Source organism: Aquila chrysaetos, chromosome 4, assembly GCF_900496995.4.
Source record: "Aquila chrysaetos chrysaetos chromosome 4, bAquChr1.4, whole genome shotgun sequence".
NCBI lineage: Eukaryota > Metazoa > Chordata > Aves > Accipitriformes > Accipitridae > Aquila > Aquila chrysaetos.
The window spans coordinates 48,352,175-48,424,263 of record NC_044007.1 but is presented as its reverse complement, the minus strand read 5'-3'; the positions used below and the strand labels follow the sequence as shown (position 1 = coordinate 48,424,263).

Below are 72,089 nucleotides of genomic sequence, written 5' to 3'. Positions count from 1 at the left end.
AGACAGGATACTCTGCAGACTGGTGCTATGTATCACAGAGAATAAGGGGAACAAAACATCAAATTTTACCAGGGAAAGAGAAAAACCTCCCAGCTGTGGGGCCCAACCCCTCATCTAGATTGTAGCCAGGAAAAACACTTATATTTTTGCACAGGGAGCCTAATGCCAGAACAACTATTAGCATTGTGAGAAGAGGAAGATTGGCTAGGAAACAGCCTCTCTCCTTGATTGAGCTGAGAGAGAATTATTCTTATACCAGCTTCAGCCCTCCTGCTTCTATGCCCTATATGCAGCAGAGCACTCCATTTATTATTTTGCTGTCCAGCTCAAAATTCTGTGGCATGACAGGAGGGTCAAAAACATTTTTTTCTACCCAAATTTGTTTTCCTGAGGATTAGGATGGTATTTTGCGCTCATACTGTAACAACCCATAAATAAGCTTCCATTACCAAACAATTTCTAAATTAAATTCTCCAATGCTGAAAAATGTATTTTTACATAAAAATAAGTGCGTCAGAAGGGGACGGAGGAGGAGGGAATGTGTATAACATCAGGATCTGCAGGATATGCCCCTTCCCACTGACCTGTTGAGAATGGATGGACCGCTGAGGTCCTCTAGTCCAATCTCCTGTTTCAAACAGGACCAGCTTCAAAGTTAGAGCAGGTGGCTCACACCTTATCCAGTCTAGCTTTGAATGTCTCCAAGGGTGGAGATTCCGAGGACCTTCTGCTCAACCTCTTTCAGTGCTGAACCCCTTTCACAGTGAATAATTTTTTTCCTTACATCCAACTGGAATTTCCCTTGCTCCTTCCTGCAATGTGTGCTCATTGACCCTTGTCCTTTCATTGTATACCTCCGAGAAGTCTTTGCTGCAACAGCTCCATAGGTAACTGAAGACTGTGCTTAAACACACCCCTCCTTAGTCTTCTTTTCTCTAGGATGAACAAACCCATGGTGATAGTACAGAACCCAGCTTGAGATTATAAACTTTGCATGGAGTTAGCAGCTCAGACTCAATACTAGGGTATCACAACTGCTTGCTTTGTAGATTAGAGCTGGCTTGCATCCTTGTGGTGCAGTCCGCAGGCAGAGCAGGCTTATACCAGCCTGCAGTCTCTCAGGTTGGCAAAGCTGTAAGGATACTACTGAGTTTTTATCGAGTATTTAATCCGGTGGCACTCACTAGAACAGAGCACAGTAATAGCTAGTTTTACCAGCTGAGCAGCATTAGCAGGGAGGTAGAGTCTAAGCTGCTGGAACTGAGCCCAGACAGTCAGCTCCGGTAACTCTGCTTCAGTTTAAAAGAATCTGCATGAGTCTTCGTAACACTGGAGAAGATAAAGAATCCGTTATTATTAAGGATCTGTATTCCTGTAGCAGTTGGAACCTCCTGTTTTAGGTAAAGACCAAACCAACACAGAACAAAAAGTTGGTCCCCAGTCAAACACCTTGCAAGTACTGCATATTCTAAATGAGAAGGAAAAAATATGATTTAATTTTCCTTGAAGAGAAAGGTCAACACATTATAAAATACTGAAACTGGTGTGCCAAGAGTACCTTGGCAACATTACAAAACAAGTTACTGATTACCAAAGAGACTAGTCAGTTTTTGTTATTGCTTAAGAAAAAGGTTATCATTGCTGCAGGAGAAAGCAGATAACATCCCTCCTGACTGTAATTTTTTCTAATACCAGCAGTTAAGCAGAATATGTAATTCATGACCTTTCATTCAATGAAGGACTAATTAGATTCCATCTAATTTTAAAACTTCAATACCAACAAATTCTGTTACTTGATTTTCCAATCCCCTCTTTAATCATATCACTACCGTAGGCTTTTCTTGAGGTTATCAGAGGGTTTTAGGTATGATTCTAATCATACGTTTTATTTCCTATTAATTTAACTCAGTGGAAATACTTCCCTACTGTGCTCTGGCATTCTTGATAGAGTTTCTGCCACTCCAAGATCTTGTATATCAAGACTTGCTAGTTTCCTAGGTATTGGAGGTGGAATCAAACTCTGAGGAATGGAAAAAGGAAGAAGTACCAGACTGTTGGCTTTTGTAGCTACCATTTTCCATGAAGCTGTGGAAGTGAGCCTGCACTGGTGTGGAAAAAACCCACTATTTTTTCTGACCTGAATTTCATGTAGTAAAATGAAATAAGGCAGCATCATTTCTACACCTGCCCCCCTTCCTGAATCAGTCACTATAGCATTTGATGAATGTGCCAGGTAGGTTTACTGCTTAAGATAGCACAGTATTTCCCAGAGAAATGTCTCCCAAGATTTTCTGTGGATCAAGCATAGGTCACTAGGAGCTCTGTGTAATTACAGACACTGTACAATAGCACTATTGGGACATTCTGGCTGTACTAACTTGACTTGCTTGAAGCGTGCTTTTGCACACTCTTACAATTTTGGGTAGCAGCAAAGCATTACGGATCGTTCTGTCCCCTTTAACTGAAACTAAGACTGCAGTTGTGTCTCTGCAAGTTTGAAGAGAGTATCTCAGCCTATCTATCATCTCTGCCAGCTTCCACTTGAATGATTGTTGGATAGACTCTTTGTTTCAGGATGACTGACATCGTAGGAAGTCATTACGTGCATGGGTGCTTGCTCTAGGACTTTGGTTGGAGGCTTAGTCACAGTATGTTGGTTCTGGCAGGCATGATTATTAACATGAACACATCATAAAAATTGGCTTATTAGTATGATACGGTGACAAAATCATGAAACAACTATGTCACACATAGCAGCTACACACAGATCTCAAATACTTCATCCACTCAGCTTCAGAGCATCAAACTCAGCATCAGATGAGAGGTACTTCACATCTATACAAGGAGATGTGGAACAAACAACACTTTCTTCCTGTGTATCTTCTCTCCCACATCTTTTTCCTTCTTCTCCTCACTGCTTTTCTGAATCAATAAATTAATTTCACTTTAAAAATACCACAATTAAAATCTTCTGACTTGATATTTCAAGTGTAAATGCACAGAGGCAATAGTGAATATAAGTCCAAGAGCCAAGAAAGCATTTCCAGCATGCTTTCAGGTATCTGAACACCTATATGCATCTTCATTCTCAGAAATATATATTTGCTCACATACACAAGAGCTTATGTCTGTCCCAGTCAGGGTTCCTACATTATTTTCCTATTTATTGTATTATAACTACATTATTGCACCTGTCTGTTAAGGTGACTGAAATCCTTATAAAGAAAGGCTGGGCTCAGGGCTTCACTGTTCAGATTTCTTTGAGAAAACATCCATTCGTAAAGCTGACATGCAGATTTCCACCCTCAGCAGACCAGTGCGTGCATTAGGCAGCTGGAGTCCATCACTGACCACTCTCAAGCTTCAGGCAGATGAACCAGGCCTGCAGAGATGCAATTTTCTCATGTCCCCTGTCTCAAAATAGCAATCAGAAGTGCCATTCTTAAGTGGTGCCCTTCCCTTCCTGCCAATGTTATCTACAAAAGTAGCACCATTTGAATGTAAAACTAGCAGGAAAGAAAGACTTGAGAATTTAATGCAACTACAGTAGCCTAAATATTCCCCAGGCTAAGTACCCAGATCGGGCCAAGCTGTTAGACATTGCTAAGAGATGCAGCCAGGTTTTTAAGGCAAAAGGATCTTAGGTATTTGTTCCGGCAAGGCTGAAAAAGTGCTTCCCATAATCACTGACTTCAGTAGGTTTGTCCAAGACTTCCTGCTGGAACAGATTTCAGTGCACCTTCCCCACACCTTTGCCAGAAGTTCCCTCCAGGTAGGGAGAATAACATCTCAGAGCAGCACAGTGAAACCTGACAGTGCTCATTACATCAGAGCTCTTAAGCTGCTGCTAGTACGGTAAGGAAAATACCTTGTTGCCACACTTGTAATGCATTAAACATCCAAGGGACTGACTGAGATGCTGGGTTCCTGTTTTATGAAATGACACCCCCATCCTGTCTCAGACACCAACACCTCACTTGTCTGTGCCAGCAACCCTTCCTCTCACTGCTCATTTCCCTCAGCCTAGAGAAGCCTCCATGGCCCTCGGGGGGGGGGATTGTTGTTATGGTAGCCAATGTCCCTGCCTCCAGAGGCAACTCTCAGACTTGAATCCTTATGAATTTGACTGTTCAAAATGTGTTACTGTGTTTATAGGCTACAGGGCACTGGGGAAATCAGTCCTAATTACTCCATTTTTGCAAATACAAACATGTTCTTTTATATTACTATGAAGTCATATTCCAGAGGCTCCGTGAAGCCTTGTACTTGATTAGAGACTGATATTTCCCAAGTGACTCCTCATCAGGCTCTGCCCTACAAATTCCTTTGAAAATTTTTTAACAGTTTCAAGTTTTAAAGAGACAAAAAAGACCTTGCTTGTCTTCAGGGTGGATGACAGACAACACTGACAAGTGAGGAATGGATGGCAGTGTTTTGCTGTAACTCAGAACTCACTGCCACTCAATATGGTGCATTGCATGATAAATGCTATGGCAGTAAAATCAAAGAGTATGTCCCTTGCTCCCAGGCATGTGTATTCCATCACAACACTTGCCTGTGAATGTATAACTTCCTGTAGTTTTGTCCATGTGGCTAGGTAGATTTTAAGGTTATTCCTTAAAAGATTAGGTTTTGCTATCTTCTCAAACTTGAAACTGTTGTCCAAATATTATGCTACCAGTATCCACTAAGGAATGTTTAAATGGAGGCAATTTTTGTAGAGAGTATATGTGGCCAAATACTGAGAAGTGACAGAGCCATACAAATAGAGCAGTGTTTGGGTGCTGACAGAAGTCATTTGCCCTGATTCACAAATACTGTCACTTATTGACATTAAGGAGGGAGGTCTGTTATTTCAAGACAGGAATATGTTTATTCTGGGGCAAAAACTAGCAGCCCAGTCATCAAAGAATGATGGAAAAGACAGCCTTGGAAGCTGCTACCTTAAATCTAATAAAAAAAGTGAAGAAGAGTGTTTGTGAGGAAATGGTAAATACTGCAAGATTATTGGGTGTCCTGGGTCATGCCCAGTTTAGTCATATAATGGAATGGCCACATTTTAAAACTGGAAAGTGCTATACACTGAAGCAAAGGTGAGTTTGTGCAAGTTTGACAAATCCTTCTGCACGTATACTAGAGGTTTTCTTTTATACCTGAGCTAACATACAGAATCTGTTATGCAGAATAGATCTTGAGGGGTGGTTTGGTGTTTTTTTAATTTCTTAAGGAGTCTCATTGAAAAAAGAGAACGTAAAAAACAGAAGGAAAATAAGCTTTCACAGAAAACACCACCATCCTTTTTAATCTGTTAGTTAGATCAGAGAAACTGGAGTTTGGGAAGGTTTAGTGTGCCAAACTGGCCTTGCTCTGACCCCTCAGCCTCATAAAAAATCTGAGGAGAGAGGGAGGGGAAAGAGAGAGCATTACACTTTTCTTGTCTTTTTTAGCTTGCTATAGTTGAATAAAATCCTACATAGACAAGCTTTCCATGTGTAATCTTCCAGCTCACTTGCAAGTATTCTGATTAGTTAGGAAAGATTCATGCAAAGAACTGTCTTTTTTTTCCCCAAATGCATTTCCACTAAGTCACTCATCCTCACTGTTAGGAGAATGTCAGGGTGGCTTAGTAAAATCTCTTTTCTCATAAAATGCACTGCTTTGAATCAACCTGAACAATTTCTTCCCTCTTCAGCACTCAGGTGTTTTGACTTTGTTAATCCATGGGCAGTACATATAAAATAAAGTCTGCCTTGCCCCAGAGAATTTACTCTCTCCTATTTCCTTACACCAGCCACTGCGGTACTACGGTAGATTATGCTGTTCTTCTCACATTAAAAGTTCTGGTATAGAAGAAGAGCTAGGCAGTACCCAACCACCCCTTTTTTAAAAAATTCTCTAAAATTCTTATGGGACATGGGAAAGAAAAAATGCTCCTATTTTTATTTTTGATAATTCCCTTGCCTGTGAAAGTCTCACTTTTACACCTGGTTTTTTGAACTTGTACCTGTGACTGTATCTGCTTATTATGCTTCTAGTAGAGTCTGCATCCGAGATCTCCTCACCCCTGGAAAAGGGCAGTGGGACTTTAAGATGAACTGATTCGCTATTCACTTCAGTTTCTACATCAGAATTCTCAGGCAAAGGCATAGTGCATCAAACCCAATGGAAATGAGGAGACTTCCTATGCTCCTTGCCAGCTACAACTCTTGAAAAATTCCGATTAGGTATTCTACAGCTGCATATTTTTTAAATCAAAGTACCTCATAGAGGACTGTCAACTTCGATTAACTTCAAGGTTAAAAGTCAGGCAGTTTACCAGTGAAAAAGTGCTTTCCAGATATCTTTCATACTCCACCTTCTTTCCTGCCAATGTACTTGGCAGGGTAATGAATTGCTGAGAGACTGGAAGCTTTCTGATTTTTTATTTTGAGGTAAACCAACCATTTGAACTGCCTTGGACCTGAAGCCCTCATAATTTTCTAGTCCCCAACTCCAGGAAAAGTGAGCAATTTTATTTCACTGAGAATTACACAGTTATTGGGAATGCATTCTGGAAAACCACCATGAAAGGAAATTAATATCCTACTTGGTCCATCTCTCACTTTCATCTCTGCTATGACTATCTGTTCTTGAATAAGCCATATGTAGGCCCATGTACGGATTTCCATGGCAAGGTTTGGGTAGGGGGATGGCTTTTGTGAGAAGATGCTAGAAGCTTCCCCTATGTCTGACAGAGCCAATGACAACCGGCTCCAAGAAGGACACGCCACTGGCCAAGGCTGAGCCCATCAGTGATGGTGGTAGTGCCTCTGGGAGAACAGATTTAAGAAGGGAAAAAAAAGTTGCTGTGGCACAGCAGCTGCAGATGGAAAGACGAGTGAGAACATGTGAGAGAAACAGCCCTGCAGACACCCAGGTCAGTGAAGAAGGAGGGGCAGGAGGTGCTCCAGGCTCCGGAGCAGAGATTCCCCTGCAGCCTGTGATGAAGACCATGGTGAGGCAGGCTGTCCCCCTGCAGCCCAGGGAGGTCCACGGTGGAGCAGATATCCACCTGCAGCCCGGGGAGGACCCCACACCGGAACAGGTAGGTGCCCAAAGGAGACTGTGACCCCATGGGAAGCCCGCGCTGGAGCAGGCTCCTGGCAGGACCTGTGGCCCCGTGGAGAGAGGAGCCCACGCTGGAGCAGGTTTGGTGGCAGGACTTGTGACCCTGCAAGGGACCCACACTGGAGCAGTCTGTGCCTGAAGGACTGCAGCCCGTGGAAGAGACCCACGCTTGAGCAGTTTGTGAAGAACTGCAGCCTGTAGGAAGGACTCACATTGGAGAAGTTCATGGAGGACTGTCTTCCATGGGAGGGACCCCACACTGGAGCAGAGGACGTGTGAGGAGTCTTGCCCCTGAGCACAAAGGAGCAGCAGAGACAACATGTGATGAACTGACCGCAACACCCATTCCCTGTCCCCCTGCACCGCTGGAGGGGAGGAGGTAGAGAAAATTGGGAATGTATTTGAGCTGGGAAGAAGGGAGGGGTGGGGGGAAGGTGTTTTAAGATTTGGTTTTATTTTCTCATTATCCTACTCTGATTTGATTGGTAATAAATGAAACTAATTTCCCCAAGTCGAGCCTGTTTTGCCTGTGATGGTAATTGGCAAATGATCTCTCCCTATCCTTATCTCAACCCACGAGCCTTTTCTTATATTTCCTCTCCCCTGTCCAGCTGAGGAGGGGAGTGATAGAGTGGCTTTGGTGGGTACTGGCGTATTAAGTATCAAACTATGATTTGTTTCAAACTACCTTGCAGAATGCTAAAGAGGTAGGTAGGCTGTTTTCATGGTCTTAATAATATATTTAAATGTAAAGTGGTTGGATTAAAAAAAAATCAGAAAACCCATATGATATAGCTCTTCATTCGAAGAGCAGTCCACTAAAATCATACTATAAGTGAACATTGACCATAAGGAAAAAGTAGGACCGTTAGCCAAAAGCAATTAGGACAAAACTCAGTCCAAACTGATTGATGTGCAAATGTACTGGACTGGAGACTTTATTCATGGCCACTGACCTTTTGGATAAAGTAAGTTTTAGTGGATATCAAAGAATGTGTGTTTCATTCTCTGGGGAAAAAAAAAGTACAACTTTTACTATAGAAACTAATCAGTAGCCTGTAGATTTAACTGTGATGTTTTAAAACTGTAATGCACGTATTTTATAAAGATAATGAGACAATTTAACTGGGGAAGAACATCTCCTACTGGCAGCATGATACCAATTTACTCTTTTTTCAGACTTTAAAGGAGTCACAAGCTCAGTTAACATCTCCACTGAGCTGATAGCTTTCCCAACACCATGTCATCTGTAACTGGTATACAAGCTGGATATGAAAATACTCAAAATGTCAAAATATTTTGACAGGCCTTTCCATATTTGAAGAACCTTCCCAGTTTGACTGACATAAATTCACTATTTCTCTTTGAGAACTATATTTTTCCATACAGTGATCATAAGTTTTGGTGACTACCTTGTTTATATATATTGCCTGCTTTTAAGAATGCCTCCTTTTAAGAACATCATGGAAGACACTACCAAAAACTCTGCTAAGTCAAGTCACAGTCCATCAGCCACATTTTTCTAATTCACCAGGCCAGACACCTTGTCAGGAAATTAGACTGGTTTATTATGCCCTGTTCTCAATAAACCCATTTTATCATCTTGCAAATCAAGATTAATAACTTGAGCAGAATCCTTCCAGTGATCAAAGTTCAGCTGCCTAAAAAACCAGAAAGCTATGGACTTTCTGCCTTTTAAAAATGCATAATGTTGATCCTTCTCCAGTCTTCCAAGACATTCCCTGTCCTCTATTAATTCTCCAGATAACTGCTAGTGGTTCACAAACTATATTGGCTGTTTCTTTTAGTTCCCTTATAAGATGCTTTTTAATATTGCTTTGCCAATAAACTGTAACACATCTCCATTAACTAAATGTACTTGATTCTGCTCTTCAGCCTCTTGTGAACTTATCTCCCCTCTATAACCATTTAGTTAAAAGTATCTGATTGCATCAAATTTTTGAGAAGGCTGAAGCGAAGAAATAATTGAATTCTTCAACATTCTTTGCTTCCTGTCTTATCTGCTCTTTTCTTTTTGCTAAGGACCAGTATTTCCTTTGCTTCTCTTTCACTTTTAACATAATTTTTTTCATTAGTTTGTCTCTTACTATCTGAGGTCTACTATGCACCTCTGCTTTCTTTACATTCTTGAATTATTCCTTCATAAACACAGCTTGTTTTCACTTCTGATATGATATCTTTCTGATTTTTAGGTCTGTCAGGTTCAGATTTACCCTCAAAATTCCCTCCCGAGCAGTCTCATGGATGTATTGCTTTTTTGAAATCCATTCTCCTTATTCTATTGCTATTCCTCTGTAAAATTTTGTAAAAAAACCCCCCAAATTAAAAAAAAAAAACAAAAACCAAACATTATCTTTAACCTACACTTCCTTCCACTGTGGTATTTTAATCAATTCCCGCTTATTACTTGAGACCACACAGAAAATAGCTTAACCTCATACAATATCCTCCATAGTTCGAACAAGACTTTATGTCCAGCTTGTTTTGAATACTTTCTATTACATTTTTTAATAAATTTGCCTTATAAGTCTCTTTTTATCTTCCAGTAGTTATTCAACTAGTTCAAGTCCTTTAATTCACTTAGTGCTGTGGTTTTGTGGGTTCAAACCAAATCACACACTTTCCACTTCTTCCTGAATAAGTGATTTGTAGCCAATTTCTTACCACAACCTCATACCTGTTCATTTTTCCATTTACCTTCATTCAATGCCTTTCAACAAGCCTTTTCTTTCTGAGACACAAAGCAGATATTTTCAATCTTGACATAGAGCACAAATCTCTCTTATTTTTCTGGCATTCCTTCCCCAAAGAGCATCACATTTTTATGCCAATAATCTAGTCCTGCAGATTGATTGTGCCACCTCTCTGTGATCCACTTATGTCACATCTTTCATTCTAGTTTCTTCTCATTTCCCAGTATGTGTAGAGGCATCTCAAAGGGCCAGTGCACTGCCCTGTTATTTTCCTCCTGACACTCTTACAGGAGTGAGGCGTTTATCCCATGAGGGAACCAGGGGACCTGCCTGCAATTCCCCTCTCCAACTTTGCCCCAGTGTTTCAGCCTAGATTTATATTTAGCTAACATTTAAAAAACAGTGTCTGAGGAGGTTCTTCTTCACTACAGGGGATCATCCAGTGTTCAATATGGTAAACATACAAAGTAATTTGGACAGCTGTTAGCTTCTAACTTCCACATTTAACAGGGTATTGGGAAAAGTCTGCTTTGCAAAGTGCTCTGGGAATGCCCATATTGCTTTTTGAGCAAGGCATAAGGGAAACCTGGATGTGTGGTTTCTCATAGAGCATGCAAAATGCTGCATGTTGGAGCATTTGCCCTTGCATTAGGATGCATAAGTAGTGGGGTACTAGACGGTCTGGATGCTCCCAGAACCACTCAGCCTCGCTGCCTGCAAGCTCTACACAGGTGTTTCTGTGAGTAACCATCAAAGAAATATAGGCAGATGACAGAAGGATCTGAGAGCAATGTTGTGATCCTTTGCATCCCAAGGCTGCCACTGAAGAGCAGCAGAGAGGCACTCACTAGACCACAAGCCAGAGACTGTATCTGTGCTAAGGGCAATTTCCTTCTACAGTAGTATCAGTACACAAAGTGTTGCTGGAACAGACATTGTTATACCAGCAAAACTGAATTTTGTACTAGTAAAATCATCCCATAATTCCCAAGAGATAATCTTCAGTACAAGGTCTAAGAGAGATCAAAGTCACTTAGCACAAGTGGTTTCCAAATTAAGGTTACAAAGAAGTAAGAGAGTGGAGCTACACATTGTCCATGCCACAGAAGTGATTCAACAGCTGCAGTTTCAGCAGACTTAGGTACTCCACCTTTGACAGTGCATGCAGCATCCTACCACAGCACCTCAGGTTGTGTACATTTTTATTCCATCTCCCCCTGTTAAGTTTTCCCAGAAGATGCAAATATCTGTATGTTCTGTGAACAATTTCACACAGATAGTGAATTCTTCAATAAGAACTTTAAACTGTGTTATTATTATTTTACTAACTTAATACCTGCTAGTAGAATTCAGCATGATTTCAACCATTTTGAGAATTATGTTTGTTGTAGATAATTGTCGTTGTTTTTGTTTGCTCCAAGGACAATTAAAACCTCGTACTTCAGGGCACACTGCAGCGGCAGAGGGAGACCACCAGCTTTCCCAAGGAGAGAATTATGCAAACATGGCTTTTCAGAGCAGCTGGGCTTCAGCTGTCCCACCTAGAGTAGTAGCCCACCTGGTGTAAATAGTCTTCCATGCTGCAGAAATTACTGGAGAATTTTTAGTCCTGCATCATGCAAGCCATACTGTGTATGGAATTATCATAGTTCCTCTCTGGCATCAGGCTCAAGGGATGTGCTTGCTAGAACCTGCAGTCACAGAAGAAAAAGTCTCCAGAGTTCATTTATGCAATGTCCTTTGTAAAGCTGCATAAAATGTCAAAGGAAAAATTTCCTAACTTCTAAAAAAACTTAAAATTTTCAAAATTATGTTTTCTTCAACATTCTGCAGCAATATGTACAAAGTTTTTTGTTAAAATGTCTGTGTTAGAAAATACTTAAGGTTTTGATTACTGATTTCCTTTTCCCTTTCTACACTTTTTGTCTTCTTTCCTCCTTTAAGAGGACAGGCAAAGGGAAAAGGACAGGCAACTAGAAACCGAAAACTTCCTATTTTTTAACTTTCATATTTCAATAAAAAGCATGACTGAAAACATTAATTTTTGAAGATGTGCCATATGTTTTCAAAATAATTTGGTTGCTTTAAACATTGGCCAACTCAAGCCTATTTTAAAGTGGCCGGGAGGCCTGCAAGGGGCAGAGCCAGCCAACATAATTCAGACAAGCTGCCAAGATGTTCAAGGCTCTTTCCAAATTAAGGAGGATCAGTACAGTCAGAGGGCCAAAAAAGCACCCCTCCCTTCCTGTGCTAAGCAGATCCTGATGCCAGAGCCTTAGACCATGCCTGTGTTCCTGACTAAAGGATTGTGATGCATCAGTGAAAATGCACACCTCTGAGCCTTCTCTTCCACCCTACTTTACTGCCAGGGGAATTACGATGCCTAAAGCCAGTACAGCATAATAGAAGAAAAGCTCCTTTCTTTTACTTTGCTTCTAAAATGTCAACATATTCTTTGCAGTCCAGTGGAAATAAAAATAATTAACTTTGTTAATGACTTACAATTCAGACTCTTTGGATTCCTTGCAGTATAACCCTCAATTAAAATTTGTGATAGGCAGAATGATGTGGAAAATATGGTTCTGCAGAGGTCTGAACTATGTGGGTGATTTAATCTCCAATGGGCCTATGATAACCTTCGAAATCTCCAGAGTAAATTAAGTCTTCCCACACATGACATCTATTCACATACCTAAGAACTGCACACCAAATCCATACTTATTTAACGTAGCAGGCTGAGATAGTTACTCCATGCAGAGATAGCCAATTCAGGAACGTGTCTGAGAGACAGGGTAAATGTACAGGCATGAAGATGCAGATAACAATACTACAGCCCTCATTTGCACTCTGTAAGACTTGGGGAGTGAGGACACGTTCCTCTTCTTTACCACTGAAATGAACTAGCCAAGTCTTCTAGTCTTCCCAGCGTGCAAGTATTGGGATTTTCTAGGCACATAAAACCCCAAGGCTTTCAAGTCAGAAACACATTGTTAAAGATTTAACAAAGACAAAAGTTGAATCAAGCTTTTGTGGCAGACTATAAAGGCAGAGGGCTTTTGCCAAGACAAAATTCCTGTTGATCTCCTTGCAGATCTCACATATTCCTTCTTTATACGTGCCAGCCCACCTAACGGGATGGAGATTTTAAATCCTCCATCCATGGTGAAAGAAAAGACATTGTCTTCACTTCTCTAACACTGAATAGTGAGTCGTATCTCCAAAGGAATTCGCTGGGGAAAAACACGTTCTGCTACCTTTTGTTTTTAAGACGAGATAAATAGTGAATGCGTAATTAAAATTATTTTCCTTTTTTGTCTTGTTGCAGTTTTTAGTGTATTACGTAGATCACTCAGCAGCTCTAAATTTTGCTTCACCTTTCTAACCAGCTGTCACCACCCTCATATATCGTAGCATATACAGCTTTTTAAAATTAGGTGATAATTATGTTCACTATGGAAACATTCACTGGAAACATTCAGAAGATGCACAGTGTTACAACAAAAGGAAATAAGTTTCGTAACATAAGCCATAATGAGTCTGTCCTCTGTCAGACAGTACAGTCTGTACAGTGAGAACATCTTTCCTTTATTTCAGTTCTGTTTTTCTTTTTTTAGATAAATCCATTGAATAGTGATACCAGAGAGCTGGCACCAACAAATACATTTGGGCCAACATAGCAATCTGCCAGTGCAGAGTGAGTTGCAAGAGCAAGACCACAGAGGGAGGTAGGGAGCCGGTAATTGAAAGAAGCAGAACAAAATCAGCTCCCATTCAGCTGGGCTGGGCTGGGACCGGACTGAAAAGAAAATAGGAGCTAATGGTATATCTTCTGGGCAATCACTCTGCCTTATGGTTTGGTTAACACCTTGGTTTCATTGACCTGGTCAAATTTGGTTTAGCTGGGAGTGCTGTTTATTTTGATCAGCGCTCTGGTGCAGGCACCGTGGGAGAATAAAACTGCTGCAGGATTCCCTCTGCCTCTCAAAGCAGCCAGCTGGCAAGGCGGGTGAAATTCACCCAGAAAATCCAAATTCAGAGCAGGTGTTGCAATGTCAGTTCTTCAAGAAAACTGAAAAAAACTGCATAACAAAACTGTCATGCAGTTTTGCTACCACAGATATCCTGACTCAGGACTGTGGATTTTGTAGGAAAAAATGAAGGGAGAAAATCCACTTGCAATTGGGAATGGAACTTAAGCCAACACAGGTAAAAACTGAAAAGAATAAAGTATTTTGGGAGGAGAAATCAGCTGAGCTATGTCACCTACATCAAGCTGTGCAGAATGCTTCCTGATGCCTTGGACCTGGACCAAACTTTCCCTGCAGAAGTATTTAAATGGTTTTTTTGTTTTCCAGCTTTCTGGCTCTGCCTCTCTACTGGAGGTACAGCCAGGGCATATCGAAGGAACGCCGCCCCAGGTAGTTAGACTGTTTGGGGTTGGCCTGATGTAGAAAGATGTTTAAAACCCAACTGTGGTGAGCTGCAGCAGGGGAACCATGGACTGGACAGTGAGTGAAAAGCAAAGCGTTTTTAAGCTGTGGACTTAGCTAGTATTTTAAAACAACACAGGCATTTCTGTTGTACACTTCTGTACATCAGAGAGTACACTGACTGCGACCACAGTCCATAGAGAAGCTGTCTGTGTTCATGCATGTAGAATTGGAAAAATTGCCTGTAGAAAAAATGTCATTTTCCCTGAACAGCAGGTAATCAGCATTCAGCAACAGCCTTGTCTCGGCATGAAGCCTGATAGGAAGCAGAGTGTCATAGCAGAGAAATAAGATAATTGAAAAGGAAAATGTTTCAGCACTCAGGATGACTTCTGCCAGTCTCTCTGAACTAAATCTCAACAACTGACTGGCAGACAGTGTCTGCCAGTGTCTCTCTGTCAATGGAATAGGTTGGCCCTGACCCTCTTCAGAAAGTGAGACACATCAAACAAAAGACAACAAGACTCATCCTCATTTCAGCTCACAGCTATTAATTTTACGGTGTGACTCCTCCAAATAACAGATGCGTAGCCAGAGCTGTTCCCAGATTCCAAGTGATGGGAGACCAATTTCCAGCACCTTGACTCCTCTAATTACACTGACAAGTCTCCTGAAATCTCTGCTGTGGTCCTTCATCTGAAACAAAAATGCAGACGATTCTCAATAGCGTCTGTTGAGCTGAGAGGAATGAGAGGATTAATTAGTTGCAGTTCATAAAACAATAAGATTAAAATCCATGAGTAACTGCAAAGTATAATTGGCAATAACGATGCAATCACCACAGTGCAAGAAGGACAGGATTGGTCCCAGATATTTTACATTTGGAACAAAATATATTGATTGCACTAAGACCATGGACCAGGGAGAAGCCCAGATCACTAGCTGGCTTTTCAGCTCTGCTGGCCTGGGTAGCTGCCTGCTTCTCCCTGAGGCTGGTGCACTGGCAGAGGAGCAGTTCTTCAGCAGAGGAGCATCACCTCTAAATCTCCAGGAGTCCAATGGTCTCCATGGGTCTTACTGGAGGGCTGCACCAGCACATCCTTCAACTCGCTGGGGAGGGTTATGGCTAGCTCTGGTCTCGGGCCCTGTGAGATGTCCTTTGGAGGAGAGGGTGTGCAGCAGATAGATAGATAGTGCAGTTTCAACCCTTCCCCTGCCAGCCCCCCCTAGGTGTGGTGCGGGCTGCGAGCTGCTGGATAGCGGGGCCACTGTGCAGCTGCCCCCGCCACCCTCCCAGGTGCCCTCGGCCATAAGGCATCACCCAAGGACAAAGGGTTCATCTGGTTTGACACCTTTTGAATGGTACCAAAACACCCTTATGATTCCAGACCAAGAAAATCCAAGGTTTTCACTTCAAAATTGCTGTATTGAACAGTTTTGACATTTCCAGCAGTGTTTCCCCCCCACACACAAAACCATTCAATGCTCTCACCTATCTCACAGTTGCATTCTGCAGTTCACTGAAAAACTTATCCCACACATTATGGTTTTTTTTTTTGATGGGTGAAGTGCCCTTCTGTAGTCCCCTTCAGGGATGTAATGCTTTGATTTTGTGTCTCATCGATGCACTGCTTGCGCTGCCTGAGCACACAGAACTGGTCCAAAATGCAGATCCTGCTTGCTTATGCAGTTGATTGTCTCCAAAGAGTCTATTTCTAGCCTTCCTAGGGGCACTAAACTTGTAGCATGCCAATCATATCTTTCCTATCCGAAGAGCCTCTGTTCTTGGCTTTTCTTTCCAGATGTCCTTTACCCATGACATGACAGGAGGAACATTGCCAAGTTCTTTGTTAAAAGCCCATCTCTAGGAAAAGGCATATTTCTTTTGCAGAGGGACCACAGCATGAGAAGCATGTACTGCAGTAATGCCTTTACTGCTTCTCTCCACAGATAGTATTTTTGTCTAAAGGGGAAAAAATAATGGAGAAATCCCAGTCTCCTTTCCAACCCCATTGCAAGAACATGTCATCTTGACAGGTGTGCTAGAGAAAATCTTTCTTGGAACCTTGCTAAAATAAAGCCAGAGAGTCAACAGGAAAAAAAAAAAGAAACACATAGTATGTGCTTCTGGCCTCCACAGACCAGCTCAATTCTGATAGTGATTGGAAAAGCAAAAGCTATCAATCACAAAGGTTTGACACTGCACACAGAAACTGGGCAGTTCACAGCTTTTTACTGCTCTGTTGGGTGTAATAAGAGTGCCAGGTGCCTACTGCAGAGCTGCCCAGGGGTGCTCTGAGTGCTGGGGAGCGGGGAGGAGGGGAAGAAAGATCCCAAAAAGAAATAGAAAGCTGAGGGAAGACAGAGAGCAACAGCAGAGAGGAATGGGAGAGCACAGCAGGAAAGGACACAGTGTAAGGGAGGAAAAATGCCACAGGAGGAGCAAGATGGTGGCAGAAAAGTTATGGAGAGCTATTTCCAGCTCTTCTGGCTGAGATGGGATGTAGCCAGCTAGTTCACTTGCTTTTCACAACCTCTGACAGACTCTCCTTCCACTGCAAGGACATCACTACCCAGCACATGAAATGGCTAAAACAGCAAAAATAATGCTCCCAAAATATATCAACTGCCTACAGCACACATTGCCTGTCCACAGTGGATACAGAGCAAAGCCAAGAGCAGCACAAACCTCTCCACGCCGCCTCCAGGCAAGTTTCTCAGCCCTCCTGTGGCAGTGAGAAAAGACTTGGTGTCTCCCACCTGGTTTGAAATCCTTCACCTGCACAGGAGAAAGCATTTCCCCCCCCCCCCAAATTTACCATCCTCTGTAAGACAAAGCCATAAATGAATGCAAGAGGTAAATCCTGGGGCGGGGGGGAGGGTGCTGATTTTTTTGCACACTTTCAGTACTAGGTCTTTGCTAAGCTACGTGTGCACAATGAAGTCAAGTTATCTGTTAGCATGTGAGCTGTGCCTATCTGCATCGCCAGCCCTCCCACCAGGTGGGAATGACTTTCGGTCCCCTCTGGTCAGGAGCTGGCTTAGATCAGTGACCTTTCTGAGCAACTGAGTTTTAGCAAAACACTGTTTCCCCTTCAAAAAGCATAGGAGGCAGGCAGGGCCCACTACATCTCCCATGCTATGCTACACTAACAACCTCACTGGTTTGCCTTACCATTTCTGCCATTGACACCATAAATGTTGTAGTCAATGTACTTAAATACATTGTTAGCGACAAAAATGATAAGTTTGTCAGGTGAGAATAAGTTTTATTGTTTTATCTTTAAAAACAAATATTTTGTTTAATTTTTTTTTAAATTCCAATAATCCTTTCATTCTTTCATCAGCCCTTAATGCATAATAATAAAGAGCCCCTGCAATCGATGGCATTTGATTTAGGCATACACTTACTAGCAGTAACTTATGACTAACCCTGATGAACAACAGATGGGAAAATCCAAGAACTGGCAGTTTTGAAAAGTTTTTTGGAGATTGTGGTTGCTACAGAAAAAGCTATCCGCACAAGAGGGAAAACTCCCCCCCCCCCCGCCCAGTGGGAACACAGTCTGAGTGCACTGTCATTCTTAATGTCTAATATACGGTGAATTCTCTGCAAAGGCCCACTGTTCCTCCCATTGACTTATAAAAGGAGTTGGCATGGATTCTACAGTCATTTTTAAAACATTACATTTTCTACTCAAAGTTGAATGTCACTTTCTACGTAAATGTTTTACTCTGTAGTCAGAGCTGACAGCCGGGTTCAGACAGTCCAATGCCAATTTGAAGGAACCTAAAAAGATACAGTGGGTTTTCTTCTTCACACTAACAGAAGGACATTATGTATAATATATGTTCACGTATTTTCCACTAAAAAAAAAGTAGCATCTAGTGCAAGTCAGCCTTGGCTTCTACTATAGAGAATGCTAAATTGAAAGTGACTATAAATCCAGGCATGGAGACTCCAAACTTTCTCATTTTCTTAACATCCCCATGTAGATCTCTTAGAAAAATGATATTTGTGGTTTAGACTAATAGCTCATAGTATTATCTCACTATGTAGCTAACAAGCAGCACAGCTCAAAGAGGAGTCACAGCACAAAAACACCCAACATTTTTCTAATCATTTTAAAGAGCTGCATGTTGCGGTTGGGATTTCAAACATCTGTATGGAAGCTGGGCATGCAGCCCCTCCGCGCCATGCAGATTATAATTTTTTGTCTTTTGATAGCATGACATTTTTAGGCTTTGCAATGATAGGCCAGTTAAAACCTTCAAACATACATCTTTGTCAGTGAGTCCTCCAGAGATTTATTCACATACTCAGCTTTGTGTATTGACGTCAATGGGACTTCAAGCGGGAAGGACCAGATGACCTCTGAAAGTTGCTTCCACTCCTATTTTTCACTGATTCACTATCTGAAAAGTCCAACATTGCCTAAAGGTCTTCAAAGCCTGATCCCACCTCATCTGAAGTCAGAGACAGCAGTTTCAGTAATTGCAGCCCCGTAGAACTAAGTTCCCTTTTGTGCCATGCTGCGGACCCATGTGTCTTGGGAAGTGTTGGAGAAAGCACACACTGAAAGGACTTTCTGAGCATTCAAAGTCCAGCTGCCTTTTCTGATTGCTTTTTTGGAGCTCCGGAAGACACACAGTATTTTTTTACCTTGGGGAGGGTTTCTTTTCTGTAATGCCCTGTAAATGTTTTGTACTTTTCATTAGGTCATGTATTTTAAACATATATGCATCACGGAAATCCAATAAAAAGTATCTTAATGATTAGTCACATACAAGAACATTGAGGATAAAAGGAGGCTTGGGTGGGGGGAGGTGAGGGCAATGTAAAAACACGCCAGAAAATTCTATGTCCCAAGTAAATAAGGCAAATGTACTCAATAGCAACCGAAAATCCCTTGAAGTGGCTAACTGGAGACTTTCATAGAGTTTAACACGGCTGTCCCTTTTGCAATCAGTTACATTTTCTTCAAGCCACCACAGAAACAGCAGCAAAATTTGTTGCTGATGAATCATTATTGTTACAAAGATACAGGTATTCCCCTGAGGCTCTGGTAGCGTCTCCTGGGGAGCATAGGATGAACTGGCCCTGCAGATGGCAAAGTCCTTGGGAGGAGGACTGCCTTATTGCCCAATGTAACTCCAGCTGGAAAACAAAGCTATAATCACTTTTAATAACAAAGCTATAGTAATTTTTGTTCTAGCTTGGCCAAAATGAGAGCCTGGCACTCCCAGCATGCCCTTGCTCTCTCAGCAGCAGCAGAGGATATGGTGCTTCTTGCTGGCAAGCTGTGAAATAGAGCAGCAGTTTAACCAAATCCTCCCTAACCAGTAGAAGCAACCATTTCAAAAGACCTTTCTCCAACACCCCTTCATTTTCTTTTCCTTCCTCTTCCATGGGAGAAAAAAGGAGCCCGAGGACACAGGAAAGAAGAGCTGTGCCTATTCTTACTCTGCAGAATTGTCCTTGTAAGCCAAATACAAGAATTCCTGGAGGACTGGGATCTTTGCTTGGGGTAGTGTTCACAGGTTTCAGTGGTTTCAACCAGCAGCGATTCTTGCTCCTTGTGGTATTTCTGGGCCAGGTCTTCACCCTCCTAATTCCAAGGTCCTATACAGGAAACTGGGAATAATAATGTCCTAGGGCAAGTTCTGAAATTACTCCAGAAGGTAAACAAAAGTTACATACTATCTTGAATTACGAGAAATATTTTGATTTCATTCATGTGGAACGAGGTCAGAACCTGCCTGTTCATCTCAAAGCAAGGAACAAAGTGACCTATATCTCCCAGCAAATGCAACATATGCAGACATCCAGCATCACTTCTTGGAAAACAGGCATTTCAGTTAGCATCTACCTTTTCAGTTGCTATAACAATTAAACCAGCATGAGCTTGTCCTTTTAAAACTGTGCATTGAGTTATTTGTTTTGAACAGACAGAATATAAAATGTACATACTCTAGAAAGGGTAATAATGCTTTATGGAAAATCTCTCAATGGTTAGTGTATTCTCTTGAAAACAGAGTGGAAGGACATTACAAAATGCACTGAGGATTTGTCTGACAGTTCATGATGTGAACACAGTTAGCACAACGTACTTAAGTTGGCATGGCAAGAGTCATACAGCATTTATAGCATGTCCATGCTGCAGCATGAGTCCCATCAAAGAGTATGAGAAAAACCAGGAAATAATCTAGAAAATGGAGTAGTAGAAGGACTCTTTAGAAAAAGTTACATTCACAAATCCAGTATAACAACATTACTGTCAGAGGGCTTCATGCAAGCAGCTCTAGAGGTCTGTAAATGTACGATGCACAGGTAATGCTTCCAAGGTGATTTCCAAGGTATCAATTTCAATGCTTTTTTCTCCCCGCACAACCACCTTTACTGACTTCTTACTGCCCTGTCTCGCTTTTGTTTGGAGGTTGCTCTCCAAGGACACAGTTTCTTGAGGAGGGCATTCCATAGTGCTTAGCCTCTCCTGACAGCATTTTGGATAGCTTTGAAAGCATTCGAAAGTATCACTGTGCTTTTCACGGGGGAAATAAGAACGTTCTTCCACAATTGGCAGAGAATTACAGCTGGATTCATTTTTGTCCTTAAATGTTCTCAGGCCGGTGTTCAAAGTTGATCTGTAGCTCTGCGGTGCCTTGACACAAAAACAACTCCTGATGCATAACTGTTGAAGAGCTGTGAAATCTTTGGTGATGGTGTTTCGGAAATTGGGCTTCAGGAGGAGATAGATAAGTGGATTGTAGAGTGTGGATGACTTTGCAAAGACAGCTGGCACAGCGAAGGATAATGGAGGAATCTTATCTATCGATCCAAAAGCCGCCCACATGGCAATGATGGCATAAGGGCTCCAGGCAGCAAAAAACCCAATGCACACAGCAACACTCAGCTTGCAGAGAAAAAGAGAAAACAGTGAGTTAAAAAATTTCATGCATGAGAAAAATACCCACCAAAATAGTATATGCATAAAAATACCACCTGATTGAACCTCCTTGTTAAGTGTCCCCAAGTCTTCCATCATACCTCAACTGCTCTCCAAATGTGTATTTGTCTAGCAACTTAATTCTGTCTGAAACTTAGTTGTGCCTGAAGCTTCAGAGTTAAAATGTACCCGCTCCTACATTTCTCCTCCTCTTCCCTAAAGTGCTATGAAAACTCTTTTTACACCTAAAAGGAAGCCAACCTAAAGAAAAAGATGCTATTCTGGGGAAACACTTGTCTGGATTGCAAAGCCATTCCTATCTACTGTCTAATTCATAAGCAATATTGATTTTTCTGGCTAAAGAAAGTCTTCCATAGTTTTACTATTGGTGCTCAGCTGGAGCCACACACAGGCATCTGACAGCAGAAAACTAGATTAATCCTGAAGGTGAATCAAATGCATTAATTTAATTTAACTCCTACCACACAATTGTTTGTCCTAATAAACCCTATCAAGAAAGCTTTGAGAGGCTTTATTTAAAAAAAAAACAAACTGTTGGTTTTTTTTTATAGATTATCACAGTGATACATAAAATGGAAGAATAAATATCAGATCTGCAATAAACATAAACCTCAAGAAATCTAAAGTAAACTGTAAGCATCAGCTTGTATAGGAAGACTAACCTGCTGGGCATCGTTCTAAGCACTGCTTATAAATGAAGTGCATACGTAAAGACAGAAACAAGAATATTTATGCTCTTGAAGAAGCTTCACAAGTCCATTTTTTTCCCAGAAGTGTGTATTTTCAAATAAGGAAGACTGTAGAGAATCCATTCAATTTAGAGTACTATTGGATCCAAGGGAACAGAAAAAAATAGGTAAGGAAAGTACTTTCGTTTTCAGCTGCTAATCATGCCACCTGCCTGAGCTGCCCTCTGCAAGTGGGAGTACAGAACTGCTAACTAGCTCAGCTAACTGCAAATCCACCACTTCTCTCAGTGGGGCTCTGCATATAGATTCAAGGTTGCAAAAATCATGGGGTTTTTTATTAAGACAGATGACATTGTTGTGTTTAGAGTAAGAATGAAAGAGGCCCTGAGCACTAACACCAAAGAAACATGCATTAGACTTTTAAGGCATAAAGAGCTCCTCCAAATGCTATTATTTTCTCCCTAAGTTTAACAGTCTCACAAATTTTATTTTGCAAGGAGAAATGCACGGTGATTGCCAAGAAATATGTATCACAAGTTTTATGAGGAATGTCTGTGGCATTTAACTGTTCTTTCTGTTAAGCTAAAATCTGTTTATGAATTTTTTTATGTCTCTAGAAAGCCATCCAGCTATAATAACAGTGACACAGGAGAAATTTCCCATTTATGGGTGATATGGGTGATAACCATTTAAAGCTCTAACCTGCTAGAGCTCACATAAAGTCCAAAGTTAAAGTGATTTGACAGAATTGAGGAACAAGGTATTTTGACAGAATGAGACTAGTTAGGAAACGATGAAGAGGCAAATCCACAAGATGGGGTGAACTTAATTTTTCTCTTTGTTTCCATAGCATTCCATTTCTTTACATCAGCTTAAGGTCTGGCTCTACCTATGGTTATGCTGGTGCCATATGCATGGGTTTTGTAATCCTCAGCTGTCCGCAGCCAGTATTCAAGACTGAAACTAAAAGCAGTCTCTGCGGCAAGTAATATGCCTTTGTCCTTTAGAACCACATTAAGAAGGAATGTACATTAGAATCAATTGGTGCATTTCCCAGATGACTTATTTATGGTAGCAATTAATCTTTGGGATTGCAATAGGCTTTACATTGTTCCTCTGAAAAAAGATTTGGCACATATTTTCAAGGAGCTCTCAGCCAGCTTCCCGAACTGCATCAATGCAGTTCCTACAGCAAGCAGGGGATTAATCTTGCATAACTCGAGCTATCCAAAAGTTTATATGCTAAATCTAAGCCAGACTAGGTTCTTTATAACATCAAAGGAAAGAGAGACATATCTCCTGAAAGCAATTGATATTATTCAAAGATCTATGTCTAAAATAGATGCGACAGATTGCTCTCAGATCTTTGTCACTGACAATCTGGGGGCTGTACTTAAGACAACTAACTTTTAGCGAAACACAATCAGGCAAAAGGAACGCCCTTTGAGATATCTGAGCATATCAACTGTACATATACATACATGCATGTAGAAAGAGACTTTGTTATTATGATTTATATTGTCATGCCACATATTGAGAAGTCTGGAGTTTAGTACAACAGAGTTTGGACAACGCTTAACACTTTCTGCCCATGGTAAGAAGTTTCAAGCCAGGTGTTTGATGAAGTACCTCCATCTCCTTAAGACCAACAAAATGACCAACATGGTTCCAAGAAGTCAGGTGTGAGGAGTGGGCTAAACAGTGATGCCAGCATGAGATGATTTTCATAAGCACAACAAAAGAGGGGCTTTTTAATGAGGTAGATATGGGGCAACTTTGTGAACTTTCACAAGAAATTCACCAAAGGGCCAAACCAAAGGAAACCTTTGTCTTTTTGTCAGCAAACAAGAACAACAGCAGCATTGCATAAGGACAACGAATGGGGAAACATTGTATAGGCACACTATACCTTCAAAGACATGTCCTTTCGTACACATTCTTGGAGACATGGTGTATTTGTATAACCGTATCTTAGCTACCTCTGAAATACTACACATGCAGTGGTCAGTTTTCCTAAAATGATCAGAAAAAGATTATTGAATGTACACTGTTCCAGTGAATCTAGAGAGGAAACAAAGCATAACGAGACAGCCATAAAGAGGCATTTCAATTACCTGCATATAACTGGTCAAAGATAATAGCAGAAAAGTTTTGAAAGCAAAATCATTTTTTCCACAAGCTCTCTCACTGTAAGGGACAGAGCACTTGTGAGTGAGCATTACTTCTTTCCTACTCGTTCATACTTAACTTTGCCAATGACTTCTAAAATATCAGTGCACAATACAGTGGTCAAAGGTTACCTAGAAATATAAGTAGCAGGATAGAAACAAATCTACATCGGTTCTGGAATTCAGGCCTCAATAACTAACTAGAATTCTGTGAATATGTCAGAAAAAAACCCTTTACTTCTGCCTCAGGTATGTTATTTCCAATGATGAGTTCATTTTACCCCCGAAATGGTTGTTCAGAATAAGTGATCTGTACATTTGTTCTTTTATTTCATTAACTGACAAAAGCCACACATCAGCTACATACACCAGGGAGAACTGTGCATAAGTGAATACGACTTTGACACTATGAGACAAGTCAGCTACCCTGTGTGATTAATCACTGTGTGATTAATTCAATAATCTTTATGCTATTCTTGATGGACAGTTGTCAGGTCTGGCCTTGGGTTTCCTCCTGTGAAGGTGATACCACCTGAGGCAGCAGTCAGCTATGCGTCACTACACAATGATACCCAGGGAGGACAACAGGCATGTTAGACTATAGCCGAGCCTTTTCATAATTTCACTCAGGACTTGAGCCCAACTTCTCTCATTAAAGTAAGGAAAAGTATATTGCCTAATTTTAGGCTCAGCTTATAACACATAGCTGCTAAAATTGCGGAAGCAGCAAACTGAGCCTCTATAGACCACAAGGAAATCCAGTGTGAAGTTGTGTGGCTGATTAAGGAAAAATGTGACAATGTAATTTAGAAAAATATGTGCAGGCCTCATAGAAAGGCATAAAAAAAAAATTAGTTGTTATGGAAACTATTCCAAAAGGCACTAAGTAATTCATTACAGTTTGTAGAAAATAGAGTCAAGGTTTACAATCCAAAATCCCTTAGTGTTAATGGGAAGATGATTTTAATGAACTATAATGGACTTTCTCTAATGTCTTTATTTTATCATGGAAATAGAGAGAAAAACAGCTTCAGGTCTGAGTTATCTTTTCATAACTGCACATATCTGTGGAAATTTCTAACACTTTTCCTTATCAACATGACCATCAGCAGTGCCCCATTGTTGCTCTGTAGTATTATGACTAAATGCCTTCTTCCCACATCTTGCAAGCCAGATTTTTATTTTAATTATTTGTATCTCCACACAAAGACCTCACTGGCCAGAAGAATCCCTAGTCCTGTGCATCATACAGGGACATAAGAAAAATACCATCACAGGGTACATAGCATCCCCTATGCACTTTCTGACTGGGATGTTTGACATAACATGGAGTTGACCAAGTATAAATCATTTCATAAAATGTAAAAGTTTATATAAATGTAGGTATATAGCAATATAATAATTTCCCAAGGTAAGGCAAGAAGTGATTCACCCTTGCTCTGCCTGTTAGCCTAGACAGTACTCTAACATAGCTTGTGAACAATATGATTTGGCATATAGGGATTTTCAAAAACCTTTTTAAACTCTGTCCTTGTGTGTAAGCAAATCCTATATACAAAAACCTTCTTAAAAAATATCTCCTGGAGAAGCAAATAAACACAATTACAAATGAAAAAAATTTCTTTGTGTCTGTAAATCAAGCACAAGGATATTTTTCACATACCAAATATAACTGTAGGTGACACTGCTCAGAAATTTACAGGCAAAAGTCTCTCTTGGGGAATTATGATTGAACTGGAACATGGGGAAAAGATGGTTTATAAGAAGAGCTTCACAGCAAAGAATACAAGTTATAGAGGATATTTTTACATTACAGGTAAGTAGAAGAAGAAAATAGGTATTCTACACTTGCAGCATTAAGTCATCTTTGTAGTTAGATCTGCAGCTGGTGCATGTCAGTTCACTCACACAGACTGGAACAAGCCCTGGCTGTTGGCACAAGCTCAGGATCTGATTCAACTGTTTCAAACTAGATGTTTATTGGAGTACGTATTGAATAAGACAGGGTGAATTCAGCTTATTAACACGTTTAAGTAAATGATGCTTTATAGGACTGAACCACTGGTGAGAATGTCCCTGATGCAATGACACTCAGCCAGTGACCCAGGCACAAAGAGGCAGCAGTACCTTGCTGTCATCCTACCAGAAACAAAGTCGTGTTACTTGTTCCCATGAAATAAGTGAAAAATATGCACATGTACAAATCCTTCACAGCTTCCCTCTTAGGATTACTCTAAGTTTGTTTAGTAAGAACACACAATGCTTGGAAAAGATACTGGCTTAAGGTAAGTGAAAAACAGATTTTATCAAATCATGTGTTTTGAAAACTAATTGAAAAACATAAACCACTTGATCACTGTGGTTTTTATTCAAAAAATTATTACAACAGAAATATCTTGTTTGAATCCTTGCTGTCTAACTTCTAGATGTCTAACTTGTGGAGCTGGTTTGCCCCACGTTTTCAATAGAAAATGACTCATTTCCACATGCAAAATCATATATGCATTTGTGTACATATTTACTAAAATTATGCATACATCTGCTTTAATTGTACATGCAAAATCCTTTGGAGTATCTAAACTTGTTAAAAAAAAACAGAAAAATACCTTTTTCTCACGCATCTCTAATCACGCTGGCAAAGGAATATGTATTTTTGCATGTCCAGTCCAGATTTCAAAATCTGTCCATCAAGTTTATAAGAATCAGAACTAGAAACACAACACACCAACCACGCTTGATACATTCAACAAATCAAATTCTGAAACTACCCACGTTTTTCCACACCCCCCCCACCCAGGGAAAGTATTTGTCACTTCCAATCTGCTTCCAAATAACAATGTCTCCTGGCCTATAGAGAGCTACCAACATCTAGAAACAGATTTCCAGATTTGCACTTATACTGTACAGGAACCAGCACAAAATGCATGAGCATTCTCCTCATTTTTTGCTTTCATCTTTCCCTTAACACAGTCACCAAGGTAATTTGCATTAAATTACCCATATTGTAAAGCATTACTCATTATAATTGAGAGAAAGTACATGAAGAATGAGAATATATGCATTACAAAAAGTCTGTTTGTCTATACATTTAATTACTGCTGTGAAGCATTATTTCAAAGTTATGTTCCAGGCAGGTTTCTAGCAACTCATTTTGACTCATAAAAGCCTTGTAGGTAGTCCTAGTATGAATTTGTCAGCTATGTTCAAAAAAACCCAAACATATCATATGCCTCAACAGCATTTTCTAAAAGTGAACTAACATGTAAGTGTCTGGTCCTCAGTGGTGCAAGTCTGAATCATTGCCCATCTTTCCCACGGGTTGGGTCCAATTTGTTCTGGCCAGTATAAACAGATGCAAAACATGCTTACTGCAAAAGTGGCATCAGTGAGTGTCACCCTGAGCCTCATGCATTTTTGTATCCTGAGGAATTATCTTGGCAGGCTGGACTGTTTGCATTAGAAAACATGCTGTAGTGGGTTTGCATGGCAAGGTTTTGGTAGCAGGGGTGGCTTCTGTGAGAAGCTGCTAGAAGCTTCCCCCATGTCCGACAGAGCCAATGCCAGCCGGCTCCAAGATGGACCCGCCACTGGCCAAGGCCGAGCCCATCAGTGATGGTGGTAGTGCCTCTGGGAGAACAGATTTAAGAAGGGAAAAAAGTTGTAGCAGGCACAGAAACAGCAGCCAGAAAGACAAGTGAGAACATGTACGAGAAACAGCCCTTCAGACACCCAGGTCAGTGAAGAAGGAGGGGGAGGAGGTGCTCCAGGCTCCGGAGCAGAGATTCCCCTGCAGCCCGTGGGGAAGACCATGGTGAGGCAGGCTGTCCCCCTGCAGCCCAGGGAGGTCCACGGTGGAGCAGATATCCACCTGCAGCCAGGGAGGACCCCGTGCCGGAGCAGGTGGATACCCCAAGGAGGCTGTGACCCCATGGGAAGCCCGCGCTGGAGCAGGCTCCTGGCAGGACCTGTGGCCGCATGGAGAGAGGAGCCCACGCTGGAGCAGGTTTGGTGGCAGGACTTGTGACCCTGCAAGGGACCCACACTGGAGCAGTCTGTGCCTGAAGGACTGCAGCCCATGGAAGGGACCCACGTTGGAGCAGTTCATGAAGAACTGTCTCCTGTGGGAGGGACCCCACGTTGGAGCAGGGGAAGAGTGTGAGAAGGAAGAAGAGGCAGAGATGTGTGATGAACTGACCCCAACCTCCACTCCCCGTCCCCCTGCACTGTTGGGGGGGAGGGAAGAAGGAAGTGGTAGGGAGAAAGTGTTTTAAGATTTGGTTTTATTTTCTCATTATCCTACTCTGATTTGATTGGTAATAAATGAAACTAATTTTCCCCAAGTCGAGTCTGTTTTGCCCATGACAGTAATTGCTGAGTGATCTCTCCCTGTCCTTATGTCAACCCATGAGCCTTTCGTTATATTTTCTCTCTCCTGTCCAGCTGAGGAGGGGAGTGTTAGAGCAGCTTTTGCTAGGCACCTGGCATCCAGTCATGGTCAACCCACCACAACATGAAATCTAGGAATGTTGTGAATCATAGGAGTTTCCAAAATAATAATTTCAGCCCAAACTGCAGCCCAGTATTCCAGATTTAGTCAGAAGCCAGAAGTCTCACTGGGCAGATTTATGTCCTTAGTAGGGCAAACAGATTTGACATCACAGACACTGAGCAGAGGAATTAAGATTGACAATCACTAAAACATGCTAAGATCCTGTTAAGCATGACATAAAAGCATCAGCATGAGAAAAGTCAATCTAATCTTTCATGGCCATTCATTTAGTACCAGGCTGCACCAAGAGGAGCATTGCAGCCCTGGGGACCGGATGGGGCACTGTCATGGTAGGGGTGGCAACAGGCCAAGAGCCTACCTGACACTGGCAGTTCTCTTGCTGGAAAAACTAAGGTGATATCACTCATTCTCCTACTTAAACTATGCAGACATAAAGCTTTCTCCTGCATGGTGCTACTCAGCCAGGCACAGCTGGTAAAGAAAAATTAACCCCCAGAACCTCTCCCCAGCATTCCAGCCATGTTAAAAAGGGACTCCATCTAACAACTAACATGCAGTACCTGGGGATGTATCCTGGACACGAAGACTGGGTTTTATAGTCTCATTGGCTAAACTGCTAAATAAAATAAGATCAGGGACCACTGTCTGTATCTAGCACAGACTAGTCACATCCACACTGCATAGTGTCGGGCCTTGGGCGTCACCAGCATTCTATTGCAGCATCTTGGTGGGCTTAAGACATAATTATTGGGGGTTCGGTGTACATTTTTTCAGTTCAAAGTGGTTTTATGGCATGAAAGAGAGTATTTGTTGCATGCCCTAGGAAGGGGCATTAGGATCATGTTACAGTGCAGATGCTGCTGGGATAGTACTAGCAAACTGTACAAGAGGGAACTGGTACAAGACAAATGTGCCACAGCCTTGCCCACATCACCTTTTAGGAACAGTCCCTGGTCTGCACTGTCCCCTGGCATGGGTAGAAACCCCATGAGGGAGCATGCTAACAGCTATGGAACAGGGCAATGAGTGGGCCAGTGCTTGTGATCCTTGGCCTTCTTTTCTTTGACAATGCAGAAATTGCCACCATTTCCTGCTACAACTCCTCAGATTCGTCTGCTTTTATCTGCTGCCTTTTGCTTCCTAATTTGATAGGAAGACATTTGGGTTCCCAGTTTTCTGGGTCTGCACTCCTACAGCATCTAACAATACCAGCTCCTTTGCATTCTAGTGACATTTGTTTCCACAACAAAATAATTTTCAAATACTCTAAAATTCAAGGAAACAGATATGTACATTACACCTGTGATACTAGGCTGCCCTAAGGATTCAATACTAGTTTACATGAACCAGCATTTCAAATAACAAGTGAAGATTTCAATATAGTTAAAAAATTATGGATATTAAGATATTGGGAGCTATTGCTGATCATTTTCTTACCTTGTCATAGCCCAGCATGGAGATATAACTGCAAACTTTTAATAGATATCATGTTTAGATAACTATAATAATTACATAGTGGGCTTGCTTTTTAATTATAAAATATATAAATACTGAATTATCTATATATCTGTCGTAGTGTGTAATTTCAGCAAGCTTTAATGGAGACCATGTAGATGCTTTAGATCATTCAGTCCTTAGCATCTACACTTCAGCATGTATGTCACTATTTTAGCACCTGCCTACAATTTCGACAGCTCACCGTGTGTCAATTCTCTGTAAATTCCACCAAATCAGTACGAGCTGCAGATCTTCAACCAGCCTGCAGAACTCCTGTTTAGGTCTCCAAATATAATGCAGTAGCTTTGATGTAACAGCCAACCTTTATATTTAAAAATTTCATCTACAGAAGAATAATATTGTCCAGAAATATGCACAGAATTTGATAATATGAGAGTTGTGTAACACTTTCTTAGCTACACTTCACCCTCAGTATAATGAACTCCCTTGGGCCTCGGATGAATGTTTGCTATACCACCAGGTTCACTATAGCAAAGAAGATTTAGCAAATTCTTCTAACTAGATAATAAACTGACTAAAAAATATTCACTTTCACCTGATCGTTCTATACCTGTATGGAGACTACAACATTATTGCTTAAGGTTGTCAGGATTATCAAGAATATCAGTAAGAAGGAGCAATGTACAGAAGGCATGGAAAGGAGAGTTTCTGGTCGAGTTCAGGAAAGATACTTTTGAGTTAGGCCATGGACTTACAAAACCGTGTGCCCCTATGGATCTTTTAAGAAGACAAGAACAATTGTAGCCTGTAGACACAGACGAGGTAAATCTGCATGCTGTCAGGGCCAGTCCATCCAACACGCCTGAGACCAATGCTAGGAATACGCAGGGAAGCAAACTTTCAATGAATTCAGCATCTTGCATGTCTTGACTTGAAGTATTTCTCTGTACAACAGAGAACCTTGCCAGCATATGGATGTTCTGGGCACAAAAATACTAATAAAGGGTACTTCATTGTAACAATAAAGAGAGTTTAGAATAGAAAGTTAGAAGTAAATTTTCTGGGTTTTAAGAAATATATTGCAAAAAGATTTTGCATAAGAAGTCTTGAGCATTAATGAATTAGAAGAATCAAGTCTTCCTGAGATCATATCATTTAAATTGAGAGGACTACATGTTGTCCTTCCTGTGAATCATATGTGGTCCACCATTTGCCTCTTATGTAGAACCTTTTGATTACTTTGGCAGCCAAATTCATTCTTGTCTGCAAAACAGAAAAGAATATTTGCAGCAAGTGCTTAAGTTTTCTCAATTTATTTATGCCATATGCTTATTGCAGCAGAGCCTTAAAGAATTCTCAGTTCCCAGAGGCTGCAAAGGAGAAATGGGCTCTCAGAAGGTAATTAGATAAGGCTATGACAAAGCCCATAAAATGCTTTCTTCTTTCCTTTCACTTTTAAAGGAATTGTTATGGGTGAAGCTATTCTGCTGAGAATAGAAAGTTTTTCCCGCAAATTGTTTCTGACAGGGTAAATGCAACTATTTTCAAAATCTTTGAGACTTAGTCCAAATACATGCTTATAAGCAGCAAATTAATTCCACTGATTTTTTTTATTCCTCAAGGGACTATTATAACCTCTACTTTGTTTTTCTGCAAAATAATAAGCCAGTGAGCCAATGCATTGCTAAAATAGAGGAAGAAGTAAAAGAAATTAGAAATTCACAGGCTAAGCTTTGAAAATTCATGTCATGAATTTTACTCATCCCTTCATTCAACAAAGCACAAAAAAATAAAAACAGTAAACTACTGTTACCATGGTTCAGAAAAAAACACCTGATTCATATCAGTGTCTGCTCTAAAACAAGTCAATGGGCCTCCTTCCAATGATTACTCTGCTCTCAAGACCTTGGAACAGACCTTTGGCAGCATTTTTTTAAGCCATCTGGCATTATTTTCTTCACTTATTCTTTTGTACATAGAGACAGCATCTCACTGTATCTGCTCAGCTTAATGGTGCTGAGTTGTGAAAGATAAAGTTAATTCCTTTTCAGCTGTCTTGCTAAAATATGACAAAAATACTTTTAATGCTATCTAATTGGTACTGGCCAAAATTTTTTGGTACCTGCCTATTTATTTTAAAGTGAGTCCTTTGATTAGTACAAAGCTTACAAAAAGTATACATAAATGGATATGCCCTCTCCTGTACTCAGGCACTACTACATATTGGCTGTATCTTAAGTAGAAACAGTGCTGTAATGTAGCATAAACAAGTACACATTATTTAAAATGTGTACTTCAGCTAGGTATCTTCAGTGCAATCAATTCTCCTTGCATCGTGGACTACCTTGGTTGTCATGTAGATGGGATCATTATGTGCATCCCAATGAATTAAATACTTAAAAAATTAAACATAGTCTCTACTTGTCCTGCCCTAGGGCTACCTAAAGCACACAGGTGAGGAAGATCTAGGCTCCCTTGGAGGAAGAATTCCAGTGCTAGATTTAGGGCCCGATCTCCTCGTGGGGGTTTACACCTACAGAGCATATCCAAAGCTGAATTCTGCCCTTCCCTGTCACCTCAGCACAACTTTTTCTACATCTCATGATTTGCAAAAGCAAAGTTTTGTTCACAGTCAGTATCCACAAGTACACATGCATCATACACCAGGGAAAATTCCAGCAAACCTCAATGACCATGGGAACCAGCTTGTCCCAGCACCCACTCCCATCTGCTGAAGTGCAAGGGGTCTTCCTAAATTTCACTAAGGATCTTACCAGTGTATCTTAGGCCAGACACCTGCACAAACAGCTATCATGGCTTTATTCTCAGAAACCAAGGAGCACCCAGTGCAATTATGAAAGCTGGGAACATAGCGTTCTCATTGATCTGGATCATAGATGATAATAGGAGAACATAAACGTATAATTACTGTTCCCATCGCTTGATATTTTCCCTCTCTTATTTTGATACTATGGTTTCAGTCTCCTTTTTGAAGCTCATTTTTCATCAAAATATAGAAACCAGTACTAAAAGGCCATCATTTTTTTCTTTAGTGTCCTCCCAGGACACCAGGGAGCAACGCACCCCAGAGCAAGGTCTAATAAACAGTGTGCCATGGAGAAACCACTGCTTCAAAGTTTCTAAGTACAGTCATTACAGTAATAATTGAACAGGATGCTACCCCTCTGAGACAACTAGCTCAGCTGACATGGAGCATGATGGACAAAATGGCTGTCATCCCTTGATCCAGCCCTTGGTCACCTAAGATCTGCTAGTTCATCCACCACCATCTGCCAAGATGCTGCCTGTCCCCCACAGTGGCTCACAAGATGAAGACAGGTTCCTACAAATCCCTTCTGCTTACTGAATTTACATTAGTCAGGTAAAATGGACCCCAAACTCAGCCTCTGGGTCCTTGAAGACTGCAAGACTCACACACCCAATCTCATGGACCAGCTGCTAGCAATGCTCATCTAGCTCTTTCTTCAAAAGCCTGCAAGAGCAGAAGCCTCTATTAGAAAACTGCAGACTGTCTCTCTGTGCAAACTTTGCTGATCATTCAGGGCACCATAAGTAAGATCATACCAAAGCCTGGAGGCAGAAATATGCAGGAGGCGGAAGCTAATGGGCTAAGCACCAGGAAAAGCAAGAGTGGTTCCTGAATTTGAGTCTTGTAGCTAATTATGACTACACCGGTGGCCTTAGTTTGGTAGTTTGACCTTGCTCCAGTTCTCATTGGTAAGGGAAATATTGGCCATAATTTCAATCTTGCAGAGTTTTACCATACATAGAAATCATGCAACTAGCCACCTAAACACTCTGCAGAATGGTAGTTTACTGACCTGTAAAGCCAAGGCATATTGCAACTGAATCTTGCAAAATATTCTAAAGGAACTATGGCAAAGTCTGAAAAGCAACAGACAAGAACAACTGATGCTATTATTCCTACACCAGGAGGAAAGGAATTAAAATAGTATGCATCAGACTGTAACAGAAGTCTGATGAACTCGGGGTGGCTAGAGGCTATCACACACCCTTGATCTGTCCTCTTTTTTCCTCTGTAAATCTTTTCCAGATTAAAAAAAAAAATAATAAAAAAATTGTACTTTTGCCCAAGATGCCTGACAACTTCATAGGACCTGCACATCTGGAAAGCCTAAGGTGTAGCTGTGATTACTATAAATGAACTAGTCAAATGAGACTACACAAAAACAAAGACAACTTTACTGAAAGGTCTAAAGCATTATAGAAGGGTTTTTCTGAGCCATGCTCACATAGGAATCTAAAAGCACTTCTTCCTTCACTTTTCACCATTACAAATGTTTACACTGCACAAAAGTAAAAGTCAACCATAAATGTGATCATCTGTATTAAAATAACAGAATCTTAATTTCACATTCTCCCCAGATGAAATGTCTGTTTTCTGCCATAACAAGCCTTGACAGTAAGACACATTCAACATGTTCTTTATCGGTCAACTAGATTCTCCCATGCTTGCCCAAAAGCGGATCACCTCCACCTCAAATCAATAAATATTATATAGCCAATAGTGTAAGTAATGCAACTGTAACTTTGGCATTAAGACTGTGTCTTCATGCAGATTGTGTCCCTTCACATGCATTTAGAAACAACACACTGACCACTAATCCCCAAATGGCTTTGAAATGCCTGCAGCAAATCACAACATTGCTGTGCCTTACAACTAAAGCATCTGTTTAAGGTGGAAAGAATCAAGAAAGGCATTGAACAGCTGTAAATCTTCTTTTACTTCAGGAGTAGATTTACCCATTACAATGAATTATTCAGATTTAGCATATTGTATTCTACTCTGTAGGTCTTCTTTGAAGAGTAACCTTTATCCAATTTGATTTCCATTATATTTTCTATTATGGTCATAGATATTCCCACCTGTAATTAGCCACAGCTTTCAAGATTGCTTGTACCAGTGGATATATAATACTTCCAGTTTCAGAGCAGTGCAACATCCTCCATTATTGTTGGTGGTAACATTTCTATTAATTTAACAAAAAAATAATTTAATGAGGATTAAAAAAAATGAAGCACTATGTCCATGCATTGTAGAAACCCAATTTAAGACCAGTTAACCTCCACAGTGTGTAGATTTGTGTTGTTTCTCTGCAAATCATTGCATTCCATAATAAGAACAAAGTCAGATACTCAGTTTCTTCAATAAAAAATACTAGGAGAGAGATGTGAATTATTCAACCTTCTCCTATTCAGCCAAATGATACATCAGTGTTTTAAATCAGGTAATTCAGAGGTATAACAAATTGCAGCCACAAAGAAGTACAAGTTAAGTAGCAGGAGATTAGTCCAAGGTCATACAGGAAGTTTGAATCAGAACAAAAAACTGAACACAATCTCCCAGGCCAAAGGCTTACCCCTCATGATTTAAACTGAATGTAATACAGAGCATTCAGAGATGGTATTTGGACAAATACTTGATGAGACATGAAGTTACACTTATGGTGGGTTTGCTCCTGCAACATCTAGGGGAAACTAGGATGTGCTTCTGAAATGGCTTAATCCCAAGGAGCTCCTGGAGAAGAGGCAATTTCCTACATCTCTACTTGCATTCGTAATATTTATCTGTCTTATCTACATGCTCAGAGCATGTTTTCTCCAGAAGCTGGCAAACCCAGGCACCTATGAAGAGATCACATGAGAACAATAGTGTCCTCTGTATGCATTACAATTGATTTTTATGGCACTATATAACAATAAAATCAATATCAGCAGTTAGCCAACCTTGCAAATTCACAAGTACAAAAGCGCTAATTGCACTATATAGCTCCCATTACATTTTCTGAAAGTCTTGCTATTGTCATTCTAAAATAGCACAGAAAAAACCACTACTGACAGATCTTTTAACATGGGAAGTAGATTAGTGATAGTGAATGTTATCTGTATTTTGTTGCTTTTTTTTAATAAAAATATTCAATTACCAATAAATAAATAGACTAAAGTGGGCCTAAATTGAACGCTATGGCCTGGTTATGTTAATATGGTTTAGGAAAGAGATAGCCACTTAGTGTGCAGAGCAGTACAGATTAAAGCAAACTGCAGGAACTTGGGAAACCTTTGTGCTTGCAGAGGAACCTGTGGCATTTTCCTGGAGCCTTGCAGCATAAGCAGCCACGAAGCAAGAGCTTTCATAATTCAGTTTCTGGGCTTAGCCAGACTCTTTAAGTGTCTAAGTCCCATTTTAAGTGCCCAAGTCATTGTCTGTATTTTGCTTTTCAAGACTGAAACAATGTCCAAGCACTTCAGCTGAAGCTGGATCAGACCATGGAGGCACTGGCCAAACCTGACCAGGACTCCTAAGTTACAGTGACCTGATGTCAGAGGCAGGATGGAAAAGGCTAGAGGAAGAATGGGCTATAAATTGTCTCTAAATTGACAGGTGCTACAAGGTAGTCTGTATTGTGGCTCAAAGAACTACAGTTCAACAAAAAAACATTTCAAGTATACCACAAAATTGACATATTTGGGGTGGATTGTTTTAGCAGTTTCCTAAGAAAGAAAACCCAAAAAATGTCTCTTCTCTCCTCTCTGCTTGTATGAGTTTGACTTAAACCATCATCTTAGCAGATGTCTCCAAGAGATTATCATGCATAAGTAATTGTTGTTTGTATTATTATTATTCCAGGATAAGATTGTCTGCAGATAAGCAGTCTCAGAGTAACTCAAAGAGTTTACATTCTAACAGTGAAGATTAGAGCAATTTTGAGGGGAAAAAAATCCGGGAATAAAAAGAAGAAATACTCGTCAGTACATGATAAGCAGTTCTGTTAGTGTTCCAGCAGCCCAACCAATATCATCCTCTATGATACACCAACATGACTTTTTGTGTTAACACCACAAAGGAAGTTTTGAAGGAGATATTGTTTTCTTTTTGCAAGTGTTTATTATAAGGAATTCATAAGAATGACAAGTACCATTGAACATCCACGCACATTTCTGAGTTTTGTGAGCATACAGTGTAACCAGCATATGGTGTTCATTCTTACTGAACAGGAGTATAGAGGTTAATTAGGACAAGTTATGAAGAATCTTGAAAGTTAATTAAACAGTTAAAAGATAATATCTTGTAGTCAAATGAAAGACTTAAGAAAATGAATGTCTACTGAATATCCAGAATGGGGCAGGAATATACTTAAGAGTTTTAGCTGGAATGTGTTCCATCTAAGAGTTATTAAAAAGAAGGAGTTGATAAGATGTGGATGTAACTCTTCAGTTCCTAAACTGCATGGATTGAGGAAGATATTTAGGTTATAAGACCATGCAGTAGACAGGAGGATGGCATTTCCCATGGTCATGAAAACCAAGATACTCAAAGGGAGAGACAGGACAGATGAAGATTTCTACTGCAGCTACGCTACACTTGGTAATCTGAAGAGATGTCAGACAGAGACAAAGTTTGTGACTATGAAAAAGATAAAACAGGTCATCTATACAGACGCAGATCTGTGAGATATCCAATTGTATTTGGAAATGAAAGTATCCATATTCCTGAACAGACAGAGAAGGTAAGGAGCAAAGATGATTCCAAGCAGAAAGTTGAAGGGTGGTGAGGAACATACTTTGAAGGACATGCTAAACAAATAACTAGAGAAACAAGAGAAGGATTCACTGAAATCAAGCAAAGACAAAGATTTTCTGCTGGAGATAATTAAGAGTCAAGAGGTAACACTCATGTCTTTCAATAGGTACATTATCTAAGAGTGAAGCACACCTAATGTCAGCTGCAAAGTTCCTTTTCTTATTTTTGGTATATTAGAAAGAAAGATGCTGATCTTCTCCTGGAAAGGGACAATTTGGCAGCAGGAAACAATTTCCACAACTCCAGTGACCACAGGTTTAATTTTACTGTATAAGCTAGCGGAACAAATCTTCAGAGGCTTTGGTTCAAAAAGTATTTAGAGAGATGCACTTTTCTGTGACTTTTGTCCTTTCTTCAGTTATACACAAGAGAATTTGATCTCTACATTACTATTTAAAATCTTTAATGATATAAAGCTTAAGCCTGGACCTCCTCAGACGTCCATAGCTGAGCAAACAGAATTCACTCACTCTAAACCAGACTGGCTTTCATAAGCAATGGTTCCTGAGCCTAAGACCCAAACTCACTTTTACTTAGTGCTCCAATTTTTAACCTTCCTTTTGATCAAAAGTCTGAAATCTTAATTTTCACAAGTAATGAAGCTCTGTGAGCTCAATTATCACCCTACAGACACAACACAGCTACTATTTGTATGTTTAGCAATTCATTGCCATAGAGCAAATCTGCACAAGACAATACTGTTGTCTGAAATAAAAATGCGGTAAGGACCAATTTTCTTTTCCATCTTTATTCCCTTCTCAGGAACTTTCTTGGTCCTTAGATGGTGCTGCCCAGCTGTGCCAAAAACAGCTTGCCAAAGGCTAACTTTCAAATACCTTGACAGTAGTGGTTTGCGCGTTGCTCATCCTGGCAGGGCCGGAGACGTGCTGTTCCAGCGCTTTCCTGGATTCTTTCACAGTTACCAGAATAAGAGAGTAGGAAGTGACAATTACTCCGCAAGGGAGAATAAAACAGAAAAAAAAGAGGACTACAGTGTAAGACATGGCCACAGCATTTACATTGGTGGAACGCCAGTCAATGCAGCAGGCTGTGCCGTAGGGCTCTACTCCATATTCTCCCCAGTGAGCTAGGGGAGAACAGGCAAAAATTGCTGCGTAAGTCCAAGCACAGGCTATCAAGATTTGCCCATGTTCTCTCCTGAACCTGTTCCCTGGAAGACACAAAACAATCAGTGAAGATCAGCATGGTTGCCATGTCTGCATGGAGTTTCCCATATGCAGGCAGCTGAGCAGGGTAATTAAGAAGGATAACTTTAAAATATTATAGCATATTGAAGTTTTGTAAGAATAGGGCATGGGTCGCAACAATCTGCAAAAACATTAGGTAGCTGAATTCTCTGATACATGTAGGATACTTAGCAAAACATAGATCTGTAGGAATAAATCTCTATCAAAATGTAGCAATAAACTCTGAAAAAATTAGTTTATTCAGGCCAGCCTTGCTTTCAGATCAGAACTCTTATTCCACGTTTCCAAATTATCACCCTGACTTAAAAGACCTTAAAAGTAATCAATTGCATATAGCTAGCCCTATAGTTAATTATCAATGATCACAGAAATAAGAATTGTTTGACTGGATGTAATAGATCTCTTCTCTAAAAATACTCCTCAGGATATGGAACCCAGAAATGGTGGTCTATGTTCACATAAAAAATTTGAGTAATTTAAGACGGAAACATTAGCTTACCATAAGCTGGAAAACAAACTTTGAGGCAGCACACAGTGCTCAGTATCGTCAGTGTTGAGAGACTGCAGATCCCAAACAGCACCCCACAAAATGCATAGAACAAGCAAATCTGTTTCCCATACAGCCACCTGGCAAATAAGCAGGAAAGTTAATTCTGAGATGCTATCCTTCTTTCTTAAATGTAATACTAAATGGTAGAAATATATTTACAGTTGTAGCCTTAAAAATTCAATAAAACTCCATGATTAAATTATTTGTTGGTCAATGATCAACTGCAAAAGATATTCTTATTTGAAAAACTTACAGCCAGTTAAGTAATCATGTCCTGCTTTATTTTTATGATTCACATTTAAGCTTGTTTATTTTTTTAAAGCAAAGCAGTGTATCTTAACGACAATCATTCTGAAAAGAAAAATCAAAATGCTTGTCACTAGTAGGCCTAGATCATAAAATAATACAGTTTATTTTATCTGCGATCTTTATGTATATTTTCAAAACTAGTTTTCATCAAAATCAACATGTTCTCTTGTGAAGGTTCTCCAGAAGAACAAAAATTTGATCTGAATCACTCTACCTCCTCCCTTTCTATTCAGACACCAGGAGTATTTGCAGTAGCAGTTATCAAAAGCCCCATTCTAGATTTTGAAGATATCTTCTCCATTAGTCAATATATTTAGCAGTGTTTTAACACAGAAAGTAATGTAGTAAAAACTGAGTAATGACTGGATTTTTTTCTTTTATTTTTTATTTTGATGCCAAAATAAGAGAAAACTAGATGGGACAAAGACAGAGAGAGATTTTTTCACATCAAACCAAATACTTTTTTTTCATTTTGGTTAACTGAAAAGAAAAAAATTACTCAGTGGTTATGTTGGGTGAGGAACTCTCCGTCTCTTTTGTTAAATATATTCTACTGAATTACATTATTAAACATGCATTCCTAGGTTTCTCAGTAAAGTATTTTGGGAAGCCAAATCAGCACTGCATATTCACATCTGTACAGTTGCAAGACATTCTGCAACAACTGGGATAGACCAAAATGTTACAAATACCATCCTATCCCAAATCCTGCAAAACAACTCCTGACAACCAGTTCTGATCTTCCTTCACCTTTGCTATCTAGTTCCTTTCTTTGAAACACTTTCATACTGCCTGGCTTGCACAAATACTATCTGAGGTCTAGTAATGAGCCTCCTAAGCCTCCCAAACTTTAAAAGAAGATCACAAAAAACAGATCTTTCACAATGATATAAGGTTGAATTCATGTGGATAAAGAGGAGAGAAGTGGGGAAGGAAGGAAGAAGTTCTAAATTCAGAGTGTTGGCCTAAAAGTTAATCCAGAACACTACATTTCTATGCATCATCACTACCACTACTTTTGGAGATCATAAGTAAATTCAGGGCTTTCTTTTTATGGTACCAAATTTCACTGTCCAACTGAAAAAAAAAAAGAAGCATTTCACCATCACTTGAATAACATTACCCACAAAGGATAAATGCAGTAGGAAGTGGATGTCTGGAATGCAAATCTTCTCAGCCCTACAGAAATCAAAAAGATAGTGACCTCAAATAGACACAAACTCTAATTAACACTAGCAGTCCACAAAGCTGCTGTTACAGAGCATACTTCTCCCAGTCCCTATAATTAATTCCCACTTTCATGCCAAGCAAAGGGGCAGAGTAATTCGGTCTTCATCACTGACACAGACCTCCAGAGCCTGCAGAGGATGTTAAATATCACGTGCATAGGGAACAAACCTGTGTGAAAGGCTGGAGGTTACAGCTAGAGGGTACAATGTCAGAGTCATACCAAGGTCACTGACGGCAAGGTTAATAATGAAGTATTCTGCTGGTTTCAACAAATTCTTTTTCTTGTAGGAGACATATAGGAGAATACTATTCCCAAACAAGGAGCATATTCCTGCAGAGAAACACAGAATATGAAGAAGAAATTATTTCAGCCATCCTTTTTTTTTTCCCTACACAAGAATAATGTGCTGCCATCACAGCTAGTAACTTGTCTCTTTTTATATTTGCTGTTTTCTCTTTGTTATATTTCAATTTTTTTTTTAATTTTTTAATCATTTTTGCTGGTTTCTTCCTGTTTTGTCCATCAAACTATCTACAAAGATCTAATGAATAATTTTATCCATTAAATTAACTGACCTGCCAAAAAATATCTTTTCCTGTATGAAGCTGGCATTAATTAAGCCAGAGGCAGTATCCAGCTGGCACTGCACACATTTTCCTGGTTCCAGGTCTAGAGCTCTCCGTTCACTAACCCTTCTTCCTTTCTCTTTGAGGCATTTTCTCAGAGGTGCCTGTTATAGTTCCTAGTAATAATAGGCAGTATAGCAAGAATGTTGAATTATGCATGAAAGAGAAAAATGTAGTTAAGTAGTGTCTCTATTGTGTGTAGATAGAACTATTTTCTCTGGGAATGCTGTTTTTACTATGAGACCTGACAAGAAACTTAAGACGCCTGCATGTAGCCTAGTAGGAAACAAGCAATTTGCCCTCTATCTTTAAACTGACAGTATCAAAACCAATGATGGATACACGAAGTTAGACAGGAGTTAGGTGACAATCAGTTTAGAAGGTCAGACAACAGTCAAAAATGAGAGTTTTAGGCAGCCTTTTATAGACACACAAGAGCAACACTTTCGAACATAAAACTTCAGAGGGCCATGGAAATGAGAATGCCTAATGAATGGGAGGGTCCCTTAATTAATGCCATGTGAAATCAAGCTGTTGAAGAGAGACTAAGTGCTTTTGTGGACTCACTGCCTGTTCCTGCATACTTTTGGAAAAAGCAACACTTTACCTATAGAGTAAATATTGATATAGAAATTGAGGTTAATAAGTTGCACAGAGACTGCAATTTTCCTAAATATTCTACAGATTATGATATTTTCTCATAAGGAGACAGCAGATTAGCAAGTAATGTTAGACACTGATACTAAATTCCTTTCCAGCACTGATCTTGTTAAGCCCATTTAAGATATTTGTAATTTAAAATCTTCTGGAGAGAGAAAAGATATTTTCCTTCAATTCTGCTTCTGCAAATATGCAACAGTTTTGTTTCTAACATTTTTCTTCCAAGACTTCAAAAATATAACAATGAAAACAGAGTAAAAAGCGATCATTTTGTTTAAAATTATTATTTCCATTTTCTTTCCACATTTTAATATTTTTTAATGTTTCAATTACATTTCAATCTGATTGTCACTTGGTATCTCTAAAAGGAACATTACCTAAGCAGAATCAGGTTGGCTGAGGTCAAAGAGCACAGATCATCAGACTATCAGGATATGCTCTTTCACTGTTCCTAGTAAGATTATTTTTAACCAGAACATAAAAATTGTAGCCATATCAGAGATATCAGTTATATCAAATCTCTTCAGTCATTATACTATAGAAGAGTCAATTATCACACTTTTCCTTAGCAAAACCTTCATTTTATTTTTGCTTTTATTTCCCATGGTGTCTGTTCTTGTCTGGATTACCAGCTCAAGTCCATATACAGTTTTTCAGCATGCACCGACTGACATCCCAGCCACTTTGGGATCTGGTTGACTGTATGGTCAAAGCCATCCCTGTTCACATATATTTTCATTGTGAAATTCCTGGAGGGAGAGATGGGAAGAGGTTTCATCTAAAACAATTTTTTTTTCCTATTTAAGCGTATAATTTTCCTTTCAAATTTTTTGTGCAGCTTTTACAAAATACCACTTACTGGAAACCTCTTTTCCACATTTCCCATTCCTCTTCATATTAGCAAATGCTGGAATAAACTGCTTAGTGAGTTCATGGAAAGTTTTTCAGAAGCTTGACAAATTTGGGTCAGGAACAGTATAAGGGGTCAGCAAATGGACTAAATGCTCTATCAGGATCACTCCAAGCTCCATTTTCTATGGCTTTGTGAACATACTGATTCTGTTTTCTAAGCAGGGCTCTTCAACAGCTTTGGTACGACTGACACAGTAGATACTGAGGATACATCCTGCAAAGAGACTCAGTGATCTGAGTGTGGTTGATTATCATGGGATCCAGAATGAGAAAGTTAAAAAGAAAGTTATAAGGCAACACTATGTTGTATGACTAGCTGAACAAAGATGGGAGAGGAGAACATGGGACAGACAGGAAATTTCATTATTTTATCAGCAGTGTTGTCAGTAAAGACGTCTGCATCTTATTTGTTGTTGATAACACATAGAAAACACCAAAACCAGAAATAAAGCTACACAAGAAAATTTCAAGTCCATCTGGTGGTAGAAGAATAGCATGAGGTTTCTGATAAGAAATTACCCTACCATTAGCTAAACCAACTCTGCAAATTCAGGAGTACAAATACTGCAGGGACGTGTCTCTAAATTGATATGTACTGTCCAGCCAGGCTATAAGTCTCCTCTCAGACTCCATTATCCATATACAGCTACACTCTAAAATAAATAGGGCTTACATTCATTTAAATTTTTCAATCAAAATGTTGAGGAAAACCTGTTGAAACACATGTTATCTTTGAAGCCATTAGGATGCAAATATTCATTGACAGGACTAGAGATACGGGTTCACTCTTTTTGGTGCTGTATTTATTTTGCATTAATCCCCTACTTCAGGGCTAGCATTTGTTGCCTTAGGGAAGGAAAATTTCTTTTAGGACATTCATTTGGCTGCTATGTTTTTCTTTTTCACCATCTTCTGAAGCACCAGGCATCACCCATGCCTACTGACTGCACCTAATGAGGGTGGCCGTTGCTCTCCCAGATGTCTGAGTTGCCTTTCCTGGCCTCTGCCTCATGGTTACACTGACCAGTACATTTAAGATTGGATCCAGATTTTTCTCCTCAGCCAGAGGAGGACTATGGAGGATGTTTGCCTCCTCTCTAACAGCATAGCACCCTCCACAGAAATCTCACTTTCTAAGGCAGGGACTGAACGTTGGCCATAAACTTGATCTTTCCTGTACCTCTCCCAGACATGTTACTTAACTATGGCTTTTGGTATTTTACTTCAGGCATTAAGAGGGGTCAGAATATGTTGTTCTATGGTTTGCAATGATGTGTAGAGTAGATGCTCTCTTGTCTAGACTTAACAATGACCACATGGATGCCGAGAACTGCCAGGGCCTCAAAAACCAGCGTTCCTGTCCAGCTTGATATTCCTAGTACTGAATAAAGTTTTTGTACCTAACATAAATAATGTTAAAAACCTTCTAATGATTTTACTCTATGCTTTTTTTCCCCTTTTTATGAAAATAGAGAAGTCCATCTGTGTCAGAAACAAACTACTTTTACAGTCAAGTCTCCTTACCACATCAAATACCGCCAAAGCTCTATACCATGAAATCATACTTACCAAATATCATATAACATATTCCAACAACAATATCAGCTGATTCTGTTATTTTGGACTGGAATGTTGAGTCACCAGAAGATGGGCCCATCTGAAAAACAAACAGGACATGAAAAACAAACAGGACACAGTATTAGAAATTCAGTATCCAAGTAGGTACCTGTGAGCTCTCTGCAAGACTGTAAGCTGTTTTGCAGGGAAAGGACAGGGAGAATTTAATTTTATGTTATTTTCTGAATTAACAATTAATTTATCTGAATGGAGGATGCAAAGAGGATGGAGCCAGGCTCTTTTCAGTGGTGCCCACTGACAGGACCAGAGGCAATGGGCACAAACTGAAACACAGGAGGTTCCCTGTGAACATCAGGAAACTTTTTCACTACGAGGGTGACCAAGCACTGGCACAGGTTTCCCCTGGAGGTTATGGAGTCTCTATCCTTAGAGATACTAAAAAACCATCTCAACACGGTCCTGGGTAACTGGCTCTAGATGGTCCTGCTTGAGGAGGGGATTTTGACCAGAAGACCTCCACAGGTCCCTTCCAACCTCAACCATTCTGTGATTCTGTGTAATTTACAGATGAAATCGCAGCCTAGAGCTGAGGTAAACCAATTTCTATTAATTTGAGGGACTCATCCAAATACAAGAATGTCACAACATTACAAATGCAATTGGTGAGCAAGGATGCATTAAATTTTGGAAACTTGCCTTGGCTCAGTAAGGTTTGTTCCAGAATGTTACTCATCACCACTTTACAACAACCAGAGGAACCAAGGTAGGAAATCTTAACAACAAGGGATACAGAACTGCAAATATAAACCTAAAACAACAACAAAAAAACCACAACAAAAAAAAAGAGAGAGGTATGAAGAGCATCAGAATAACTAATAGATACAACAATGTATGAGATATGTGTATGTATGCACTTAATTCTAAAACTTATTTATACCATTTAAATTCTAACTTTACATAGGGGTGAGCCAAATAAATTCTCTCTTTCCTTCTGCCTTCCACAAGAATTTCACTTTTATTTCCCATCCCTGCCCTCCACCTTTCTGAATCTCCCTCATTGAGTGTATTTGTAATCCTGTCTATAGAAACTTGTGCTTCTCCAGTGCAGAAATTAGCAAAGTATATGAGAGAGTAAAGGGCTGAAGGTAAATCAACAGCCCTTCCTTTAGTGTATAGCTCCTGCCAATTCCCTTAAACTACAACAGATTGAATTCTCTCAGATCTCAGGAACTGGGTTATTAAATTTAAAAGAGTCTGCATTTCAGGTATCCTATGTGTTAATGCTGAACGTAACTACAGGTGTTGGTATAAAGTCTTCAGCAAGGAGACATACTGTGTGACAAGTCAAGTCAATGGGATATTCCTCAGCTTTTCCTAGCAAAAACCTTTGTGAAGAGAGTTACACTAATGAAAAAGAGCTTCTGCCAACTGTCTTCATGTTGGTCTGAGACACGTACTGGCGTAACTCAGAAAAATGCCAGTTACCACTGTTCTCTGCTATTCATGTATTCAAGGAGCCTGCTTTGGGACCAGCGCTGTGATGCAGTCCAGACCTTACTGACCATGCGGATGAGTGCAGGATCAAAGCGAGGACAGTAATGTGTGATAAAATTGCAATAAACCTGCTAGAGCCATACCCAGATACGTAGATGCTCTCACATTCAGGGTTTAACACATCATACAATTTAAAGGCAAAGACCTCAGGTGGATCTGTCTTCTACCACAGGTCTAGCAAAGGTTAATCTTTTTGTTTCTTTGTTTTTCCTCCTCTCACAGATGCTGTTGCTGTATTGTCTTAATCAGTATTAGAGAGATTATCTGAAGCTGTTCTTGGCAAATTGAAGTTACCACAAAAATATGATGACAAAAGCTCAGAAAAATCCTCCAGCTATATTCACAGCCCTTTGCCTTGGGTAATGGTAAATACATTTCCACTGCCAGTCATTTCTCACTTTCCCTTTGCTTCCATTGAGTTTCTTATTGCAAAGGGAAAGCTCCTGTCTCCTGCTTGATCACTGCGGACTGCAACAGGCTCTGGCCCCAGCCCCAGCACAACAGCAACTCACAAGGAATGAAGCAGCAGCACAGACTTACACCTTTGGCTTGGTGGCAACATGGGAAAAGTCAAAGAAAAAGCACCTGGAGGAATGAAGTCACCTTAGCAAACAGCTAGAGCACCCAGGTCACATAGCACTTAAACCCACTGCCTTTTAGCTAACTGGTGTGTATCCACATTAAATAATGATCTTGTAGCTGCATTTCTTTCTTTCAGGGCAATAAGGCAGAGTATCTAAATTCAGCTTGACCGTCTTCCCCACAGTTTCCTGTAAGCTGCTTATTCTCCCAGTTGTGTGTCAGTTGTTTCTACATAAAACCTTCTTCCCCCAGTTGCTGTATAATCCAGGACACCTCCACTGAAACCAAAGGGGTTATATGTTTGTTCACCAGGTGTTCACTCAGGAGGAATTTTAAGCCACGTGCATAACACTAATAATATTTAGATTTAATCCTTTTACCAATATTTGTTCCATTCATTAAGCAGAAGCAGTAACAGCAAGATTTCACATTAGAAGCCTCAGCTCTAGCATTTTCCTGGTGGCCAGTGCTGCAGCTTGTGACTGCCCTCAAGAGACCGCAACAAAAATAGTGACAGGACATTCATCTACTTTTTCCCCAAGGCAATCTATCCACAAGGAAAGGCTGAGCTCATTTCAGATGTTAGTGCTCTGCTTTCAATGCTCTCTCCTATCAAAAGCAAACTTCATATGTTCTAAAAGGAAAGACATTCTACCATAGAAAATGCAGTTCTTCAGCTGGTCATGAGTTGAGCTCCTGGTTTTGCAAAGCAGACTGCTCATTTGTCAGAGATAGACTTTCTTGGGTTTTACCCATGTTGTCTTTGGAATGAGTTTTTGGAGAATGAAATCCCATGCTGAGAAAAGGGTAATTTTATTCCAAGTGCCCAGTGCTGGCTGGAATCAGGCAGAGGAGCATTTAAGCCACAACTTCCATACTTCAAAAAAGTAGTTCAGACATGACAAAACCAGGCTGATATTCCCGGTATATGCAGTGTCCCTCATCCAGAAAGCATCCAGCCCTACTCCTAATCTGGCTTTGGTAAGAGTGGCCCCCACTTTTCTGAGAAGATAAAAAAGCTCTCATTCAGAAATGTCAAGAAAATGGGGTTTTGTGCCGCTGACAATGTGGCTCTTGCTTGTCTCATTTACTTCACCCCGGTCCAGTAATACCACCGTTTTCACCTGCCACTGTAAATGAAAATCACTTCAAGGCTGTCGTAGCCTATTTCACTGTTTCTGTTATGGAAGCCATAGTCCCTAGAGCCCGCTCTACTCAGCTTGTCTCTGACACATCTCCAGCACCAGGGCTTGTGTAAAGCCAGTGTACTAGCTCTGTGCTCTAACAAGAATTGTAAGAATAAGTGTTTCAGCCTGCTGTTATCAAAATAAGAAAACAAAAATAGATAAGGGAAGCAATGACCAAGTAAAAATAACTCCATTCTTCTTAATAAAAAAAACCAAAACCGCCTCCATTAAACAACATTTCGATAATCACCTGAATAGTCCATTCCAATAGATCTTATTTGTAGTGTTTGGAAATCTACATTTTTCTGAGCACTGTAAATATTTCTTGCTGTTCTTTTACAGTAATTTTTAACTAAAATTGTGCCTTCTCAGGACACTTCCCAAGCTGCTAAGTCTCCAGAAACCTGCCACCTAAGCAGTTTCCAAGCATCTACCTTTTTGCAGACATTTGTAGTAATTTTAGAATTAACTACAGTGATTAATTTTGCACATCAGTAGTCAACAGCTCTGAGTGGGTTACATAAAGAAGGGCTATAAAAACAAACAATATTTAATCAATTTATAATTTAAAAGCAAAAGCATCACTTTTAGAAAAGATGGATAAAGCCATTTTCAAAGAGGAACTGGAATAGAAAAGAACTGCATATTGATGTCTCCAAAGCCACTAAACACTCTCTAACATGCTATGCTGGCAAATAGCTACAAGTTTCAGTGGCTTTTTTTTTTTTTTGGGGGGGGGGGGGGGGGTTGGCTGCACCGATGAACTACATAATGATATTTTTGAAAAATACTTTACCTGTGTTTACCTGTAAAATATTTTATCTGAAAAATACTTTCTCTGTATTTTTCTCACTTCTTTCCCTCAAGAGCTAGAAAAAAAATTTATTTAAAAAATCTAAACTTTTGATAGTATGTTAATTACCATAAATCAGGTAACAACTAAGGTCTGGACATCTACATTCAAGGAATCAGTTCCAATAAATTGTTTTAAAAGTCATACTCTTAGTTAAACTATTGTCATTGTGAATATATGTCATAAATCTCTCATTTTCTCCCTTCAGATAGTCTTCTATTGACTCCAGTTCTTCCATCTTCCCCAAATAACATTCTTCCTAAGTATTCAATGCCTTGTTATTTCCCTACATGGTAAATATTAGCTTAAAAAGGTAGGTAGAAAATAGCCTAGTAGGAAAAGTATGCAGCAGATGGAGCAGCAGGGTAGGAGGAAGTAAAACCAATAAATGAATACAGTCTAATAATTCAACATTAAATGTAAAGTATTTGTGATAACTGGTCGATACTATTTAATTTCAAATCAGGTTAGTGGCATCAACATATGACTAAGAAGGAACTAGAAGTAGAAAAATTTCCAAATGCACTTTCAGTAATAGTTATATTTTTAGACTAAAGAAGCACTATATTTAGTCCTATATGAAGCTTTTTTGAAATGTGTTCCGTACTCTTTTTAATCACCGGTATCCATTAAATGTAATAATAAAGCCAAACCGCTATGCACTAGTTTAAAAAAAAATCTCAGAAATCTTCCCTTTTTAAGAAAGGTTTACTCCTCAGTAACTCTGACAAAAAAAATTAAGCCAACAGGAGATACACACAGCAGCTTTGATGATTTCATAGTACATGAAAGACTCCTGAAATAAGGAGCACATAGAGGCCTTTACCAATAAACATGGGAACTTTTTCTTTCTCTGCAATGGCCATGCTTGTGGAGACTTTGGAAGTCATAATACTAACTACTGTAAAAATGTATTAGACCACAATCACTCATTCACATGTATGAATAAACATTTCTGTATACAGATTTCTACTCTCTCATTTTGTTCACTCCCATTGCCATTGCATCCAGCAATCATGAAGTGAGTTGGCTCTGCATGCATGCATGGATGCACTAAGGTCCTATCATTGTTCAACCTTATGGAGAATTGTCTTGAAAATTAATTTGTTGTTCACTCTGGTTATAGAAAGCCATATTTTTGGAGCACAGGACTGAAATCATGCTCATCTCCAACATCATGTCACTCCACCTTCTATAAATAACAATTGCTGGAAGGACTAATTAGAAGTCAAAAGCATTGTGTCTTGTGTGCAGTAGCTTATCCATGAATGTACAAGGGCTAGTTCTGCAAGAAAAAACATGGATATATTTCAAAAGTTCTGATATTACAAAACAATAAATTACCTTGAATTGCTCTTTTTACTTAAAATGTTGAATGCCAGATAATAGGCTTCTATTTGTCCTGCCAGCCACATTAAAAGCATCCACATGAATCAAATACATTAAGATGAGAAAAGTTGTACAGAGAGAATGACAACCTATGTGCTTCTGAATGAAGTGTGACAGGGGAAATCCCTAAGCCCCAGTGTAGCAGTACTGCTACTTTTACACCACACCACAGAAAGGGAGAACAGCATGCAAAAGGGGACAATTTTTAAGTAGATCTGTTAAATTTAGTAAATAAGAACAGAATAAAATAGAAAAAAACCCTGTTGTGTACATCAGTATGACCAGAGTAATTATTTCTACATTTCCATCCCCAAAATCAAGATGAAAGTCTTCCCACAAACTTCTCAATACAAAGTTATCCCAGATTCACAGATATGAGACCTCACATGAGACCTCTCATAAGAGACCTCTCGTAAGAGATCACAGGAGGTCACACAACACGATCATCATCTGATACAAGCTATTGGACCTCACAAAATTAAAGCAATCATCCAGGCTTGACCTAAAACACAAGGTCCAGCACAATTCTTAGGAAGTCACTCAGAGGGTTAGTTGAGGAAGGAGGAGATGATGCTTTGGTTTTGCCATTTGTCTAGCCCCAAATTCCAATCACACCAACTCCCACGTCAGCACAAAAAGACCAAGAATAAGTCACCCTTAACCTTTCCTTGACAGTCCAAATGGAATGAACTCTAGAGGTTTAGGATAGAGGCTGTTTCTGCTCCAGCAAACTGATTTCACTGACCTGAGTTGAAGATCTGGCACTCCAGGATTTTGCCTTTCACCTTCTACAATAGACCAATCCAATATCTAAAACTTCTCAAGATTAGCACCATCTCTTAGGAGTTTTGTGGCTACCAGCCTTTGTTTTCAATATCCCATAATGCTGCCTTATTATTAACGCTACACATTAGATTTTCCTCAGGAGGAGAAATTTGATCAAAGTCTTGCAAATCCAGAGAACCACAGAATCCTTGATCCCTTACCTCTGCCAGGGTTATTGATGGATGTGAAGTACATTGCAAAAAGCAGTCTTTTGGAAATGCAGCGCTATCTGTAGACCATTCAGGAATTGATCCCATCATGTTGGAGCATTCTGCCATTGCTTTCCAAACTCAAAATGCTTTCTGCCCTTAATTTTCTTTATGTACAAACAGAATGCCAAATTGCAAAATTACTGGGCATTCACTACCTGCTTCACATCTCCAGTCTTCATAATATATCAGCAGCTACTAAAGACCATGGAAGCATTTACAGCTGATCAGAGCAGTGAGAGGAAGGGGCATACACAGTATTGACAGCTGCTACCTAAACTCCTTTCACATGGGGGACCTGGGTGCCAAGGCTTCAGATCACAATCTCCCCCAGGCACGAACTGGATAATGGCATGCCCAAAAAGACGTCTGGCTCCCTGGTGTAGTTCCTCTTTGGCTTCATCATTTCTGCCTTGTAATGAATGACTTTATTGCTTTGCACATGACAGCATATATTGGGTTTGCGTGGCAAGGTTTTGGTAGGGGGGGGGCTACAGGGGTGGCTTCTGGGAGAAGCTGCTAGAAGCTTCCCCTATGTCTGACAGAGCCAATGACAACCAGCTACAAGACAGACCCACCACTGGCCAAGGCTGAGCCCATCAGTGATGGTGGTAGTGCCTCTGGGAGAACAGATTTAAGAAGGGAAAAAAAAGTTGCTGTGGCACAGCAGCTGCAGATGGAAAGACGAGTGAGAACATGTGAGAGAAACAGCCCTGCAGACACCCAGGTCAGTGAAGAAGGAGGAGCAGGAGGTGCTCCAGGCACCAGAGTAGAGATTCCCCTGCAGCCCGTGGGGAAGACCATGGTGAGGCAGGCTGTCCCCCTGCAGCCCGTGGAGGTCCACAGTGGAGCAGGTATCCACCTGCAGCCTGGGGAGGACCCCGTGCCGGAACAGGTGGGTGCCCGAAGGAGGCTGTGACCCCATGGGAAGCCCATGCTGGAGCAGGCTCCTGGCAGGACCTGCAGCCCCGTGGAGAGAGGAGCCCACGCTGGAGCAGGTTTGGTGGCAGGACTTGTGACCCCGCAGGGGACCCACGCTGGAGCAGTCTGTGCCTGAAGGACTGCAGCCCATAGAAGGGACCCACGCTGCAGGAATTCGTGATGAACTGCAACCTGTGGGAAGGACCCACATTGGAGAAGTTCATGGAGGACTGTCTCCTGTGGGAGGGACCCCACGCTGGAGCAGGGGAAGAGTGTGAGGAGTCCTGCCCCTGAGGAGGAAGGAGCAGCAGAGACAACATGTGATGAACTGACCGCAACACCCATTCCCTGTCCCCCTGCGCTGCTGGCGGGGAGGAGGTAGAGAAATCAGGAGTGGAGTTGTGCCTGGGAAGAAGGGAGGGGTGGGGGGAAGTTGTTTTAAGATTTGGTTTTATTTCTTACTACCCTACTCTGATTTGATTAGTAATAAATTAAATTAATTTTCCCCAAGTCGAGTCTGTTTTGCCCGTGATGGTGATTGCTGGCTGATCTCTCCCTGTCCTTATCTCAACCCACGAGCCTTTCATTATATTTTCTCTCCCCTGTCCAGCTGAGGAAGAGAGTGATAGAGCAGCTTTTGCTAGGCACCTGGTGTCCAGCCAGGGTCAACCCACCACACAGCAACAGAAGGGAAGAGCTAAGCTTAAATATGAACATGATAACTCCCTTATCAAAATGAATATTTAGAAGCAAAGCAAGATACAAAATATGCATCATGCACTCCACTGAGTTACACAGAGGTTGTGCCATGCACCTCAAAATCTTCTACTGTCTCACTGACCAAGCTCTCAAATAACTGGAAGTAGCAAAATATCATAATCTTCCATGCACATACTGCATGTTTTATAAAACAGACAATTCCTAGCAATGCACTTCCCTAACCCAGCCTTAAACTGCCACCCATTCAGTGGCACCACATCAAATTGTCCTTTCTGAATTGCAGTGTAATGTGACCACCACAACAGGAGAGTTCACTCCACATTTAGTACTTTGGAGATACAAATTCAAAAGCTTTCATCACTGCAGTGAGGGACAAAGGTGTCCTTCCACCAACACCTCTGGTTGAAGCACCACTGTATAGTGAATGACTTGGGCTCTTCATTCGATGTGAAAAAAAGCTTCTCCAGGGGCGAAATTAGCAGATCTTACAGCTTGATTAGGTTAAAGTGGGATCAGGTCATTAGAACCATGAAGTTCACCTTCAGTTGCTCCTTCCCAATGCTGGGACATCAGTCTAACTGGACTCACTCAGTTAATGCATTAAAGCTGGACAGCCCCCATGCCTTCCCTTAGCACTGTTTAGCCTGCACAGCTTAGTCACTCGTTTCTACCTCACTTACATGCATTCAGATTAAAATCCTGGTGTTTGAGGAGAGTGATGACCAACCTTTCTGCCTGAGCAGAGCACACAATTTCTACTGGCAAGGTGAGCTGCCTGCCATGATATTACTGAATTCATACTAGATCTGATGCCTCCCAAGGGGTCAAATTTAAATGCAGGTACATAATATATTCCCCCACTTTCCAGAAACTCAGGTCTTATGCATATGGGATGTGCAGCGTGCACTCTCATTTCCTAGATGTAGCACTTTCCAGAGGATGATGTAATTCTCAAGAAAATCATTATTTGTAGCGCATCATTATTCATGTTATAAACCTATTGCATTTACAAAAAGCTCTTAGATTCAGCTACTATAACTCAGTCACCTTGTGGTTAGAAAGCTGCAGTTGTTCAAAGCAAAGCATAAACAGCATTCAGTATTCAATTGTAGGACAAGGTTAGTAAAATGGAATCAAAATTTAATTATTGGGATGAGATAAATAAGCAGAAAAGCAAGGCAAAAAAGGGAAAAAATCGTACAAATACTGTTTATATTCAGAACTTGTTTTCAGCTTTGACAACAATCAAACTACTCCCACTGAGTACCTGAGAACATTCCTGAATATCAGAAAAACACAAATATTAACTTCAAGTGCAGAATATTTACAGAGAACATAATTTGAACTGTACAGCTGGCTGAAAAAAAGTGCATGGTTTAATTCCAATATTCCTGTAATTTTATTTCTACCTGCTGAATGGAGGATTTATTTTACCAATGAATAAAGATAAACTTAGAAATCCATAGTATTCCACCAAGCTTTATAATATACCCTGCACTAGTTAGCAGGGATAGGTTTGTGAAAGCTGATCAGATCACAGTCTACAATGGTGCAGATAGAACAAAACAATAACAATTCAGTGAGAAGTTCCAGCAGTAACTTGCTAATTTTGTCTCTCCAGAGGCCATAAAGAAGACTGTTTGCTATACTGGCATGTATTCTGAGCAGAACCACCTTTCCAAAGTTGTAAAAATAAATTATCAGTGTATACAGCAGGAATGTTACTGCTTGCTAGAAAGAGAACTGACTAATAACAAAAAATTGAAGGAGTGAAACAGTATTGATTCAGGTCCACAGGACAAAAATTCTCATTAATCCTGATTAGGTCACCGGTATCCAGGGAACAACTGGGTCCATTTATTTCATCTCCAGCTAGTGAAATTGTTGTTATAATTCGCACAAATATAAGCTGCTACCGTTATCATTTATGTTTTGACCTAGCAAACAAGGCTATGTTGGAAGAGAAACAAGAAGCAGAAGCTGATGAGAAATGTGACCTCATTACAATGGGCACAAAATCCTACCCTCAAACCCATTAACTAGAGCTGTGTGAAATGTTTCTGATAAAATTTTATTAAACGCTCTAGTTGACCTCAACACGCTTTTTTTTTGCAAAACACACATGGTTTCCCTGCTGTCCTGGTTAATAAACCAAAAAAACCCCAGGATAATACTTTAATGAAACATGTTGAATTTAATAGCTCTTGATATATTGCTTCAAGATTTATTTCAATTTTTTTTTTAAGACTTGAAAACTGTATGTTTTGTTTTATTGAAATTATTGAACAACTCAAAATTTTTCAGCTGTTTTTTTCATCACTGCAAAATTAACTGAATAACCACTTATTAACAAAGTTCTTACCTCAATGCCTGTGATTCATGCAGGTTACCCATTATACTCCATATGGCTTTATAGTCTGTGGATGACTAGATATTTGCAATTTGATTACTTGAAAAGTGTCTTCCCTCCCTTCAAGAAGGGCTTGCGGTAGCAGTGGACTGCTGTTCATTACTGTTGTTGCCCTTGAGCAGATGGAACAGTTGCCAATATGCAAGTGGCCTGTGACTCTCAAATTCATTTCCCTATCAGTCTGCCAGCATCTCAACTGATTAGCCTCTTAGCAAGTTTTGGAGACTTAGAGATGCATTTTGATTGCTCTTCTTTTCCTCCAGGTATTTATAGACTAGACAGGTTAAACAAGATGAGCTGCTGCTCATTCCATCAAAATAGCTAATGTGTTCAATTACCTATTGTACTGTGAAAAATTAAAGGAAATTACAGTCATTTCCATTATACTGCATAGTCTTAAGGATAGTAAAAATACCCAGAATTATTGCTAGGCTCTTTAAAAGTAAAATACAAAATAAACTTTCATTTACCCATTCAGTGCATTAAGAAATGGTTGTTATGATAATTCAACTAATGAATTGGTCTGCTTTTGCACAAATATTTTTATTTATTTCAAGGCAGATGTTTGCATCATCCACATTTGAGATAAAAAGTAGCCTTTGTACAGAAGCTATGGCTTAAGCATCATATGATCTCTATATCGTATTATCTCATGTTAAAAGTAATAAACTGATAGGATGGGACAAAGAAGAAGGTCTGGTGTAGAAGGGTCCCATTTCCTTCCATTTTCTCTTCTTCAAGTAAGGCAACCCCCTAACGTATGGTTATTTCTCCCTCGCCTCATAATTTCTTATCCTCTTTGCATTTTTTCTTCTTGCAATCAATTTATAATATAAAGTTTACTGAGGAAAATGCATGTTCCTATTCTGGCAGTTATCAGTTTCAAAATTGCTTTACAAACCTTGCTTGTTTATGCAGACAGAGCAGAACGGGAGGGGTTGAGAAACAAATGCTTTGTGTATTGCTCCTTTATTTATTGGAAGATAAACCATTCTCAGACAAAAAAAAATTGGGGCAACATTATGGGAGAAAAAAACCTATTAACCTGTGGTAGGAATGTTCCATGCTCAGCGTAAGAATGCCTCTTAATATCAACTTATGTGTAGGAGGTAATTCCTCATCTGATTTAAATTTGTGTAGCTCAGATAACTGTAAGCAGTGAAGGGACCACCAGCCTCCAGGCTAACCTCTCAAATTACAAAGTATAAGCACATTATAATTTCTGTTTGCAGAAACTTAGAGATTAATATCCCTAGTCAACACTTTCTAAAGGTTGATTATTCTCAATACAGAATTTTTTACATCTTTCTTTTCCTATTTTTAACCTGAATTTGTCTAGCACCAACTACCAACCACTAACTTGCATTTTATCATTTTCCACTGAAAAACTCTCCGGTATCAGGAATCTACTCCCCAAACACATAGTTGCAAAACATGTCATATTCATCACTGGGGTAAAATAAATTGAGTTTTTTAATTATCTTATGATGGAATTTTTTTTTTTTTTTAATCACCCTTGAAGCTTTCACTGGCTCATTCCCAGTTGTTCAGCCTGCGTTTCTCCTGCTGGGGCACAAGTCTTCTAACCCCCAAATATCTTCATGAATGCAGTATCTAACTTCTCCCACTTAATAGTCCCCAATTTAGATATGCATAGCTAGTATTTCTTCTCCATCACAGCATTGCAATAGGAACTTACTGGTCAAACATAAGTTACTGCTGCTGCTAAGCCCTTTATTTATTTCCTAATATACTGGGCTGTTTTATGCTATGTGTATGCCTTTGTATTTGACTGACCCAGCTTTTCCTTTATAACAAAACAAATATTTCTTCTAAATCACTGCTGAAAAATATTGAAATATGCTTAGCCAGGAGCAGACCTATGGATAGATCCTGCTTATGATGCTTTTTTCTTTTTCCCTCTATTACTTTTCAGGTACTTCCAGATAACCATTTTAGAAACCTAATGCATTGTACATTGATTTTTTTTTTTTTTTAATCAAGCTAGTGTTCTTCCTAGTAAAGTCACTATACACATGCCAGATTATACTACTACAGAACCAAGCCCCTAGTACATACTGCTATTAATGAAGCAGTGCACTGGGCAAGAAATAAATTAACTCTTGCAAAATTCTGACCAATTTCAAAATGTATTTCTGTTGGAGTGTTTTCTTTTGTTTCGCACAAACATTAAAGCACTACAGTGTCTGAAACAAATTCTTAGGAGAAGAAGCATATGAGCTGCTTCCTCAGATGATTTTTTCTATAGCTACAGAAGATTACTTCAGTATATTCCTTTACCTGCTTGCAGTAGATCAGTGGCAGACCAGGCCAATAAATGAGTTATGCAAAGAGAATTTTGAATTGCCAGTTTAATTACTAAATTTCTATTTTATGTCATAAAATAGCTATGCCGAATTAAGAATAGGAAAAATGCTGCATGGATTATATATTTAACCAGCACAATATGTACTGCACTTCCACTGTACATTGGCCAAGAAGTATCAAATGAAGAAATCTCCAAACTAATTTCAAGTAGGGTTTTTGTTTCAACACCTTGCAGTCTCCTAGCAAGCAGGAGAAAAAAAGTAAAGTTTTCCTTTCTAATTATTTGTACTTTGCTGTATCACAAAATGCTAAAAATTAAGGTTAATATTGTTATTTCATTGGGATGGCATCAAATTATCATTTTAGTTGTTCATCAGAGAATTGTAATAAATGATGGAAACCATTTTTTTGGTACCGAGGCCTAAAACAATTGAATTCTCTTGGGAGAATTAAATTCCCCTGTTGGTCTACAGGGAAAAGAGGAATAACAGTTAAATTGTCAAATAAATAATGCTAAATCTTATTCACTGAGCATATGAATTCTTAAAATCACTTTCTGTTCTAATCAGCAAGTGGTGGTCCACTAATGGTTGAATATTTAGTAACATTTACAGGAGATCATCAACTCTTAGAAAGGTATATAGACATGATCACTGAAGGAACTCTGCCTGAGGAAGACTGTTTGCCCATTTTACACACACAGACTTTACATCATACAAGAGATGTATGATAACAATGTATGAGGATGTATGAATCTACAAGAACAGCAGAGCAACAAGCCCTTTAACAAAAGCACTCCCTCAGAGGTCTAATGGAGCCGGAAGAAGAAAGGGCATGTTTTAACTGGAAGAATAGTATATATAAAAGGTAAAACTGAGGCTGATTAAATCATCTGTCATTCCTGGAAGTGAGATGAAACAATAGGAAAGCAAATAAAAGTTCAAGATTGTCTAGGAGGTGGTTCGTTGTTACTGCAGAGACATCTGCTCACTGACACCAAATTTATTCAGCAGATAAAGGAAAAAAATGTAATTACAATATTAACAGAATGGAAAACTAAAAAAAAAAAGCAGACTTTTTTTATAATTAGTTTTTCAATTCATCAGTAATATTCTGGAAAATGCTAAATGCAGGTATGACTCGAGCTCTAGTAAAAGTTAGTAGACACACTCAGCCTTTTTACTGTTAATATAAAGGAATGCTTAAGCATCTCTTTGTAAAGTGATGCACAGAAATAACAGAAACCACTACTGCACCACCAGCCAGGAAGGCTTCCCTAGACAGTGAGTGCACACACAAGGACATCAGTCTGGCAGTCTATGTATAAATGAAAGGAATGGAAAGCTATAGCTGAAGACAGCTGGAAAGCAGCCAGGAGTTGCCTCATCTTGTTGAGCAGTTGTTGAAAGGGCAGGCTCAGACTTTGGAAAGAGGACCTCTATCCTCCAGCTGTGTGCAGTGCTCTGCATGCACACCTTGCAAATAAACAGGGTCATAGATACAGCATACCCCCAATCCTATTCTCCCTTTCCTTAATCCCAGCGGAAAAAATCTGGCCAGATGTCCAAATCCAGCCAACCATTTGGCCCCAAGGCAAGAAAAGGTTGGAAGTTAGGACACGAAAGTGAAACATGACAGGAAAAAACAGTGAGGGAATACAAGGCAGTTCCCCAGTGCTCTGCGGTGCCTGCTGCGGCTCAGGCCCCCATCCACCAAAACCTGTAGGCATGACATAGGTGCAGCCCTGAAACTTGATTCAAATTCTCTTCTGCAATCTGTTTATCGTTATATTGTGTGTCCTGTTTGACCTGTGTGGATTCCTAAAGACATACTAATGATAATTAAAAACAAAACCATGTTCCAACTTTTATCACACAGAAATTGTTGGGTTTGTTAAAGTGATTTGAGATCAAAGACATTTTAGGTTAGGGAATGCTAGACACGTTGTCACCCCTTCCCTGCCTGGCATCTTCCTGGGTTATCAAGGTGACTTAATAGATCGACACGGATTTGTCTGGCCTTCTACATAGGTTGCTCCTGTCAAAAAACAGCCCAACCTATTTAGCAGTAACTGCCTTCCAGGTGGCTTCGTGTGTGTATGACTGGGAATGTGAACATAAACAGCAGTGAACTTCACTGACCTTCGTGACGAAAGGGATGGAGGTGAGGGAAGCACAAGAGGCCTATCTTCGGTTTAAGAGTATGACAGATTGGTTTCCAACTCCCTGGGACTCCAGTAGTATAATATGAAAAAGGTGCTGAGAAGGGATGGACTGAGAATCCCCACTCTAGGACAGACTTACTGAAAATGGTGGCACTTTGGTAAATAGTGCTTACATTCATACTTAACACAGAATCAAGTTGCTGATAGACTTCCAGGAGATTCCGCCCTACAAGCAGGGTTGGGGAGAGCTAACACTGGCCCTCATTTCAGCTGGTTGAGGGACACTCTAAAACTACAACAAGAAAGGCTCCATGTAACAGTGACCTAGGAACCAAAGCACTTTCTTGTTTTCCTTTTGACACTTTCTAAATTTTGAAGTCCTGCACTTCCTGTTATCTACATTGTGAGAGCAACTTTTTATTCAGAAAATTTCAGAAAATCAGAAACATGTTTCAGAAAACATCAGAAAAATATGATCAAAAGAACAACTTTTTCATCTCTGTTCATTGTTAAGACAGAGTCCCATCTTCCTGAAATTGCTGTTCTTTACAGTAGCAAACAGTACTTTAGCAGCTGCTCACAGAAACCATCCCTGTAACCGCCCCGCTACCAAAACCTTGCCACACAAACCCAATACAGTGATGAAACATGAACAAATTTCAAATCAGGTTTCCTTTTGAGTGGACCCAATCCTAAACAGTGAAACTTTATTTAAAGTTTCCAAATGTACTAACTTCATTGTCATTAAAATTAAAGTTTTCCTGCAAAAAATGTATTTTCTAGTTCCATAGAAAATTTCCAATCAGCAGTATTTTTAAAAGTGTTACTTATTGTCAGATGAAGTCAGCAGACTGAGCAGTCTAAAACACAAGGTTACAAACACAGGAAGCTGAACATACAGAAACATCTCAGATCCACTACAAAGAATGCAGACATATCTATATGCAGATATATCTATATTCAAAGGTAAAACCACACAAACATACGTTACTAAATTAAATGCCTCACTAATCTCTAACGCTTTGAGCTCCAATTTCACCATCCATACAGACCCACCAACTTCATCCATTCATTAATACTGAACTGATTAATAGGGAAAACACTGAATCCTACTCCTACCTTTTTTCACATGGTAGGCAGGTAGACAGAGAGTTTATGAGGAACAAAACACAATCCCCTTCTGCTCTTCTGAAGGATAAAAATCACCTTTTTTCCTCACAGTAGGGGTCTGCGTACCTATCAGAAAGGTGTCCAGCTCTGATTATATTGCAAGATGCTTGCTTCAGTCTAAGCCAGAATGTTTTCCTGTAACCATCCACCCATGCCTTCAATATGCACAGAGGACATGCTCTTACAACTGTTTTTATGTTTCAGCTTGTAATTAGAATCTCAGTTTATGTTGCAGCAAAGAAAAGAACTGGAACAAATAACAACCTGCTCCTCTGCCCTACAAGGTATGAGCCAGGAGAATAAAACCAACAAGATAAGGTTTGCAGTACAAGTCTTTGATACATAAATGCTTATTTAAAAACTAAGGAACACTGATATAATTATACAGCAGTCATTAGACTAAGTAAACCCTCTTAACAAGCACAGTTCAAAATATAAGAGTTAAACCTGCCATGAACAAAATTAGTGCCAAATAATCTTTAGCCTAACGGGATGCTTGCACATAGTTCTCTATTTTCCAGTTTGCTTATGAATTTTTAAAAATTGAGTAACTTAGGCCTTAAAAGTAGATTGCTCAATGAACAGAGGTTCCTATAGTAGTAGTTGTAGGATGGAAATAATTCATTAAGAATCTCTGCTAAAGAATAAAATTAGGGACAAGGTTTCAACCAATCTGGAAGGAAAGGGAACACAATACTGCCTTGTGGATGTCTGACTTGACTGAAAATCCTGGTTACGAGACCTTGGTCAGCTCTGTTGAGGTCCAAGACTCCCTCTGTGAGCTGACTGCACTTTCTGTGATGAAGTACTTGAGTCCATTGCATCCAGCTGTGTAAGAAACCTGCAAAAACTCTTCAAAACAGAGAAACTGTAATTCAGTCTCAATCAAGCGGTGCTCCAGAGCTTCTATAATTTATTTTGTGAATTGATTTATGCCATAATCAGACTTTCCAGTTTTTGTCAGCATAAAGGGGGTTGGCAGTGCATCATGTGTGTTCACAGACACACAGAGACATTAGGAAATTAAGAGTGAACCGTTTACAGTTTGTGCATTTAAGGAGCAAGGCTGCATAATATGCACAATATTTGAAAATACAAGCAAACATTAACATTTTCATTTCCAAAGTGGTTAAGATATAGACCTTTCTGAAGAACACTCAGGCAGCAAGAATATAATTCAACCCTAAACCACCAAATGGCAGATATCTTGCATCAAAGAAAGAGGTAAAATACCTTAAAAGGTGGAAAGCTCCATGGGTCAGCCAGCAGTCCAAAGCCATGAGCCCATTAGGTTACATTACTAAAAAATTAAAAAGGAAATTCAATTGATTTAGAGGTTGGTATCAACCTCAAAATGAAGAAAAAAGAGAAACAAAGATGCCTTGAGTAAGGGAATAGTACTGCATAAAAGATAACATGCACCACCGCCGTTGCTTCATGTGAATTGCAAAAAAAGGTTTATTTCATTTATCCCTTGAATTAAATGGAGATATTCTTTTTTCTGCCTGTTAAAGACTCTCTGGATTTAAATCCTGTCTCTCAGCAAGGAAGTCAGGAATTTCATCATCCACAAGACAGTGTTACCTGCTACTAAGTATGCTGATCCTCTTCATGAAACATGAAACTTGGACCCTACACGGATTTAGAGGGCTGGCAAGGGAATGCTTTGTATGAATTTGCTGCCTGGAAAAACACAAGCATAAACTAAATAGTATTGGGCCAGGTTTTAGAAGAGAAAATATTGCCTTCCTCAATTTGTAGATACTAACTGAATTAGGGCTGTCAGATCTAAATCGTTGCTCCTGCCTGTAAGAGACTCTAAAAATGGTGCTTTGTGGGCCCACACTTAGAGATTAAGAGATGAGTGACACTCTAGAATGCTATTTATATCTCTATAAAATCAAAGAAAATTGAATGTAAAAGTTGTCATCATACTAGAATTCTGTATCTGCTTTTTAAAAGGTTTAAAAAGTTGAAAGGCTCTATCTACAAAGTGTACAGAATAAAATTTCAAACTGGCACTTTCAGACATTACAAGAAGGGTACCATGCTCGCTCTGACAGCAGTGCTGGCAGTAAGCAAGATGCAAAAGATGTTGTTGGAAAGGTACCTAGGTACCCTGAGAACACCTCATCACAATTCTGTCCATAATTTCCAATATCTCCTCAAAAAGGCATTCTTCACCTTTATTTCCTTTGTTCTACTTTATTTTGCCTATTAACATTATATAACATTGCAGTATGGCACACCAGACATAATAAAAAAGAGTTCCAACCCCAAAGAATTTACAATAGGTCATACAGTGGAACAGTGAGGTTACCTAAAGCATTTACAGATTACAAGAAAAAAAATAACATTATGACAAATTTATTGCAGTCACTAAAATAAGACTTTAGAATACTTGGAAAAACATTTCATATGTGACTAAATGATACAGAAAGCAAATGTGCTTATTAGGAAGACCTATAATAATTTTGCATAGCTAGAACAAGACCAAATATTTATGCTTGGGAAATAAATCCATTGTTGATCTTGAAAAGCCCCAGCAAGAATAAACTCAGCCTTTTGCTGAGCACAGACAATGCATGGTTTTCTTCAGACACATTAAAACATACTACAGTCCAAAGGCATAGCTACTGGGAGCTGTATTACTTGCTAATAATAGGTGCCCTTGGAACAAGGAAGATCTTAGAAAGTGATTACACAATTGACTGTTACTTTTTCCCTGCCAAAATAACCAAAGGAAAACTTGACCTATGGATTCAGATAATCTAGGTACACAATAAAGAAGCTTGTTACTATATTGTTGAATAAATGAAGTAAATAACCAGCTGTGATTGTAACTTTATCATTTGCAAGCCACCAGCAAAGTAAACTGAATGTGCAAAAACTTGGGATAACATAACAACACAAAATACCGTGAATTGCTGCAGAAATTTTATTCTGCAAGCACTGTTCCTCCAGGAGAGCTCAAATCAAAATGAAGTAAGGGGAAAGACAGTAGCTACATGTTTAGAGCTGAGATGATCAAGGCGCTGAAGAAGGTGGCTGACAAAGATGCCTTCTCTAAAGACAGCAGAAATATCATTAGAACATAATGTCACAGAAACCTATTAATGGGTTAACAAGGAAAATATTTTCAGGGGTTCCTCTACTGACCTTTATGTTTGCAACAGTATCAAATCCATACTGTCTCACTGCCCGCCAAACACTCCAATACCAGAGTAGAAAGTGTTATCTTCAGAGAAACACTTTAAATAACAAAAACTAAGTCAAATGTTTAACTAAATTAAATGAAGAGGGACACCACTCCTGAAAACCATGGTTAGGGTACTCACTATGACCCGAAGACATGGTTCCTGAACTATTTCTACATCACACATCACATTACCTTTGTTTCCAATGGCAATCCTCTCAATAGCTCTAAAAACAAAAGCAAAACGCAAGAACAGAGATCAGTGTAGGCCCAACAGTACGGAGCAGAGCGTGGCAGGTCAACATGATGGAGAGCTCTCAGAACAGCTGAAGTTGCCCTGTTTTGCTGGTTATAACTGCTGGTCTTATTCATTGGCTTTATACTCCAGTTTTGCCCAAGAGGAGAGGGGAAAAGAGGCCTTCAGCAAATGAAAGAGCATCTTCATCACACAGGTCTGGTTTCATTAGTTAACTGACTATTCTTGCCATGGCTTCCAATTTATCCCATGTAATTGCTAGAGCATTTGTGCTTTTGTTCTACTTGTTTCAATAACTGAAACAGTAACAAGACTCCTTATTTTATATAAATCTCCATATGTTCTCAAGTACTCTATTTCCAATCTTATTTGTAAGGTGGAAAAGGACAGTCAGATTTTCTATTTTCCATTTAATTATTTGCTACAATGCCTTTGGGAAGTAGCTATTTTCTTCATTTTGGTTTAAATAAGAGGCCTATTTATGAGCCCTTATTTGTTTTTGAGAAACCTTGCCAAAACCATACCCAATAATGACTGACTCGAAATACAATTTACTTCCACAATGTAAATTCAATGGAACCCTACATCGAAGTAAGAATAGGGTTTGTGGCCTATAGGAGAAGCTGAGAGAAAGCAGTTTTCCCCTTCAATAAGAATTTAGTAATAAAGTCTAGCTTCAGGTTCAGGTGCTGCCATAGGAACCTCCTTGAGGCCATGAAGTTCAGTGAGAGGAACTTAGTTCTGAAAAAAGGACTAAATGCCAGAAGTGACAGTAAGAAATAGGTGGAAGTAAGTTGCCTTGTTACCCTTCTGGGAAGTTACTGCTTTGATTTCCTTCCTTGTTGTAGGTAGGATAAACACACCAGAAAATTCTCATTCTTCCCCTTTGCTGCAGGCTCTTCTGAAGTTATTCTGGTGCTGTCACACCACCCTCTAAGAAACACAAATGGCACTTTAAAAGACCTGTCAATTACTAATAGAACATCCTCAAATAAGATTTCTATAGAAATACAGCTCATATTGGATGTTAATTGCCAAAAGAAAAAAAGATACCTAGCCTGAAAATGTCCTACAAGCAACCAGTTAATAACACAAGTGCTGCTTTCTTCATGAAAATGTTACATCTCTTGTACTTCACAGCTTACAATACCCAGTTACACCTCATTCTGATATGCACATGACCACGTACATCCTCACAGGATGCGACAAACCATTTCTTAGAAACTAGGAGCTTAAACAGATGAGGAAATCTCTTCTCTGACTTCATACTGCTGGTCCCTCTCTCATGAGAAGAAAGTTCCACCACTTCAAACCCACATCCAAGGATGCCAAAGCAAGACAGAAGGTCAGTGATCTAGTCTGCCAGATCAGCTAGCTAACTAGCAAGGAGAGGGGCTGATGGTTGAAGTGAAAAACATACTGCCAATCAGGAAAGGTGACAGTGGAACGACGGGCTCCAGAATAGGCCACGCTTGCCAGCTGTGAGCCAAAAAGCCCCTACCTGTGACACTGCAGTGTGAGCGTCTGCTCTGATACTGCCACCACAAAGACCACCACCTCATGTGTTAGCCATCTCTTTGCACGCTGATGCTATAGGATGTTACATTTGTCTAAGGCCATGGTGATAAACCTGGTTAAGGTATTGATTACCCTGACTGAGATACCCCACACACACCTCTGATACCGAGGGTATCTAGGTAACTGTTTCAGACTAGATGCTGAAGTGTTAGTTAGCTAAACCAAATATGAATTTACTCCTAACCACAGAGTCTACTACTAAGACAGACAGTTGGTATCATCCAGACCTATCCCCATGATTTTTGTGGTCTATGAGCTTACCAACCGTGCCGTGTTTATAAACTACAGTTCCTTAGCAGTTCTTCTACAATATTCTGCTGCAGGATATGTAGATGCTCCACCATTATGTCCAGTTATTACAGGCCCTTTCTCAGACTGAAAACCTGCCATGGAAAATTAACTTGTAAAAAAAGACAGAGTGAGGAAAGCAATCAACCGAATTACTACACCATGAAGACTGTGCATATTACTCAGCAATATTTCTACTCAAGGCCAAGAGAAAATAATCCACTATGCAGTAGTGCTGCTACAACATTTTTATAGTAGGAGTCAAAGTCAGAAGTATATGCAAGTATCTTTTTCTCTGAACATTAAGAGAGAAAGTAGTTGTGTGAGGTGCCACTGACTTAAAAGAAGAGGATCCTTTAAAAGGGGAGCAATGGAGGAGAAATCTGGGAATTATTCCCAGAGAACATGCATTGATTACTTGTATCAGTAGTCATCCATAGAGACACTCCACTCTGGTACCAAAATGCCTAAATTTTTTGATGTCACAAGAGCATTTCCTTATCAGATTGTTCTTTAATGCAACAACAAAATCCCAAGAAGAAAAACATTATGCAAGTATAGCAGAAAATCCAAAGAGGCTATTTAAGAGTCTCCAAAATATTCCCTGCAGCTGCTGCTATAGGCCCTTTCTGAACAGTGATTTAAAGAGCCAAAACTAGGATCTGAAGTGCTGGAGAGTGATCCACAAACACCAAGAGGCCAGAAAGCATAGGCCTGGCTGTGAATTTTACCTTCTCTCCAGACTTTGGTGCCTGTCTCAAGGCTGTGTTTTGCTCCCATGGAGCTCAGAGCCCAGATCACTGCAGCTGAACGGACTGCACAGGAAAAGGGTGAGGGTACTGAAAAAGCCTGCCTTCTGCACACCTGCCACATGGCTACAGGCAGCCCTTTTCCCACCTAATTCTTCTTCCCATACCCTGATATCCATGCTATCTTCTTTATTTTTTGTTTCTATTTAGTTTATATTTTTCTAATTAAATCCAACACGACTCCGGGGTCTGTATAGCTGAAAGATATTGCATCGGATGGCCCTGACCCTAAGAACAAACTAAATAAATAAACATGACAAGCAGACTGGATACAGCAAACACTGCATGGCTCCCATATACAGAAGGGTATCACTATAAACCCAGTATTATTATTGTCAGTAATGATAACAGAAAGAGGTATCTTTGCTTTCAAAAATCCACCTCTCCTCCACTTACCGAGACAAAGTTGTAAAGGGTCCTGAGATACCACAGAGGAGGAGAACAGAGAAAGGGCTTGTGACAGACAGGTGCTTGTCTCCTTGCAAACCCTTATCTTGTAAAAAAGGGCCAGTGGGCAAGTTCTCCATTACTGAACAAGCCTTCCTCACCAACGTGATGCAATACTACCTCTGTTACAAGAAACAACTGGCAAAGTCTCTGGTCTTAATCCAAAGCTTGACTGATGTCTGGAGTAAGCACCGTGGCAACTCAAGCTACAGACCACAGCCCAGCGCAAATGGACTAGAAAATGTGCTAAGCCACACTACTTTCATGGCCAGTGTTCTCCAGTGATGGATAGCTGTAAAACTGCCTGTAGAGAATAAGTATTTCAAATGAGAAACCACAGCCAAGGCACCCTCAGGCTTCCAGGGACAGCAGGAAGGACTGATTCAGGTCATTTTCTTTGATAAATCTCAGAACTGATGAATCCCAGATGAGCCACATTTCTATAGAAACTAAGAACTTTGAAGTAGAAACAGGACCTATTCAAACACATCCACATGCCCTGAAAGGGCTTCAAGATATTCCCTTTCACACAGTCCAGCCTTTAGACAGATGAACTTTCCACAGACATATGGAAGGATTTTAGTCCTTTAAAATTAGAAGTAGCTGAGAATGGATCACAAGTATTTCTTCAGAAGTGCTCTTTATCTCCCTAATGATCCCAGCTGCCAGCAATAAACAGACAATGAAAAATGAGTGGGAAATATCTCCATGCTATCATTTCAACCTCTTCCCTTGAAAAATGAAAGTGGACTGGGGCAGCCTTGTAGCTGCTGTTTTTCTAAGTTGGCAGAGGTAAGATTTACCTATCTACAAACATTGTCATTTTGGAAGTATTTTACATTAGAAATTATGACAGAATTTTTCCAGCAGCTAGGAAAAGCTGCATGTTTCTCAGACTAGGACCCTGAGTGTGGGTCAAAAGAATTCAAAGTCATTGTCTACGTACAGCCTTCAAGAAATATCATTGTTCCCAACTAACCTACTGGTCAAGCGTGAAGGAAAGGGGGAAACTTTCCTGGCAATATGAATCAGCAAAAATACTTCCGGAGGAGTTATTACTTCAGCGCACAAGAAAGTGGATAGAAATCAAGACTTGCAGAGCTACGTGCTGGGACTAGACATGATTTTGTGACTCATGCCAAAGGGATTCTAAAATTGTTTTAATACCACAGTTCTGTTCCAAAAGTTTACAAAGTTGTTGGGTTTTGCTAAACATTAAAGGACAAAACCTAAAATATTTTCCAGGAATTTTTATGGCTCCAGATTCTTGCTAGTGTTTGGAATGACTCCTTGGAGGAAAGAAACTAAACAGAAAAGAGGAGGAAACAACTATTAACCAAAGAAAGAGAATGCCCAGCAATGTGTAGAGGGGGTCCTTCAGGTGAAAAGGATTCCTCGTTCCTGAAGGAATTGGTACCATATCTTGATACGTCCAAATCATTCTTGTTAAAGACAACTTCAGTTGCCTTCACCTCAGGGACCAGGCATGATCTTCCAGCTTGGCTAGAATGCCAACCAAGGAGCTGTATCGCTTCTGCTATGAAAACAAGACAAAGCAAATTGTAACTTAGAATCACCTGGTCTGTGGTTTCTCCCAGGCTCAACAGGTGATAAGTAGATTTCTTCAGTCCTGAGCTGTTCAAATGGAACAGGATGAGAAGGAAAAAGCCTATGGTCCTCCCCCTCCATCCAGCTGAAGTGGAGGCAGACCGGACCATGTGATGCCTGTTCCCCCCCTTCCCCAGCACTACCCTTTCACAGAACTCTGGGCCAAGGAATAAGAAAGTATAAGACCCTCAGGATCAACACCAAACAGTAACCTTAATAATATGGCTATGTATTTCATTACTAATTATGTTTCATAATAGACTTCCATGTTTGCACCACCTGCATGTGTTCACAGTTAACTACGTGCTTCAGTGCTAGGCTTCCTGGATGTTGCTGTGCTGTTTCACACACCACCGTGGCCTGCTTCATGCTGCACATTACTTCTTGCTGCTATCAAACAGTTTGTTTAAGTAAAGCTGAAAAAAACCTGGTAGCTTCTTGTCAAGGGCCAAGTGATGATGTGAAAAAATACCTTCCCACCCCGAAAGAGTAGCAACCTAGCTGCATGTCAGGTCTTGCTATTATGGCCTTTTAAATATATTTAGCTATTTTGTTCTTAATTAATATTTATTTATTCCATCTTTTTTTTCACATTTACACTTAGAATAGATTTCCTTCATAAGATTTTATTTAACAGCACCCTTTGCTCCACTGTCAGTTCTTTCCCATTGCATGTACATCTGTGCTTAACAACACTCCTTGTTCAAAACCTCAGGAAATCTTCTGTCACACTACAGCTGAACTAGCAAGTCTACCATCTCTCTTGCTGTTGCTGCTATGGCTTAGGCAGAAGGTCATGTCAAGGCAATAAAAAAATACTTTACCTTCTTTTCATTTACAAGATGGGAGCGGGTAATTCATCCAGTGTAGCCATATTTTCCTCGTTCATCAGTCCCTCTGGTCTGACACAATGCATGCCCTGGAGTTACAAAGCATCTGAGATTTTATTTATATCTTTACATTTGATCTTTTACCCTAATCCTTTGATGTCATGAATTGCGTTAACATCCTGAATGAGGTTACTTTACATCAATACTTTCACCCTCCTGCACTGTGAATCAAGCCAGGCTTGCAATTCTTATGGGAGTGACAAGTTTTTACTTTCCACTGGAGTTTCTAAAATACTCTCCCAGGGCTTTACTCCCTCTTTTGTAAGTCTTGCTCACTGAAACCTGATACCCAGTTATGGGGAAAAAAATAACCATTTGAATGAAACCACATTTCCGCTTAAATTTAACTTTATTATTTTTTAATTTTGGTTGAGGTATTGTGCAATCCCATTCTGTTTCACTGCAATTCAGTTTTGGAAGGTGAGGGCAGTAAAGAGTCCTTCAGACTCGCAATGTTTGACCATTTTTCCCAGCATATGAAGACAACATTAAGTAAGTTTGGCAAATCTATACCAAACTTGGATTCAAATTATTCACGTTCAAAGCCTATAAAAGAAACTATTTATTCAGCAATATTTTCTTTCAAAATCAACTACAATTAAACACATTTCAGATCAACACAAACAGACAGCACCAATTCCAGTCAGGTTTTACTGTTTATCCTCTGAAACAATACACAGAGAAAAAAGGTGCAGAGGTGTTTACTTGAAACTCTTACTTTTGCCACACTTCAGGCACTGCAATAAGGATGTGGGGGAGACAGGATGTTCATAAGGAGGATTTCAAACTTGTGTCATCAGACTGTATTAGCCTGGATTTTCAAAGATTTTGTGTTCCTTTGCCTCCAGCAGTTACTGTAAATGAATCAAATATAATAATAAAAAAACCCTACTCTTGTCCTATTCTATGAATAAACAAATACAAAATTTGAAGAGTATTTTATATTAATAACAGTAAATATTCCTTCTTTTAACTATCCCTGCCTGAGGTGTGTAATTCATGCTATCATTATGATTAATGGAGCTTTGCTGATTTGTGTGCGTGTGTGTGTGTGTGTGTGTGTGTGTGAATTATTCAGTTCCTTTAAGTAGAGGTTTGGGGTTTTTTTTTGTAGAGTCCAGCAGTGACTATCACGTTTACGAAAACTGCTGCATATTCTTGAGCATCATCTACCATCACATATCCTACCTCACATTTTCTTAAACATAGAGATCTCAAGAAGCTTTCTTCCCTTTTATTTAATGCCTTAAGAGCAAAGACATAAGTAAAAGCAGCACCTTTGTTCTAAAGAACCAGAAAAACACACACCAAGAAAAACAAGAAGAATCAGAGCAAAGGTTGGTCATAGCTCCAGTGTTGGGAGCATCTGAATCTCCCAAAGTCTGAAAGAGCATGTTCAGACTCAAAGGGTGAGATTCAGCCCTGTTTGTCTCTTAGCAGAGTAAGCCCTCTTACCAGCACTCTTATGGGAGTAAGAGCTAAAGAGCTGGTGTTTCAGCTCCCACTACATTCAGTGGAGATTTAGTGAATACAGTTGCTAGAGCCTTGAAAGCTTGTCATTTCACACTAAACCAGGTGGATCAGTAGAATAATTTTCTACATGCCACTGACTTCAATCGTTAGATCTCCACTGCCTGCCAGAGGAGCATGTAGGCATTATAAATGTTTTCATCTGGAGCTGCATCCCACCTTTGAGCATAAGCCCTCCTCTTCTGCTAGACCTGGAGAAGATTTAATACTTATCAGAACTGGTGGAGAGGATCTGCTTTCACCTGCAGCTGAATCCTACCACCGTTTCAGTTCTTGAGGCAAATCCTATAGCAGAATGCTAAATCCCATCAGGAAGCAACAGCAGGAATTGTCTTGTTCTTCACACAGGTCAATAACCAAGTTTTATGTGCAACTAGCTGGGGAAGTCCACAAGCCCACAGCTTCACAAGATCCTGTAAAGGAACTTGAGCAC

The 72,089-nt window shown here is 39.8% G+C and overlaps 1 protein-coding gene and 1 long non-coding RNA gene across 2 annotated transcripts; both read right to left on the bottom strand.

Moving 5' to 3' along the window:
• Positions 1–20,227: 20,227 nt before the first annotated feature.
• On the bottom strand, positions 20,228–44,830 carry LOC115340517 (opsin-5-like). The gene is made up of 5 exons (XM_030012199.2): positions 44,734–44,830; positions 41,134–41,296; positions 39,376–39,503; positions 38,505–38,839; positions 20,228–21,165 (listed from the first exon to the last, which is right to left on the bottom strand). Exons 1-5 carry the CDS (start codon positions 44,819–44,821, stop codon positions 20,554–20,556), a joined length of 1,326 nt encoding a protein of 441 aa, XP_029868059.1. The 5' UTR covers positions 44,822–44,830; the 3' UTR covers positions 20,228–20,553.
• Positions 44,831–45,439: 609 nt separating this feature from the next.
• Positions 45,440–70,962, bottom strand: LOC115340101. The gene is made up of 3 exons (XR_003922920.2): positions 70,832–70,962; positions 70,061–70,155; positions 45,440–45,550 (listed from the first exon to the last, which is right to left on the bottom strand). It is a non-coding gene; the product is annotated as an uncharacterized LOC115340101 (long non-coding RNA).
• Between the last annotated feature and the right edge of the window lie 1,127 nt (positions 70,963–72,089).

Coding starts and splice junctions, on each gene's coding strand:
- LOC115340517 (XM_030012199.2), bottom strand. CDS start 44,821: ATGGGCCCATCTTCTGGTGACTCAACATTCCAGTCCAAAATAACAGAA. Junction 39,504..41,133: donor ACCTCCAGCCTTTCACACAG/GTTTGTTCCCTA, acceptor CTTATTTGCCAG/GTGGCTGTATGGGAAACAGA. Junction 21,166..38,504: donor CGCAAACCACTACTGTCAAG/GTATTTGAAAGT, acceptor TTTCTCTGCAAG/CTGAGTGTTGCTGTGTGCAT.